The 69426-nt window shown below is 54.1% G+C and overlaps 2 protein-coding genes across 5 annotated transcripts; one reads left to right on the top strand and one right to left on the bottom strand.

The window, feature by feature from the left end:
• Positions 1-13331: 13331 nt before the first annotated feature.
• Positions 13332-21100, top strand: RAB9B (RAB9B, member RAS oncogene family). Of its 3 annotated transcripts, none has more exons than XM_075896712.2 (3): positions 13371-13490; positions 15120-15258; positions 19501-21100. In XM_075896712.2, the coding sequence occupies exon 3, from the start codon at positions 19536-19538 to the stop codon at positions 20139-20141; it is 606 nt and encodes a 201-aa protein (XP_075752827.1). In that variant the 5' UTR covers positions 13371-13490; positions 15120-15258; positions 19501-19535; the 3' UTR covers positions 20142-21100. The 3 variants fall into 3 exon arrangements, with proteins under 3 accessions (XP_075752826.2, XP_075752827.1, XP_075752828.1); XM_075896713.2 differs by lacking the exon at positions 15120-15258 and adding an exon at positions 17479-17546 and having other exon boundaries at positions 13421-13490; XM_075896711.2 differs by lacking the exon at positions 15120-15258 and having other exon boundaries at positions 13332-13490.
• A 13807-nt stretch (positions 21101-34907) lies between these two features.
• On the bottom strand, positions 34908-55125 carry PLP1 (proteolipid protein 1). Of its 2 annotated transcripts, none has more exons than XM_006137447.5 (7): positions 54971-55125; positions 44665-44851; positions 42998-43259; positions 40281-40449; positions 39356-39429; positions 37760-37825; positions 34908-37064 (listed from the first exon to the last, which is right to left on the bottom strand). In XM_006137447.5, exons 1-7 carry the CDS (start codon positions 54972-54974, stop codon positions 36993-36995), a joined length of 834 nt encoding a protein of 277 aa, XP_006137509.1. In that variant the 5' UTR covers positions 54975-55125; the 3' UTR covers positions 34908-36992. The 2 variants fall into 2 exon arrangements, with proteins under 2 accessions (XP_006137509.1, XP_006137510.1); XM_006137448.5 differs by having other exon boundaries at positions 43103-43259.
• Positions 55126-69426: the final 14301 nt, after the last annotated feature.

Below are 69426 nucleotides of genomic sequence, written 5' to 3'. Positions count from 1 at the left end.
GGGCAGCAGTAGATCCCTGGCAAGGACCAAAAGGTTTTATCAGGGCTGGCTGCTTGGCACAGGCTCCCCGTGTTTACTGTAACACCCACAGCTGGGAACGAGATTTGGACAGCGGGAGTAAACATCCCAGCCGCCTCAGGAATCTGGAAAACAGCAGCACGGCCTGGGCTGGGAAAGCAAGCGGCCCTGCCCTGATCCTGATCCCTCGCTCTGCCCTGATCCTGCCCAAGAAGGGCCCTCGGCACAGTGCAGTCCCCTTCGCCCCAGACCCCGGCCACTCTGAGTAACCAGCTGGTCCCTCCTCGCCCCCACAAACACCCATGAAACCCAGGTCCAAGCTAGGCCCTGGCAGGAGGCAGCCAGCTCTGCTTGTCCCAGGGTCAGCTGCTAATTAAACCATCATTTCCTGCCATTGTCCTGCGTGCTCAGTCCCCTTCCTTCCATAGATCAGGCCCCTGGTGCAGGCTGTTCCAGAGTGGGTCATGGCCGGAGTGGAGCAAGGGAGTCAGGAGGAAACACTGCCCATGTGGCCTCCATCTCAGTTATGCCCTTTCCACTTTTTCCCGAGAGCTGGCCCTTAGCAAGGGGAATGCTCTGCACCCGCATGATGCAGCTGGTACAGTCGAGCCATGCCTGGACCCTGAGAGCAGGAAGGTGCCTGGCATGCTTGAGATCTCGCTCCAGGCTGCCGCGGATGCCGCACAATGCGCTAAGCAGTGCTGGGTGGGGGTAGCACAGACATGCGGAACGGCGCCTGCAAGCAGAGGATTTAGCTAACGGGTGGGAGAGAGGCTGAGGTTGGGAAGGGCTCCTGTTTGGGTGGGTGTTGGGGAGGGTTGCCAGATGGTCTCCCAAAAAATACCGGACACACGGTATTTTTTGGTCGAGAAAAAAAAAAAAAAGAAAAGAAAAAGGAATGCAGGATAATAAGACCCCCCATTCTGGGGCGCCCAGAGTGGCAATCGCGGCCCCACCTCCTAGCTGGGACTCCCAGTCACTTCCCCCAGCCCCACCGGACTTCTGCGCAATCACAGGCTCCTAGCGCCAATTGTGGCCCCGCCTTCCAGCCACTCCTCCCGCCCCCGCCAGGCTTCTGCCCAATCACAGGCTCCTAGCGCCAATTGTGGCCCCGCCTCCCAGCCGCTCCCCCGCCCCCACCAGGCTTCTATGCAATCACAGGCTCCTAGCGCCAATTGTGGCCCCGCCTCCCAGCCACTCCTCCCGCCCCCGCCAGGCTTCTATGCAATCACAGGCTCCTAGCGCCAATTGTGGCCCCGCCTTCCAGCCACTCCTCCCGCCCCCGCCAGGCTTCTGCCCAATCACAGGCTCCTAGCGCCAATTGTGGCCCCGCCTTCCAGCCACTCCTCCCGCCCCCGCCAGGCTTCTGTGCAATCACAGGCTCCCAGTGCCAATCGTGGCCCCGCCTCCCAGCCGCTCCCCCCGCCCCCACCAGGCTTCCATCGGGTGCGCAGCTGGAAAAATCAGAGAATACTGGATATTGCACATGTCCGGTATTCTCTGATTTTTTTTACTGGACAAAGCGCGCAAATACCAGACACCTGGCAACCCTAGTGTTGGGTGTAGCAGCCTGCCAATTTCTCTAGCTGTGGGGAAGGCACTATCTGAGCCGCGGGGGACTGATTTCCGAGTGTGCATGGCACCCGCTCGCCCAGCCAGGAGTATTCAGTGCAGGTTCCGAGTGGGGATATAGAATCCTGTTCGACTGGTTAACTGGTTAAACATTATATTTGACCGGTTAACTGATTAAAGGTGGGGGAAGCAGGCGGAGAGACCACAGGCAGGATCTGCTCCAGCCTGGTGGGCCCAGGTGCATCGCAGGCAGGGGCTGCTCCGGCCATCTGGAGCAGCCCCTGCCTGTGACATGCTGGGCCTGCCTATGCACATCCCCATAAATAGTGCCTTTACACTGGATGGCCCCAGGACCAACACTTCTGTTCTGCACCCGCCTGTCTGGGGAGGGCATGTGCACTCCTGGGCTGCCTGGGGATGGGCTGATTAAGGGCCTGACCCTTATTTATATCAGTGGGAATGTTTCCTCTGGCTTCCAAGGCTTGGGCTCAGGCTCGGGAAGCCGCTGACGCAGCCGAACACTGCATTCCCTGGCAGAAGCCCCAAAGACGGCAGTGGTGCCGTGTAAATGCCCCTTTGCCCTTCCTGGAGGTGAACCCCCTCCGGGCATGCACAGGGCTAGGTTCACACTTGCTTCCACACATGTCGCAGCTCTGGCTGCGCGTGGACACGGGTGCACAGGTCTCAAGATGTTACCTAGTGCATCTCTGGTGCTTGGCTGTTGCATGGATACAGCTGTGCGGAGCTACAGCCCGGCAGTCGCGTTGTCTGGTGTGCGGCCCGTTACGCTACACGTCCCCAGCTGCCTGTTTGGATGAATTCATGTGTCGCACACACACGTACTCCGTCTACTTCGCCCTCGGAGGGCTGGGCTAGCTGACCCCTGGAATCCCTCCCGGCCCTAGTGTCTCGGTTCCTATGGAATGCTGACGTGGCTGCACAATCGCCGGGGGAAGACGTCACACGCTGTCTGACAGTCCGACATTGCAGCGGGTTGAGAGACAAGCGCCTGTGTGTTTGGAGTGGGGCTGAGCTTTTCCTAGGAGGCCAGACAGGCGGCAGAGTGATTTAATCTACGCGGGGCCATTGTTCTCTCTTGGGTGTTTCCCAGCGCTCCAGCAGTCCCAGATCGGGGCAGCTGCCCGTTTGCACCGTGGTTCTACCCTCCCCCCGACGGAGCCCCCGATCCGGCCATTCCCTGCCAGGCTGCCCATCCAGCGCCCTGGCTTAAGGCATCTGTGATAAGGGCATTTCTCCGGCCGTGTACAGGAGCAGCCACGTGCTACACTCCAAACAGCGCTGGGGCTCTCTGTACCTGGGGATTCGGCGGCTACACACAGATAAGCTCGTTCTTCCTTCACTACCGGCCCCGTGGCTGAAATTTGCCCAGGAGGCTATTTTTCCACAGGAGTCCAGGGACTCTCTTCTGTTGCCTTTGCTGGGGGCAGGGCAGCGCTGCCCCCGCCAACCCTTCCTGGGGTCGTCTCCCCTGTCTCTGAGCCCGTCTGTTCTCTCCCTGCCCATTCACTTGGCTCCTCTCTGCCGGGGGTGGGGGGGGGTCAATGAAAGGACTTCTGGAGGACCCCGATTCAGAGGCTCCATTCCTCTATTGATGGGGTGGGGTGGGGGGCAGCATGCCTCTGGGGACCCCCAGCTGCACAGCCCCCCCTGCACAGTGACCTCAGCCCAGCGGTGTTACACCCCTCCTCTGTGTGACTGCACAATTCCCCCCCAGCATACTAGTGAAGTCTGTGAGCAGCGACCCCCCCCCCCCCGCCCCCAGGGCAGCCAAGAGCACAGGAAACAGCCTTCCCAGCCTCTAACAGGGCAAGGCAGAGAACAAAGGCCCCTCAGCTGCCACACCACTCCCATGAGGGGCTCGCCCACCCCGGCGCGGAGTAGCCTGGCCCTGACTGGCTGCCAGGATTCAATCTCCATCCCACGTCAGCCAAGGGCTTATTTCTCTGGCCCCCGCCCCACACAGGACTCCATCCCCAGGGGAGGGGCCGCTGAGCAGCCGAAGAGACACAGCGCCCTCCCCGACACCATCGCCTTCCACGGATTTGGGCCCCTTTGTGCCAGGGCTGAGCTGGGCTCCGCGGCGCTTCCTGGGCGACCCCTGGGGAAACGGTGACGGAAATACCCGTGTCAGCTTGTCCCCGGGCCAAGCCCATCCTCACCGAGCAGCCAAGGAACCAGCCATTCTAACAGTGCCCCCCCCAGGCTGGCCGTGCCCCCCGGCCCATCTGCAGACTCTGCAGCCCCTGGCTGGGACGGCAGCGAGGAGTGACTCCAGCATGCCTTGGTTCCTCCACAGAGCCAGAGCCAGGCCTCTTCTTTGCCCCTGGGGCACACGAAGGGTCCTGCCCTGCCCTTGCCGCTGCACGGGGAAGTCACTCTCTGGCCCTGGCGCCATCAGTGGGGCCGAACTGTGGCCCATCCTTGGCCCGAAGCTGCAGCACTCAGGGGACTGAGGCCCTGCCTGCAGCCCGAGGGTACAACATGGCCTGCGGCGGCTTGGGAGGCGCGCCAGGGCGAGCACAGGCCTTGCTGGAGAGCGGTGCGCTGCAGGGCCCAGCTGGGCTGTGCTCATGTCCCCCGCGGGCCCGCCCAGCGCTTGGGAAGGCGGTGCAGAGGGTTTGGTTTTCCTCAGAGTTACTGCCTCTTCTAACCCGCTGCCAAATGTGTTGTAATCCAGCGCCAGCAAACAAACAGCCCGAGCTCGCGGAGCCCTGAGCAAACCTGCCCTGCTGGTTCTCTGCTGAGCCTTGTGGGATAATGTTTAACAGGGTGCCACCCTTCCCCACCGGGCGCTGCCCTGAGGGAAGGTGTGGGCTGGCCCCCGGGCCTCAGGAGATGGCGTTCCTCCCACGCGGCCTGGTCTGTGACTCCCCCAGCGCTAGATTCCTCCAGAGCCGGGTGGCGTCAACGCCCCACCTCACTGGGCCCTGGAGGGGCACGTCCCATCCACGGCAGCCTGACCACACCCCGGCCACTTAACCTGGTCCCGAGGTGGCATTTTCAGGCAGCCAGAATCAGGAGCTGCCTAGACGAGCTGCCAGCAACTGGCGCCCTGGGAGAACCATGCAATCGGCGCCCCCCTCCAAACCCCTCAATGATATTGCACCACCATTTGGTGCCCCGTTCACTTGGTGCCCTAGGGTTTGCCTATATGGACGGGCCGCCCCTGGCCAGAATGCCCAGGCTTCCTTGGCACAGGATAGGGCCTTGCTGTTGTCCGAGTTGCTCACAGCCATAGAAAGGGGCTCTAGCCACGTGATCTAGCGATTGTGGGGCTGAGCAGCCGGGTTGTTCTCCTCCTCTGCCCCCATCCTGCCCCGCAGGGAGAGGCGTTCTCTCTGCTGTGTGATGTGAGAGTCTGAGATCCCGACTGTCGCCGCCGTCAGATCAAACGCCATCCCTGGAGAGGGTGTGACCCCGAGGGCGGGAAACCTCCACTTGACTCTGATGTCTGGCTCATGAGTCTGAAACCCAGATGGCCTCTTTGCCTTCTGACCCCCCCAGGCTGGTCCGTGTGCCCCATCTGCCCTCCTACTCCCCAGTCTGGTCCATGTGTCCCCTTTGCCTCCGCTCTCCCTCCCCTCCCCGGCTTTGCCTTTTCTAATAAATCAAGATTTTAAAAAAAATATTGAACTTGTTCCCTCAGGCTGGGTTTCTAGGTGAATGACTCTGATGTGCCCGAGGCCTTTTCCCCTCTCCCTGGTGCAGCAGGCAGGCCCCCCAAGCTGGGCGCTGCCCGCATGCTGTGTGGTGCGCCTGAGAGAGGCCCGGAGACAGCCTCAGGCCCCTTGCACAGGCCTTCTTCAGTGCAGAGCTGCCATCTGCTGACGCAGTGGTTCAGTGCAGCCAGGCAAGGCAGCAGCCAGACAAAGGCCTACGCTGCACGCCTGCTCCCCAGGGCTTACAAAGGGGGCCGGGGTTCAAGCAATGGTTTTACAGTCATCACTGAAGCAGGAAGCCCGGATGTTCTGGGGCTCTGAACTGCCAGCCCAGAGGTGCCATGCTCAGTCCTGGCACAAATTAAGCCCCATGTGTTCCTCCCCTGGCCTAAACTGTCCCCTTCGGTGCTGCCAGGCAGCTGCCTGTGGAGCGGCTGTCAGTGCTTGAGCTGCTGCGCCATCAAATTCTGCTTGGAACAGGTCAAGACAATGGCCAAACCCCCAGCAGCCTCTCTCTCTTTTACTACCTGAAGTATATTAAACCTGTGGAGGGATGTACTGCCTTCTCCCATGTGTGAGTCCTTTGGGCTGCACTGGACCTAGTCAGCCCCACTGCTAAACCACTGCAGAGAAGGATTTTGCGGTCAAAAGTCATCAAGGGCCCCAACAAAGTCTGCGTACCAACAGGACACTGATCTTACAGTTGCTGGGCACCGGTGACCCTAAAAATAGTGTTTTACCCTGTTCTGTTCTATTTGTCTCCTGTTTAATATACTTGTGTTTATTATAGCGTATGTGTTTGTGCTATTTTCTGGGAGTCTCCAACTATCTGGCAAATACGTGGGGATTACCCTGGGCTAGAATTTTCCTCCCAAGCTACCCTGGTGACCCTGCCAGGAAAGAGTGAGGGGGGTGGAGGCACGGCCAAATAAATCCATCAGAAAAAATAAAGTTGAGTGGGTGGCGGGATGCAGAAGAACCCAGACCTGTCCATCAGAACCTGTAAGGAGATTGGCTTTAAAGAAGGCAACCAGGTGGAGAGGGGGCGCTACACCAGGAATTAGCACCCCTTCAACTCCCAGCTTAGCCAAAACGGTGCTATTTCCCAGGGCCTCGGCATGAAAGGGAAGAGCCCGGCTCCGAAGGGATAAGAGAAGGAAAATGAGGATAAACTTCAAGGAAGCACAGGCCAGAAACCCAGACAAAGCTGGGAGGAGAGGCAAGAACATGGGGGAAAGTGGAAATACAAGCAACAAGAGCCCCAACGCCTCGGAAATCAGGCTCCCGCTGAGTAAGTGCCTCACACAGGATCAGGAGGGTAACTTGCGATGCCCAGTTGAAATTCTTGCCTTGGGCATTTTAATATGAACTCAGCTACAGTTGCTGGAAATAGACCAAAGAACGGACCAAAAAAATCTGGAAACTACCAAGTGGGGAGGTCCCTTCCACCGATCCACCCCCAGGAGAGCTGGCTGCATTGGTATCGGTCTGAGTGCATCGCTCACGCGTGGAGGGATCCCATTGAGCACAGACTGATTCATGCTGGTGCACTCCATACACCGCACTCAGCGTCTGCAGGCTCTCCCCTAGGCCACGGCCCTCCTGTGGATCTCCTCGCCTGGCCTTTACCCACGTAGGGCTCAGCACTTTGTTGGCACGACATCAGCTCGGCCAAAAGTCAGGAACAGTGAGTAACGGGAGTCAATGAGTCAAAGGCAGGGCAGACTCCCGGGGGCGGCGTGCTAATGGTGCGTTCTGTCTGGCTGGGGACTACCCCCCTCGGGAGGTGCCAGGAGCTCTGCTGAAACAAGACCGAACAAGGAACCCGGGAGCACAGTGCCGAAGACACTCAGCACTCAGAGCGGGCGCGTCGTGTCTGGAACTGTCTGAGGACAGCCCGCCGCCTCAGCCACAAGCATTGCAAATCTTGTCGAAAAGGAGTGGGTCCGGTAGTCCCTTTGGTGGGAAGGAGGGTCACTGGGGGACAAAATTCCTGCTGACCCCTCTGAAGCGGGGTTAATTCTTCCCAGGCCCAAAACTGGCCAGCATCCCTTTAACTTTCCATGTATCCACCCACTGCTGCTCAAATGCTGCTCAGCCTCACTTCCATTCCCACCTCCTGACCTTCCTTGTATTCCCACGGCCTCCAGCCCGCGCTCCCTAGTTCTGCTTATCCAGCGCCTAAAATAGAGCATCGTCCCGCCTAATGTGACAGTGCTCCTTAGCTGTGTCCAAATCCTCCTCGGGGAATGAGGTGTAACAGTTAACTTGAACTAAGGACTTAGTTCTAGTTAACGTTTGACTGCCGCGTGTAGCTGCGGGCAGTTAGTTCAGACTAAGGGGATTTAAAATGGCGCCCGGACGGGAAGATGCAAATAAAGTCCGGGATAGTTAAATCCCGGGCTTCATTTGCAACTTCGAATGCTGGTTCGAACTAGGGGGCTAGTGTATACAGACCCTTACAGGGCAGTAACTTGCAGTGTAGACAAGCCCTCACTTGCTCTCCTTCCGCTCCAATCTCTCTCACTGCTGGTTGCAACGTAGGACGCTGATGGAGGCAGAGCAGCGGCTGCCACCCTGGCTCCCCTCAGGATGGGATGTTGTGTCCTACTTGCGCTGACAAATGGGAGAGACGAATGAATGGGGAACAGTCATCAGCAGGCTTTCAACCAGCTCTGCTACCCCCTTCCTAGCTCCAGCGCCCTACCCCACTCACGTCCTCTCACTGGCTTGGCCCCCAGCCGGCTCTGGAGTCGGTATGATCTGGATCCAAGGGCTGGTTACAAGTGGATGAGTCACATCCACCCTTGGGATGCAGCGTGTCCGTCGTGGGGGGAAACAACGGCACGGAAGGGAGTGTGAACTTGGCTGAACGGTTGGATCTTACCATCACTGGCTGCCACCCACTGAGGCTCCCGGCCTAGGAAGTCCCACAAAAGTGCTGCTGTTGAAGAGACAAAACAGTCCAAGCTTCTTTTCCTTGTCCACATGGTCAGGACTTGCTCTGGCCTTTTAAAAATAGGGTCAAGTCAAGGGCCAGATCCCTAGCTGGTGTAAATCACTATCGCCCCAGTGCTGTCCACAGAGCTATACCAATTGACAGGACAACCCCCCACATACACTCCATGCCAGGCTCCACCCTGATTCTTCCAGCTCCTACTCCATGCCCATCCTACTCCATCCTCACTCCAGGCCCTCCACCAAGCCCCTTCCTCCGAGTGACCGGTCTGGGTTGCTTCTCTTCTTGCTGCCGCTACACCCGACCCCTGCTGTCGGCACCAGGCCCCCCATGAATCCCCTGGACTGCCCTTGGCCCCATGCTTCCACATCCCCCTGAAGCTCAGGCCCCTGCCCCAAAGCACACGCCCAGGGTGGTGGCCATGAACTGTCCTCTGATGGGACAGCTCTGCCAGACGACCACAGCTGAGTCTCCGCGCTTTGGTGGTCCCTTTGCGGTCAGCTAAGCGTTTCTGCCTCCCTTGACTTAGCTTTGGGATGTTCTGGGCTTTGTCACAGCCCAGTCCCAATCGCTTTGCTGAAGCTTCGGAAGAGCTTTGCAAAGGTGATTATTTGTATCACAGAATTAGAGTCTCCACCAGAGGCCAGGGCTGCACTGTGCCGGGCACAATGTAAAATAAGAGAGAGCTCCTGTCTCAAGGCACTTACCACCTAATTAGACAAGACAAACCACGGGGGAATTCATATCCCTGTTTTACAGCAGGGCACAGAGAGACTTTCCTAAGGATCCCCCAGGAAAGCTGTGGCAGAGCCAGGAACCAAACCCAGATCTGAGTCCAGAGCCCTAACCCGTCTTTAGATGAGACTTCCCTACATTTAAAATAAATAAGAAAAATTACACTTTGGATTTGTACCTCAACAAAGTGCCTTACAGGGGCCAGGCCCAGCACTTTTTGAAGTCAGTAGAAAGAGGCTCATCAATAGCATTGGATGGAACCACGAATCGCTGAAACTCCTGAGCCATGATGGTCCTCGTTTTACAGATGGGAATGGAGATTCAGGGAGGGGACGGCCTGACTGCTTGACCGGTTCAGTACAAATCAGGACCTCAAGGGACGTTCTCAGGATCAGATAAGAACGGCCAGACTCAGTCAGACCAAAGGTCCGTCTAGCCCAGTGTCCTGTCTGCTGACAGTGGCCAAGGCCAGATGCCCCAGAGGGAGGGAACAGAACAGGGAATCATCCAGTGATCCATCCCCTGTCGCCCATTTCCAGCCCCTGACAAACAGAGGCTAGGGACACCATCCTTACGCATCCTGGCCAATAGCCATTGATGGACCTAATCTCCATGAATTTATCTAGTTCTTTTTTGAACCCTGTTAAAGTCCTGGTCTTCACCACATCCTCTGGCAAGGAGTTCCACAGGTTGACTGTGCACTGAGTGAAGAAGAACTTCCTTTTGTTTGTTTTAAACCTGCTGCCTATTAATTTCATTTGGGGACCCCTTATTCTTATATTGTGGGAATAAGTAAATAACTTTTCTTTGTTCACTTTTTCCACACCAGCTGGGTGACAGAGTCATAACACAGACTGGTCCCATCCCTATGGCCTATTACAACATGTTGTTCGGGAGTACCATTGTACCTCTCACAGGCTCCTCTCACACGATCCTCAGCCAGGAGAGGGGAGTTCAAACTGGTCCCTTGGGTCCTTGTTCATCCCTGTGCTGAGATTACCCACAAATGTACCAGAATGCTACCAGTGTCCAGTGTGGTGCAGGAACGAAAAGCTGTGTCATGCTGTTACTGTTCTTTGGGGAGACCCGCTCCATGCAGTTCAAACAATGTTTATTCTGTGAGCATTACCTAAGGGTTAGGGCCTTCTCCAAAGCTTGCTGAAATCAATGGGAGCCCTTTCCATTGGCTCCAAAGGGAGGAAGCGTGGGATCAGGGCTAAAACAGACAGAACATTGTCAGCAGCTGATCCCACAGACCAAGCAGCCTAGGCTGGACCGTCATGGTAGCGAATGAGCTTTCATCCCCCGAGTCTGTTTCGTGTCAGGGTCTATCTCCGACGTGGTGGCAGGGTGCTGCATGTCTCCACGCTCTTTCCGCCATCGCTTTCCTTTTCTTTGCCCATTTCTGATCATTTGAGGAAGTGTCTTTCTCGTGCTCCTTTTTGCTTCACGCAGCTGAGTAGCAAGCCTCTCTGGGCTCGTATCTCTGTTGTTTGCTTGGCTGCACAGTGTTCCTCCCTGGGTTGCTGCTGCACTATCGTCTCTGCTACTATTTCCATTTTGTGGTTACAGCCCCTGCTTTTCTTTTGCATATTTTTGCAGCCGTGAGGCAGTCTGCTAATGCAACGGGTTGTGCTGAGGGCACTGACTGTACAGTAACGTTGTTTTTATGGAGATTTGTATCATTTATGGAGTATCTTGTTTTTATTACTATTATTTCCTATTATGTATATCAGGGCTACTCAACCCTCAGGCCGCATGCGGCCCACGGCCTGTTTGTTTGTGGCCCGCGGTCTGGTTTGGGTTTACATGGGGCTCAACACACGGCCCGCGGGTAGGATCCTTTGAACATGGCCTCCACTGGGAACACGCTCCACAATGGTGCGGTGTCTCCCAGGCAGGGTGAGCATTGAAAGACACAAGCGGATGGGCTGGCTGGAACAGACGGCTACAGGGTGTTGGTGTTTCTAGCCCCCAGGGAGGAGGTGCCTGGAGCTATTTGAATATATCTTGTGTGAAAGAAGCTATTTGCATATATATTTGCATGGATCTGCAACCACACTTAAGTTGCGGCCCTCAGCATGTGCTGTGAGTATCATTGTGGCCCCTGGGACTTCCAAAGTTGAGTAGTCCCGATGTATATTGCTGTAGCGCCTACAAGGCCATCATGATCGGGCCACTATTGTGCTAGGTGCTGTACAAACATAGAGCATGTTAATGTATGAATGTGACTCTTTCCTCCTTTGGTGCGGAAGTTAGGATAATTGACACCTGGAAGGATAGGAGTGGAGCTGTTTGATCAGTTTACTGGTTGGTCCTCTGAAAGTTGAACACTCAGGCTGTCTACACTGGGCCACTTATTCCGGAAAATCAGCCGCTTTTCCGGAATAAGCTGCGAGCTGTCTACACTGGCCCTTGAATTTCCGGAAAAGCAACGACACTCTACTGTACAAAATCAGCCGCTATTCCGGAAAAACTATTCTGCTTCCGCTCAGGCATAAGTCCTTATTCCGGAACACTGTTCCGGAAAAGGGCCAGTGTAGACAGCCCAGTAGTCTTTTCCGGAAAAAAGCTCCGATCGCGAAAATGGCGATCGGGGCTCTTTTCCAGAAAAGCGAGTCTACATTGGCCACAGACACTTTTCCGGAAAAAGGGCTTTTCCGGAAAAGCAGCCTGCCAATGTAGACGCTCCTTTTCCGGAAAAACTGAAAACGGAATAGTATTCCGTTTTAAGCATTTCCGGAAATTCATGCCAGTGTAGACACAGCCTCACAGCTCCCATTAACTGCAACAATACTTTGCGGTGCTCAGCAGCTCCAAAATCACTGTAACAGTGTGGGGGGCGGGGGTAGGGAATATGCTGCTGTGATGGCACCAGAAGATTTTGATTAGCAAGGGGAATCTGCAGCTAATATGTAAGTGCAGAGCTCTCATGAGCCTGCCCATTAGAACATAGTAACAGCCATACTGCGCCAGACCAATGCTCCATCTAGCCCAGTATCCTGTCTCCTGACCATGGCTGGTGCCAGCTGCTTCAGAGGGAATGAATAGAGCAGGACAATTTAACAAGTGAGCCATTCCTCTCCCAGCTTCCGGCAGCCCGAGCTTTGGGGACACCCAGAACATAGAGTTGTGTCCCTGATCCTCCTGGGTAATAGCCATCGATAGACCTGTCCTCAGTGAATTTATCTTACTTTTTAAATCCAGGTATGGTTTTGGCCTTCACAATGTACCCAGGCAGCCAGTACCACAGGCTGATTGTGCTTTGTGTGAACTACACCCTTTCATTTGTTTTAAACAACTGTCTTTCAATGGCATTGTGTGACTGTTGGTTCTTGCATTATGGGAATGAATGACACTTCCTGATTCACTGTCTCCGCACCGTTCAGGATTTTATAGCCCTCCATCATATTCTCCTTCTGTTGCCCCTTTTCTAAACTCCAGTCTTTTTAATCTCTCCTCATATGGACACGGTTCCATCTTCTTAATCATTTTTATTGCCCTTCTCTGTACTTTTTCCAATTCTGAGATGGGATGGATTGAGCTGCATACAGTTTTCCATGTGTAGGAGTACCATGGATTTATATAGAGGCATTATGATATTTATTGTCATCTTATTATCTATCCCTTTCCTTGTGGTTCATACCATTTTGTTAGCTTTTTTCTCTGATGCTGCACATTGAGCAGATGTTTTCAGAATCCTGAGGACTCCAGGATCTCTTTAACTTTCCTTCTTATCCCAGGACTCTTATTTTGCTTAAGTGCCTTTGGTGAGGGACCTTGTCAAAGGCTTTCTGAAAGTCCAAGTACATTTCCATTTTTACCCCCTCAAAGAATTCGTGTAGAGAGATGAGGCATGATTTCCCTTTACAGAAGCCCCAACGCACCGTCTTCATCTCTGTCTGATAATTCTGTTCTTTACTATAGTTTCAACCAATTTGTCTGGTACTGAGGTTAAAGCTACCTGGCCTGAAATTACTAGGATCGCCACTGGAACCTTCTTTAAATACCACCTGTCTTGACTTTTTTGGCAAAAAGGGATATTTGTCCTGAGTGATCAGCAGACAAGAGCAAACAGGACCAAAGCTCATTTTTGGGGGAGAGGAATGTGTGGGGGTGAGAGGAGATGCTGACCTTGTGGGTGCAAGAGTTGGGGAGCAGAGGTTGGGGGCAGGCAGGGGTCCATCCAGCAGCGACCCCAGCCCAGCCGTGCTTAGGGGGCAGGCAGCCTTGGGCACAGCGATGGGGGAAGGGCTGGCCCCACGTGCTGCCCGCTCTCCCCTCTGGACACGTGGGGGAAGATGGGGGAAGGGAGGGGAGGGGCCAAGGAAGACTGGGGAGGGGCGTGGCCAGAGGAGACAGGTAGCTGCTCGCCCCGCCCCCCGCCGTCCCACAGGTGGAGCGCGCGGCGCGTGCCCGGGAGAGGTCGGACCTGCCTGTGCCCGGCCGGAGGCGCATGCGCAGTGGCGGCCAGGGCGGAGTACGCGCCGGGCTGCCGGCACCTGCCCTTCCCCAGCCCGGCTCAGGTAGGCGGCGGGACGCGCGCGGCGCTCTGCGGTAAGGGGGGGGCACCGGCACCCAACCCCCCCGCCTGCCCCGCTTCTCCCCCGCTCTACCCCCCCCCCCGCTCTGCCCCCCCGGGGCCCCCCCCACTGGGGCTGCCCCCCCTCGGCCCCCCCGCTCTGCCCCCCCCGGGGCTGCCCCCCCTCGCTGCCCCCCCCGCTCTGCCCCCCCCGGGGCTGCCACCCCTCGACCCCCCCCCCCCCCCCCCCGCTCTGCCCCCCCCGGGGCTGCCACCCCTCGACCCCCCCCCCCCCCCGCTCTGCCCCCCCCGGGGCTGCCACCCCTCGGCCCCCCCCCCCGCTGCCCCCCCTCCCCCCCCCCCGTGGCTGCCACCCCTCGGCCCCCCCCCGCTCTGTCCCCCCCCCCCGTGGCTGCCACCCCTCGGCCCCCCCGCTCTGTCCCCCCCCCCCCCCCGTGGCTGCCACCCCTCGGCCCCCCCCGCTCTGTCCCCCCCCCGGGGCTGCCACCCCTCGGCCCCCCCCGCTCTGTCCCCCCCCCGGGGCTGCCACCCCTCGGCCCCCCCGCTCTGTCCCCCCCCCCCGGGGCTGCCACCCCTCGGCCCCCCCGCTCTGTCCCCCCCCCGGGGCTGCCACCCCTCGGCCCCCCCCCCGCTCTGTCCCCCCCCCGGGGCTGCCACCCCTCGGCCCCCCCCCCCCCGCTCTGTCCCCCCCACGGGGCTGCCACCCCTCGGCCCCCCCGCTCTGTCCCCCCCCCGTGGCTGCCACCCCTCGGCCCCCCCCGGGGCTGCCACCCCTCGGCCCCTCTGCTCTGTCTCCCCCCCGGGGCTGCCACCCCTCGACCTCCCCCTGCTCTGCTCCCCTCCTCCCCTGGGGCTGCCACCCCTCGATGCCCCCTCCGCTCTGTCTGCCCCCCCCCCCGGGGCTGCCACCCCTCGACCCCCCCGCTCTGCTCCCCTCCCCCCCCCTGCCCCGGGGCTGCCACCCCTCGATGCCCCCCCCCCCCCCCCCTCCACCCCCGCCCCTCTGTCTGCCCCCCGAGGCTGCCACCCCTCGACCCCCCCCTGCTCTGCTCCCCCCTCCTCCCCTGGGGCTCCCACCCCTCGATGCCCCCCCTGCTCTGTCTGCCACCCCTCGACCCCCCCTGCTCTGTCTCCCCCCCCCCCCCGCCCCTCCGGGCTGCCACCCCTCGACCCCCATGATGGAGCATAACCCAGGTGCTTGCAGTGAGGAATGCCGGGATTGAGCATCAATTCCCAGTCTGGGCACATTTGTTACAAAGCCTTTTTTGCTTTGGAGCTGCAGGCAATGGAGCAAGGCTAGTGGATCTAGGTAGAGACTTGCTAAATTAGATCTGGCCTAAAGACAGACCTGCTGTACCATACGGTCACCTTCATTATAGACAGGAGCCCGTGACCTGCTTTAAGGACATTTACTCTTCCCGTTCAGAGCATCTTCTATTGCACATTATCCCCTGTGATATAAAGACCCCAATGCTAGTTTATAAAGCATTAGATTATTAATATTGGTTACAAGCGTGTTCAAGACATGAGCTGTGTATTATAGATGGTTATAAGCCTGTCAGCAAGTGTCAAGTTATGTTTGTAAGCAAACTATTCATCTGCTGGACTCTAGAGCAGGGATGGGGAACTGACCCACAGAAAAATCAGTTGGAGGCTGCACAGAAGTGAGAAGAAGAGGAATAAAACCCGACTGAGAAGCAGAAAGACATTCGCCACTTTCTCCTTGCACTCCTGAGCATATGGGAGCCTAGGTTAGTTGGGTTTTATGGCCCCCCTACACTCTGGGGTGGGGCCAAAAATGAAGGGGTTCAGTGTATGGGGGGGGCTGCCAAGAAGCAGGATTGGAGTGAGGGGTTTGGGCAGGAGGGAGGGGGCAGGAGTGCGTTGGAGGTTGGTGGGTCTAGGTGGGAGACAAGGTGCAGGAGCGGAGTGGGTTACGGGGACTGGGCAGGCTGCAGGACTGGAGCACCAGCCTGGCTTCCCGATGCTGGGAGAGCCCCAAGCCTTGGGGGCCAGATCCAGGCAAGCTGGGGGCCAGATGCAGCCCTTGGGCTGTAGGTTCCCCACCCCTGTGAGTCTAATATAATATAGAACAATTGAACAACTATTTATTAAAACAGGCATCAATCAGTTGTTAATCCTTTGTAACTATTAATAGGCCATTGCTATAAGGTCTGACTGCTGGTGTTTGCAGCAGCATGTGCAGAACTGGGTAAAGTGTTCATGAAGTCAAGGAGCTTTTGACAAGGCGTTTAGAGTGGCCGATCGGAGGGGTTTCAGGTATCTGGTGAATGGGAAGTTTTCTTGGCCCTCTGGCATACAACTGCTATGCTGTTTGGGGGCTGCAGGGGCAGAATTTAAGCTTTAATTAAAAAAAACAATCGAGGCACTTTGGAAATTCTTCTGGACAGGTATCTTTGCAACCTATCAGAAGGGAGGCTGTGTTAGTCTGTATCTGCATAAACGAGGAGTCCTGTGGCACCTTAAAAGTAACAGATTTATTTGGGCATCAGGTTTCATGGGCAAAGACCCATTTTGTCAGCTATATCTGATGAAGTGGGTTTTTGTCCGCAAAATCTTATGCCCAAATAAATCTGTTAGTCTTTAAGGTGCTACAAGACTTCTGGTTGTTTTTACAACTAATGTAACCCACGCAGTGCTGTTGTCCTGACAGGTAGTCAAGTTACTCAGGACTTTGCTAAGTAGCAGTACGGTGAAGTGAACAAGACGTTACTGAGTTTTGCTTTGCCTGCAGCAGAGAAACGGGGGTAAATCTCAGTTTCACTCGGTTGGTACAGGGCGTCCCGCTATCAGTCGCCCCGGTATTCATCCGTTCTGCACTAAAGTCATTGATGTTTGTAGGAACTGATGCATTATAAGTCCTCTTAAGTTGTGCCCCCCCCCCCCAAAAGTGCAAATGGAAGTCAGTTGCAGGAAAAAAATTCCCCACTTTAAGCTGTTTTGCTATAAGTCCAAGTTTTTTGGAACGTATCTTGGACTTACAGCAAGGACAGCCTGTATGTAGAAAAGCTCTGTACAGCAGCGTAACTTCTCTTGGGGCAAAAAGTCAAAACAACCAATCAAATAAACAAACAAGCAAAACCTCTCTCCCATCTCCTCTGCAAAAAAAGTAATTAACCAGAGGCTGCAGGAGTGCAAAGAGAAGCGGAGGCTTTTCCCTTCCTAAATGTAAGTCAGGAGTTCCTGGTGTTCAGAGGGAAAAGGCTATTTCTCCCTCCCAAGTGCCCACAAGAGCATGGAAGTGCTGGTTTTAAGTTAGTCTCCCATTTACTTGCCAAAGGCTGATATGCGCAATGAGGCCCCCAAGCAGAGTCCAGGGACTGCATCCTGGTAGGAATCCTAAGAGCTGAGGGTTGGCAGGGAGCTCGAGGACTTAGCTGATCATTCCCTTGGTCATCAAGTAGGGAGGTAAACATTATATTTAACTGGCGGCAGGTTGCTCTGGCCAGGCCAGGCCAGGCTAGGGGCTGGTTCAGCTGTGCCAGGGACCTGCTGTGGGCAGGGGGCTGCTCCAGTCCTTCTGTGCTACTGGTTAACCATTGACATCTCTATCATTAAGGTGAGGGACCTTCAGTTTTCATATCTGCCTCATGCTAAGAGGCTGAGTCCTTTGGCCAGTAGATTTGTGGTACCTTTTCAAGCCCTTCATTGGATTTTGGGAGGGGGGGGGGAAATGGGTGGTCCAGGCAAATTCTTATTGACTTCCCAGAGCATCGGCTGTCTGTACTGAGCCAACTGTCTTTGGGACAGGGTTACAAACACCGCTTGCCTTTGCCTCTCTGCCAGCTCTCCTCAGCTTTCTCCTTTTCCCACTCAGCCTCAATGTTATGATGGTGAAGAAACTAGTAGCAAGGTCTGAAGCGAAGGAAATTCCACTATTGTCCTTTGCTCCAATTCAGAGTTACAGATGAATGCAGACACAGCACGCTTAAAACTGTTTTGTGTTTTAGTGACTAATGGTCGCGAAAGGTGACAGCTTGATGGTCCAGAAGACTAAAGTCCTTTATCACTAGAACAGGTACATTAGACAGCAGCAGTATAGACCTTGCTTGCTCTTCTGTTGTCTCAGCATTGCTGCAGAAGGTGCAAGCACGTGAACCTGTTGGGCTGTTAGTTCTTGCGTGTCAACACCTGTTCGTGAGGACCTCCCAGGTTGCTTTTCACAGGGCCACAGCATATCCTCTTGATGTTGAAGTCTTTAATAAGCAGATGGTCATGTGATTCAAATTATTTTACTGCATTGGGTGCTGCAAAAGCATAAAGAAAGTCCCTTTTCTGGAGAGCCTACTCTTAAAACTCATCCTTTTTTACATTATATCAAGAGCTCTGTACAACGGGTTTAAAAACAGCCTTTAAAAAAAGGAAGTACAGTAAAAACACTACTCAAGGTCAGTTGGAGAAGTACCAAGCTCCAAATGAGTCACCCTGGCAGAGAAAAAAAAGCATCGCAAACAGAAAACAGCAGAAAAACAGGGGCTCTGTGTTTGAGAAACACTTTACTATAGGGAACTCCCCCCAAACACAATCTGACTGTTTACTTACGGTCAATCAGTTTCCCTGGAATGCTTCAGATCAGCTAATAAACCAACTCCTCTTATACTAACACCACCTCTTTTTGGCCTTAAATCACCAAACACTTCAATGACTCAGATCAGCCTACCTGAAACAGCCAAGTGAATGGCTGAATCATGGACACCTAGTACCTAGTGGCAAAGTTGAGATAAGAGCCTTACTTTATCCATTTTTTTCCTGCCAAACCCTAACAGTTGGAGCATTACACTTCTCTTTCTCTGAAACCCCATAAATGCAGAGTACTGGGAGCAAGATCACAATACGTTAAGTGACGTCTTATAAAAATGCCCAATATCTCTTAAAACTTGTAAGGAAACAGTGTCCGAACTGAAATTCCATCCTGATAGGGAGAAGCACAAACAAAAATCCGTGTCCACTTGTGGTGTGGGCACTGTGTGAATCAAGTAGTGAGTGAATCCCTTGTACCATTTGCCTTTTCTAATCTCCATTGGCTGCAGACGATGGAGGTGGGTTGTATCTTCTACGCTGTGCTGCTCTCCTGTAAAACCAGTAGCCGAGGGTGGGGGGTTTCTCAAACTACCCAAATGCAGGGCACAATGTGTGAGACAGACTTGTAGTGAGGAGCACAGAACTTAAAATGCGGTGATATTCCTTCTTTTAATGTAAATACTTTTCTGGCCCTTCTGTCACCTGGTTCTTTATTTCTGAAATGAACTGGAGACCATCCCACAGGGTGAGATATTAATGTCTTAGGGCTTGTCTGCACTTGAAACGCTACAGCGGCCCGGCTGTAGGGTTACAGTGTAGATGCTAACTACATTGATAGATGGGGTTCTCCCGTTGAGGTAAGTAATCCACTTCTCTGAGGCTCTGGTTACATGGGCAACTGAACAACACCCCACTGAAAGACACAATTTTTGCCAGCCACAGTCACTGAGGCGAACAGCGCTCTGTCTGCAGGAGCGGTCTCCTGTCAGCAAAGCTACTGACGCTTGTTGGGGGGTGGAAGTTTTTTGTTGGTAAAAGAGCTGACAAACAGCCCACATACTGTGTGACATTTAGCAACACAGCTGCATCACTACAGCCATGTCACTAAAAGCTGCATAGTGTAGGCAAAGCCTGAGAGATGGTAACTAGATTGATAGAAGAAAGTTTACACTGGGAGTTAAGTTGGTTTAACTGTTCTAGATTTTGTACACCCCTGAGTATTGTAATTAAGGTGACTTCATTTTCTAGTACAGATCAGGCTTTACGGACAAAGATGATTTCCTTCTGCTCTGGTGATTCTGGTGGTAGGGATTAGTAAGTGTTCAGTCCCTCACGTACGTCTGTGACTCAGCTTATTATCTGGGAAGTTTTGTTCCTGTGCAGAGAAATGAATTGGTGGTTCAACTAGACTTTCTTGAGTAGCTGTTTGTTCTGTGTTTTTAAATCTGTAGGCGATTTGACTCCTGCACCCTCCTGTGCTGCGGCAATGACGGGGAAATCCCTGCTCTTAAAAGTCATTCTCCTGGGGGACGGCGGAGTTGGGAAAAGTTCCCTCATGAACCGTTATGTCACCAACAAGTTTGACTCGCAGGCTTTCCACACCATAGGGGTGGAGTTCTTAAACCGTGATTTGGAAGTGGATGGCCGTTTCGTGACCCTCCAGATTTGGGACACCGCAGGGCAGGAGCGCTTCAAGAGCCTGCGAACGCCCTTTTACAGGGGAGCAGACTGCTGCCTGCTGACCTTTAGCGTAGATGACCGCCAGAGCTTTGAGAACCTGGGCAACTGGCAGAAGGAGTTTGTCTATTATGCAGACGTGAAGGATCCCGGCCACTTCCCATTTGTGGTCCTGGGCAACAAGATCGACAAACTTGAGAGGCAGGTGACCACAGAAGAGGCCCAAGCATGGTGTCTGGAAAATGGGAATTACCCGTACCTGGAAACCAGTGCCAAGGATGACACCAATGTGGCCGTGGCCTTTGAGGAAGCCGTGAGGCAGGTGCTGGCGGTGGAGGAGCAGCTGGAGCACTGCATGTTGGGGCACACCATTGACCTACACAGCAGTTCCAAATCAGGGTCTTCCTGTTGTTAGGAGTCACCTGAGGGTTGTCCCCAAGGGTGGATTGTGCAAATGGCTCTGGGTCATGCTGAGATCTGCAGACAAAAAGGACGATGGGGGCGGGGGGGGTCCCTGGCTGTAGGAGGTGCAGCCTTTCTAGCTGACTGACTGTTCGGAGTCTTCGGGTGTGAAGAAAATGGTTTATGGGAGGGGTCTAACCAGGTGTGTTTGGAAGCAGGTCTCCCCCCTCCCTTCCTTCCTTAATCCAATCCTTAGATGTTAGAATCTGAGAGGGTTGCAAATCGTGGCCTGTGCCAAGATCTATCCCCACAACAAGCCTTGTGGAGCTCTAGACATTCCCCAGGTTGTTTCATTCCTGAACTGAAAAGTCCGAAGCCCGCTACGCTCTGCTGCACCATACCACTGCGTGCTGCCAAAGGAAGGGTGGATCAGTTTGCTGCACAGTAGCAGGAAGATTTCAACCTTGAATTGTTGTGAGGTTGCCAAATACTGTAATGGACACACGGAGTTCTGTTGCGTGGGCTAATCCCCTGCCATCCTGATGTGCCCCAGTCTTTCGGACTCTCAAAAGAAACTTGCTGCAGAAGGATTCCATGAGTGATCACACTGGGAAGTAACAGTGGAAGAACAAAGCATAGGGGAGTGGAGTGTTTTTAAATATTGCAGCCTTAGTCCTAGCCAGCTGCCTACTGTGGTCAGTTGTCTTCCCATACCTAACTTGGCTGCATAGGGATGTTACTTTCATAGTGTGACTTGGTTCCGGGTGCCCGTGCTTTCTAGGCTCAACACTAGATGGAGCTGCTCACCTTTTGGGTGACACTGAGCGAAACCCGCCTCGCCCCTGGTCCCAATGGCTTGCCTGTGAGGAGAGCTTTAGACTGACTGCGGACGGCCTTGGAGACTGAGTGAACCTTTCACAAGTCCTGCTGCCATGTGATTGCCAACAGACCAGGGCCCTAGCTGCAGGCTCCTTCACTAGAAGTGCAGATGACTGGTGGCCAGTAAGGCCCCCTGTTTGATAAGTGTGCTTGGGTAGCAGGCCTGGTCCTGACTCTGTTTTGTTAGGTCTAGGGTCACGACCTCAAGCCCCTCCGCACTCAGCTCCTTTAATCTGGATGCTGCCGTTCTGAATCAATCAATCTGGGCAGCCTCAGAATGGCTGAAAATCAACATTTTGTCGAGCAAACGTCTTACAGGGGCTTTGCTAACCCAAGGGTGTGGCCTGCTGGTGGCTACCAGTCTCAAGCTACCATCTGCAGCAGAGGGGTCAGTGCATTCTGCAAATTTACGCTCTGCTGGTCCAAGACGAAGTTCTGAGGACTCTGTAACTGTAGAGCAGCCTGTCCCAAGGAGAGCAACCCTGCAGTCATGTCAGTGCTGAGGAATGGGGCCATCATGGGCTCTGTTGATCCCGCGTAAGACTCGAGGGCAAGTCTCACAGCTCAAATATAGCAGCTTGGTTAACTTTGGCTCTTGCAGCTGAGAGATTCCACCGTGACGCTGGACGGTGTTAGTGTCAGTTGCTTCCGGACTCCTGCTCAGCCGGGTGAGCGTGGACTTGCGGGGACGCAGGATCACTCTGCCCTTGCTCTGCAGGGCAGGAAGGTGGAAGTAATGATGGCTGCAAAGGTACTACAAGAGTGGGGCTTGGTTTTAGTCATGTTGAACACCCACCACTCCCATCAACAGAAGTGGGCAATGCTTGATGCTTTGGGAAAACCAGACCCATAGTATTTGCGGGGGATCCCTGCGGTCGCCTGGTTTCCACAGGTGCCCCACAGCGTTACTAAGGGCCTTGCCTTCATTGTAATGGGACTCGATAATTCCAGTGTAAATGCTATGGCCCAGAGTCTGTCTCTTATTGTCCTGTTGAAAGACTAAGTGTAGACAAATTGGGGAACCTGAAAAAGCATTCTAGCTGAGCCAGTTTCTAAGGTAAAAGTTAGTGCAGATGGGGCAACAGGTGTTAGAATACTTGTAAAGTCATAGCGACGGAGCCTAAATGTATTTGGTCCAACTAGGTCAGATGTTAGTTGAATCCCCTTTCTTTGTTACCATGCTATTTTTCCAGCCTAGTATTCACATGATCTATATGCGCATTGACCCTTCCAAAGAGTGCAGTGACTGTGAACAAGCTGTGATATGTGCGGGACGATGCACACCAGGGTATATTCCTGTACTTTGGGTGCTTGTTGAAGCTTATGGCTGAAGCTTGAAAGCCTTCACCATATGTGACCTGTGTATATAGGTTAATTGTCTGTATAACCCTGGAGTGTGTCAGTGTCCTTTGTTCATTTTTAACAAGCTGTCTGGTTTTTTTTAAAGAACAAGTATTTTATTAGGCCTGTGTGTGTGTAAATTCAGTTTTTAAAAACAAGATTAGTATGTTCTGTTTGTGTTCATTTAATTTATTTTCAACCCACGCGCGCACAATTCCTGGGAGAGCCAGGCTTGTGAATTCTTCATTAAAGGTTGATTGCCAACAGCTTGCCTCGCCTGGCCCTCCTTGACACACTGTTGCAATCGCTGCTGCTGCTAAAGAAACTGGGATTGTAAAACCGATCGTTTACCTTGGTTTTAACCAATAAAACATGGATGTATCCAGTGACTGGTCATGTGGAGTCTGTCCTCGGTTGGCGTAAAGCGGCATAGTTCTCCTGAAGTCAGTGGAGCTGCTAAATGACCCCACCTGGAAGTCTGGCCTGAGATGTGGCTATCTGGCAGCAAACTGTAACCAAGGGGTCTAAGTGCCAAGTGCAGAGTGGGTCTGGTTATTTCTGAATATTTCTAAGCATCATAATTCAAGAAAAGCAACTAGGGGACGTGCAGGGACTGTGTCCATGCCCTGCAAACTTGGTGGGATCTTGCTCCATCCTCTTCTTATGCCCAGCTGCTAGCCTTGTACATCCTCTGACCCTGCAATGCTCAATGAAAATTGAAGCTGCCAGTCTGTTTAAAACATTCATCAGTTGGCAGTTTCAAGTACCAGGGATTTAGCCACAAAGCCAGAAGCCTTGTCCATAAAAGCCGGACCACAGCTTGGTAGATTGAGTAAATAAACCTTTTAAAATCCTCTCTAGAGCCATTAGCAAAGCAATAATGAATGGCTGAGCGCTCCCAGAAACTCAGCCAGGCTTCCTAGTTGACCAAATGTGCATCCCCATGTTGCATTTTCCTGTAGCGTTTTTTTTCTCATGTCTTGTTACAGATGCCGATTGCTTATATTATCACAAGTGGTTTCAGTGGACATAATGCTGATGCCACAGGCGGAAAATGGGACTTGATGTTAGGGGAAGAGGGAGTGTTAAAAGTATCCAGAGAGCAACTTTTTGTGCAGGCGGCAGAGGATGTGGTAAGAGAAATTCCCAGTCATGCTCAAATAGAAGCAATGCTGTTTCTAAGAAGGCTTTCCTATCAGTTTCCAACATGTGCCTAAAATGGCCCCCCTCACAGCAGAAATCCAGTGTTCTTTGACTGTTATATTCGTTTCCATTGCCACTGGTAAGGGCCATCATCACTTAAGCACTCCAGTTGACCAAGATTAGGCTTTTAAAAAACAACCAACAATCATCCAAAATACAGGATTTGGTGGTGATGGGGATGTCAACCATCCGGGTAAAACAAATGCAGCAGGGCATGGATTATCCAACAAGTTATTGGAATGCTCTGAGAGCTTTTTGTTCTAAAAGGTGGAGGAAGCAATAAGGGGAGAGGCTATTCTGGAGCTGATTCTGATGAACAGTAGAGAACTTGAAGGTGGAAGACAGCATGAGAGGCCAGGATTGTGAAATGATCTAGATCACAACTTTAAGAAATGGCAGGAGAGAAAATGGTAGAATAAAGGCTGGACTTCAAGAAGGCTGACTAGCAAACTCAGAAAATTGGTAGGCAAGATCCTGTGAGAAGCAAGCCTAAGAGAAAAAAGCATTTACGACAACTGCCAGTTTTTTTTAAAAGGTCACAAGCAAACTGTCCCTCTGAGTGGGAAAGATAGAAAGTATGGTAATAGACCATCCTGGTTTAACCTACCATGTAGAGACAAAATTAGAAAGACCAAGGCACAAAATCAGACTAAATTAAGTAGGGACCTGAAGGTAATAGTAAAACTCTTTACAAATAAAGAGAACCAAGAGGAGGACTAAGGACAAAGTAGGCCCATTACACAACGAAAAGTGAAAGACAATGATAGAAAATACAGCAGTGGCTGAATGTTAAATGCCCTTTTTGTTTCAATTTTCACCACAAAAGTCAACAGTGATTGAATGACTAACATAGTTAATTTACATCCATATAATTGGGGTATAATCTGAGGTTAAAGTTGGAAAAGAACAAATGAATTGCTTAGACAAATTAGATATCTTCAAGTTGGCAGGGTCCCTTGTAATATATCCTCAAATAATTAAGGAACTGGCTAAAGAGATTTTGGAGTCATTAGCAATTATTTTTGAGACCTGAAGAAGGATAGGAAAGACACCCAAGGACCAGAAAAGGTAAAATATAGTACCTGCGTATAAAAAGAGGAATAAAGGACAACCCAGGGAATTCTAACCAATTCGCATAACTTCAGTACCCAGAAAGAAAACGGAGCAAATAAATAATTGGTTTGTAAGTTCCTAGAAGAAAAGATGACAAGTAACACAACATGGATTTGTCAAGAACAAATCACGTCGAACCAACCTATTGTTTTTCTATGACAGGAGAATAAAGGTGTGGATGGTGGGAGTGGGGGGAGAGGGGAAACAGTAGATATGCTATATCTTGATCTTAGTAAGTCTTCTGATACTGGCTTATATTACTTGATGGACATGATCAAGGGGGGACATGATAGCGGTTTTCAAATATCTAAAAGGGTGTCACAAGGAGGAAGGAGAAAATTTGTTCCTCTTGGTTTCTGAGGACAGGACAAGGAGTAATGGGCTTAAAGTGCAGCAGGGAAGGTTTAGATTGGACATTAGGAAAAAATTCCTAACTGTCAGGGTGGTCAAATATTGGAATAAATTGCCAAGGGAGGTGGTGGAATCTCCCTCTCTGGAGATATTTAAGAACAGGTTAGAGGGATCTGTCAGGGATGGTGTAGGTGGAGCTTGGTCCTGCCTTGAGGGCGGGGAGCTGGACTCGATGACCTCTTGAGGTCCCTTCCAGTCCTATTATTCTATGATTCTATGGAAACTAAAGCAATATAGCCTAGAGGAGTTTTCAAGAAGGTGGGTTCCCTAGAGGAAAAGCATACTCAGAGTAGTTCTCAATGATTGTTAATCAAGCTGGGAGGCCATATCAAGTTGGGTTCTACAGGGATCTGTACCGAGACTGGTTCTATTCAATATCTTCATTAAGTACTTGGGCAGTGACAGAGTGCATTTATCGAGTTTGTGGATGACTTTGGAGAGCAGGTAAGAATTAAAAATGATCTTGACAAAATGTAGAAATGGTCTGAAATAAGTAGGATGAAAGTCAGTGAGGACCAATGCAAAGTGCTAAATGTAGGAGAGAATAAGCAACTCCACAAATACAAACTGGGGAAGGACTGCCTAAGAAAGCACTGCAGAAACGGATCTGGGGGAGCTAGCAGATAGCCAGCTCAAGATGAGTTGGTAATATTGTTGCCAAAAAGCAAGCATCATTCTGGAATGTATTAGTAGGAATGTTGTAAGCAAAACACAAGAAGTAATTCTTCCACTCTGCTACTCTTCCATACTAAGGCCTTAGCTGGAGTATTGTGGCCTGTTCCAGGTATCTCAGTTTGGGACAGATGTGGGCAAATTGGAGAAAGTCCAGAGGAGAGCAACAATGATGAAAACATGACCTATGAGGCGAGATTGAAAAAACGGTGTTTGTTTAATCTGGAGAAGACAGGAGGTGGGGAATATGGTAGTCTTTACATTTGTAAAAGGTGGTTACAAGGAGAAGGGAGAAAAACCATCGAGAATAGGGCAAGAAACGGGGGCTTAAATTTCAACAAGGCAGGTTTAGGTTAAACTTCCCAACTGTGAGGATAGTTAATTTATTTCAATGTTTATCTAGGGAGGTTATGAAATCTGTCCCTGGTGATTATTAAAAAGAGCAGGCTAGGTAAACAGCTTGTAGGAATGGTCTAGTTATTACTTAGTCCTGCCCTGTGTCCAGGGTGATGAGTGGAGAGGAGCTGTAGAGGTCTCTTCTGGTTCTACATTTCTATGATTCAGTGATTTTTGGGAGCTAGACACTTAATGTCTTTTGAGGATCTGAGCCACAGTCCCCGTTGTTAACTGTGTGTAACACACCTACAGATGTTGCTGTAGAAATTGTTCCAGCGCCCCTGTCCTCATCCCTCCTAGTCTTTGAGCCTCTTGACAATCAGATCTTAGTTAATGGTCTACTTCTACCCTTGGCTACAACAGTAGAAACCAGACAGGTGTATTGGATGGTGCAGTGAGAAACTCAGTAGTACCGATGGGGTGCTCACCTGCCTTTCCACTTCTTGGACTGCTGGTGAAAACCAGAGCATCCCCAGAAGCTCTTAGCTATACCTTCCTGCCGGCCCTTCTGTGCTGTTACGCCCCCCGCTGATGTGCTGGCAGCTGTTCTGAAGCACTGCTGCATGTTCGACTAGGCAGAAGCTAATATGTAATGGTAGTGCTGGCTTGGACCCATGTGGGGCACGAAGGGGTCACCACCCATCAGCTACTATAGAAAAATGTCTTGCTATCACCTGTTTGGCACATATCTGGTAACCCCCCTCCAGGGGGGTGTTGGCACTAGAAGTGCCGCTTTTCCGCCTCATGAAATGTTCATAAGCATCCAATCCAAAGAAATCAGAAATTCACACAAAGGGCCAGAACTCGGAACACATTTGCACCCAAGTATCAGAAAGCTTTGAAATACGATTGATAATGCACCTGTGTACTCAAGATAGCACAGTTTGGAGAACGGCTTAGCCCCATGTCCTCTCTTGTGCATTTTTCAACAAGGGGGATGCTGACACTGTACCCCAAGTGCTGCCGACAGCACCTGTTTTTTGCCCATCTCTGTGGGTTACTGTGCTTGGAGGTGTGGGAAACGGGCCTAGCCGTGCTTAGTGGACAGACGTAGGGTGAGTCTTCTCCGGTGAAAGAGTGCAGTGCAAGTTCAAAGCAGCATGCCAGCACAGAGCTCCAGAGGGCGGGGGTGGCCCCTGACTTTACACAAAGGACACTGGCACTGCTGATTTCAGCCACAGGGAGGAGACTGAAGACTAGGAATCCGTCTTAGTGCCATGGTGAATCCTCTCCACAGGGGGCAGAACACCCAGAGCTTTGCAGAAGCGGTTTCTAAGGCCAGGTCTACACAAGGGGCCAAAGTCAAACTAGGGTTCACAACTCCAGCTTGTGGCTCACACACCTGGGCTGTGTCTACACTGGCATGAATTTCCGGAAATGCTTAAAACAGAATAGTTTTTGTTATAAGTATTTCTGGAAAAAGAGCGTCTACATTGGCAGGCTGCTTTTCCGGAAAAGCCCTTTTTCCGGAAAAGCATCTGTGGCCAATGTAGACGTGCTTTTCCGGAAAAGAGCCCCAATCATCATTTTCGCGATCGGAGCTTTTTTCCAGAAAAGACTACTGGGCTGTCTACACTGGCCCTTTTCCGGAACAGTGTTCCGGAATAAGGACTTATGCCCGAGTGGGAGCAGCATAGCTTTTCCGGAATAGCGGCTGATTTTGTACAGTAGAGCGGCGTTGCTTTTCCGGAAATTCAAGGGCCAGTGTAGACAGCTCGCAGCTTATTCCGGAAAAGCGGCTGATTTTCCGGAATAAGTGGCCCAGTGTAGACACAGCCCTGCAGAATCTTGCTGTAGTTGAGCGAGGGAGCAGAAGCTGTTGGCAAACAGCTACTAGCAGGGGTCTTTCCCGCTAGGCTGGCTATCAAGACCGAACTATACCCCCCCTGTAGGAGCAAGAGATTCAGAGAAGCAGCTCGTCTGGATGGCTTTCCCCTGTCATCTCTACTTGGCACTCGTGTGGCTCACGCCTATGCCAGAGCCGGGGTCAGGCCGGCAAAACTGCCCGGGCTTATTGTATTGCTTCCATACATGCTGGTGCTCCCTGCTCGTATAAGGCCTGATCAGGAGGGTGCTGGGTACCCCCAGCTCACATTGGCTTCAGCAGATGCCGGTAGGCTGGAGGGGGGGTGAGGGAGCCATGTGTAGGTGAGTGAGAATGCGGCATGAGCGGGGCACATCCTGGCTGACCGGTGTTCTTTAAACAAAAGCTTACTTTAAACAAAAGCGCCGAGGCCACCTGGGTTCATTAGTGACCAGGCAGGAGGGCATGTGAGTGTCTGTGCCATTCAGTCCTGGCCTCCTCCCCCTGCCTCAGTCACCTCCAGTGATCACCGTCTCCCCGTGCAGCAGCCCTGGCCATCTGTATTCTGGATGAACCCTGGGCTTCCACACGCTGCCCTGCGCGCGGCCCTGACCCTGCCGCAGGGCCACGCCATCCCCTTCAGCAAGAAGAGACCGGTTCTTGTCCCGGCGGCTCGTTCCTGGGCGCTGGCCGATCTGAGCGCACACAGAGCTCTTTCAGCCCTGCGAGAGGCGGGCGCCAGCCCGTGGGAGAGCGGAGGACAATGGCTCGATTGAGGCGCTGTGGAGACTCCCTGGTTTCTGCAAGCCCGGACACGAGCTTAGGCCAGGGGAAGGACAAAGCACGAAGGGTGAAAGCAACCCCAGCCCTTCGCACCGTTCCGCTCTGACTTGAAGGCTTAGGTGGGGGGGATGGGCTTGCGTAGGGCCCCTGTGCTGGGCTGAAGAGCACCCTTCGAAATGGGCCAAAACCACCAAGGCTTCCCACTCGTAATGTACAATCTAAGGCTACGCCCGGCCGCAATCGCAGGGTGGGCGCTGGCACCGGCAGTCGGCACCCAGCGTTCAGGGTGGGCTGGCACAGACCCTGCTGGAGCAGTTTGGCTGGTCTGGGGGCATGTGAATACCATGGGCACACGGGTGCCCTCACTGAATTTCAATGGATCACTACACCTAACCGTAGTAATAGAGATGTAGCCGGGTTAGTCTGGTCTTGCTGAAACGAAAGACAGGACTATGCAGCACTTTAAAGACTAACAAGATGGTTTATGAGGTGATGAGCTTTCGTGGGCCAGACCCACTTCCTTAGCTCAAATTGGGGAAGAAAATTGGCACGACCATATATACCAAAGGGATACAATCAAAAAAAAGTGCGCACACATAAAATTGACAAATCAGATTTTAGACCAGAGGAAGGTGTGGGGGGGAGGTTAGTGTCTATGAGATAATGATATTAGGGGTGATAACTGGGGAAGCTATCTTTGTAATTACAAAGCCTTACCCATTACAAAGATAGCTTCCCCAGTTATCACCCCGAGGTTTATGAGATGGCTCCTGCCTTCAGTTGCCAGTCCTGGCTGTTTTGCTTCAACAACCCAGGCCTAGGCGTTGAGACTCTGCTTTTAATACTCTGGTTCGGTGCACTTCAGAATCCCATCTTTAATACTGCATTGAAAAAGAGGCTGGGTTTTCCCTCCTTTTCGTTCACATGCGTTTTATAAGTGTTGTTGGCCTTGAAATCATCTCGTAGCCGGAAGTTCAGAAGGCTCAAACACGCGGCATGCTGCCTTTCCCCCCTTCGCACCTGTTTTGCTGCCAATATCTCCTTTCACTGTGTTCTTAAAGGCTCTGAGCCAATGGTGCACGGTTGTCAATGGGAAAACTGCCATTGGCTGCAGTCGGGCCCTCAGCTGGAGTGGGAACACAGCCTCCCTAGGGTGCAGGCAAATGTGAATTCCTGTAAAAGTGCAAGAAAAATTCCAAACTCATTTTTTTCCTTCAAATTTTCCATGCCAGCTGCTTGCTCCCCATGTGAATTGATTAGTTGGGAATGTTGTCATGGTCTCTCATGACAGCTGTAGTTCAAGTTCCTCCCATTCCCATGCTTTTCCATAGGCAGGGCTCTCAGCTCAGACTACATCTCCCAAGATGCACAATTTACAACCAAAATACTTTGCCTTTCAGACAAACTGCATCACCTTATAGCTAAAATGTTCTAAAATATTTCCCCTGGAAAGTATGGAATTTTCCATGGGAAATGAAATATACTAAAGCCCCATTTTCCCATTAGCTTTACACAATAGTCCCCTGTTAAATATCCTCCTTGGTGTCTCGTTGCTGTGATAAGTGGTGAGACCAATTTTTACTGGACATCAGTGGAGCCGTTGGGAATCTTTTTGAGATACGCTTTGTTCTAGCCTCCGATTTGCCGCCTCTTTGGTGGCTGAGAGCATCTCCCGGAGAAATGCCACTGGGGAACTGTACCACAGTGCCTGGCTTCATCCTCCAGGGAATAACAGGCAATCCAAAAGACAAATTATCCTCTTCCTGGCAATTTCTGCACCCTGCTGGGCAATCTAGGGATGAGCATGCTAATCCATGATGAGCCCTGACTCCATGCCCCCATGTAGTTTTTCCTCAGCAGTGTCTGTCTTAGATATTGGCTGCTCCTCTGATTGCCCCAGGACGCTGGTAATCCTTTTAGCTGAGATTAAAGCCATTTCTTTGGCAGGGCGTGTGGTTCATTTTTTATTGCTCTCACTGCATGCCAACACTGAGCTGGCTGCGATGGCATCCGATCGCTTTGGAGCCACCTGCAAACCATCGCTTTATCACGTTACGTCTGGGAGAGTCTGCGGCCAGCTGGTGGTTGGCTCTTATCGCTATACCTTTACCAATGCAGTCGCCCACACTTGGTCTTTGTTTTGTCTATCCTGCCGCTCCAATGTGCTCGGTCGTTTCTTCCGTGACAACCCCCTCTCCAAAGGATCTCCTGCTCCAGCATGCACGTGGAGGGACTGGTGCATTTCACCTTTGCTGCTATAGCAACCTTTGTCACCATTGTGATCATCCTTGTCTCCTACGTGTAAATCCTCTTTGCCATCTTGCGGATGTGACGGCGTGTTGGTGGTTTTCCCGTCTCCTGCACCCCTGTAATGGCACAGACAGACTCCACTAGCCAGTAGAATAGAGGGAGTTTATTGCTTCTCCAGGATACAGCACTGCACAGATGTAATCTGGTTGCAGGGCAGGCCTAGGATGCCTCAGCCCCCCTTGAGATGGGGGAGACTGGGCCCCTAAATTCCAGCCCCCTTTCCCTAGGCTGTCTCCTCCATGCTCCCAGCCAGAAACTAAACTCTCTTCCAGCCCTGCCCCGCAGCCAGGGGCCGCATTCCACCTTCCTTTGTTTCTCTCCCTGGGTGAGAGACCCTTGCCTAGTGACTCATCCCCTGTCCTGCTGGGCCGTGCTACAGACAGCAGCCAGTGGGGGTCACCCACAGCCCCAGCATAACAACAAGCAAGGTACCCCCACTACGTCACAGCGGATCTGCTCTGCTGAGGGCAGGTGCAAAGCCTCCAGCACCTGCTTCTGCCACCATCCGATGGTCGTTTGCTGTGCTGTATGGGGCTCTCTGTATGTATCCGCCCCCCCAGCTTCTGAGCAGATCAGGACAAAGCGGTGTCTGTGTTCTGTACCCTAGTAATCCCCATACAGAGCCCTTTAAGCCTGATGAGCAAGGAGGTAAAGGATGCCTTGAGGAGGACAATACACCGGAAAATTATTCCTCACCGAATGGAGCTATGGGAACTGTTTGGATTGGTATTGGCGTACAAGCATGAGCTAGTTCAGACTCATTAAGTCAATGTGCAGAAATGTCCTTTGCCGGGTGATATTCAGGAGAAGACAATAAAGAAATGGACCCGAGCCAGACACTGCAGAGAGGCACAATTCCACTTGATAACAATGCCCAGTGACAGTGTCACAGCTTTTCCAGCGCACGTTGTGATGGGATGGCTACAAGTCTTCCCCACTGGTTTCATTTGCAGCCAAACTCTGCCAGCGAGCGAGGCGCGGAGACACACCGAGATGCTCCCAAACTGCAATGTTTTCAGTTTGCCATGCCTGTCACCTCCTCTCACACCAAACACCCCTGTGCAAGGAAATCAAGCAAACTGTATCTGGGGAGGTGTATGTGTGGATAGACTGACAGAGGGATGGGTGCGCAGGGCTGGGGAGGTAGCCAGACAGATCAAACTGTGGCTAGACAGGCAGACAGGCGCCATTGTACGCACAGGCAAGGGGCAGGACGGTCGAGGGGCTAGAATGCGAGTCTGGATGCGGAGAGTTCTGAGTTCAGGTTTCTCCCATGTGACCTTGATCAAGTCACTGGGAGCCTGTTTGTCAATGGGAGTTAGGTGCCTAAATTCCTGTAAAGTTCTAGATCACAGGGCTTGCCTGCACTTAAAATGCTACCGGGGCGCAGCGGTACGCCTGAAGTGCTGCACTTCTCACGCGGCCTGTGCTTACGGGAGTGGGTCTCTTCTTGGGCCGGTGCTCGATTCCTCCAAGAGGCGGGAGCTAGGTCAACGGAGTTCTCCCTTGGCCAAGCATCACCACACCGGGGCGGGGATTGGCTCAGTATAGCTATGTCTTTTCGGGGAGGGGATGTTTCCCATTACAATTCCTAGTGTTGACCAGTCTCCTTGTGCCTAACTTCTCCGGCTGTAAACAGGGATGGGAGCTCGTCCCTATCTCCCGGGGGGGTAGGTACCCTGAAGAGTGTGCGATGATGATCTGCTTCTGAAGGAGCAAAAAGAGCAGATAAGATCAATTCCCACACCAAAGTAGCCACCCAGCTGCATGCTGATCTGTCTACACCAGTGGTCCCCAGCCTTTTGGGGCTGCTGGGCGCCCGGGGGCGGGGCTGCTCACGCACCGTGTGTCCAGGGGCGGGGCCGCACATGTGCCCCGCCCCTGGGGCAGGGCCAGCCCAGATCGTTCGGTGAGCGCACATAAATGCCCCGCCTGCGGGTACTGCGTTGGTGACCACTGGTCTACACTGGAAAAGCGGCTACTGATTTGAGATGCTTCCGTTTTTCAGCTCCCAACCTGGGACCCCTTAATGGGACTGGGTTTTCAGACAGTGCTGAGCACCTGCCCTTTCGGTTTGAAGCTCGACTGTCAAGGGAGCTCTGTGAGGTCACAGCCTCCTCCCCACCCTTGCCCAATAGGCCGAGTTCCTGCCAAAGACCCATGTGACGTCACTGCCCCACCCACCTGTCCCTTGCAGGGCTGATGTCTGCCCCTAGCCTGCCGAGTTGGGTGTTTCAGCTGCTCCCTGGCTCACCCCCACTTGCTCATAATTGATTCTGGGGAGCAAACCGACTGCCCAGTAAAGCAGCAGCGCCTGTCCCTCACCCCACACTGGCATAAATATTAAATGGCTAGATCCCCAAATCGGATCTCTCGTTCACACCCTGACATTCACACCCTTCCCCTCGTATTGAGCCCAATGGCTTGTAAAGAACTAAAATGCACCTTCCAGAAAGCCAACTCGGGATGTGAGGGCCTCCGGAAACAGAGACACCACCTCTTCCCGGGTCTCGTCTCAAGCTTCTCCTATAGCGAGGGTCCTACCAATCTCATGGCAGTGAACAACGTGTCCGACTGTGAAATCAGCCCAGCCCCATGACATCTGCTCCCCTGGGCTGCTAAGGCCTCCCTAGCGGGGGCCTCCCAGCTGCTAGTCCACTAGGCTGGGACAGGCCTTCAGATCAGCCCCACCTCCCCAGGCAGCCAGTTCTGTGCTGCCACTGTCTCAGCGGTACGCTCTGGGCTGTCGGTCGGGCAGTGTCTGTCCATGCGCTTCTCCTAGCGATGTCAGCAGAGGGGATCACCTGGACTTTGTATGTGCCGCTGAACTGGGGTTGCACAAAATAGCTGCCAAGGAGTTGCAGTCGAGTCCATGGAACTCAGGCTCTTGGACAGCGTGAGAGCCGGCACAGAGGCCTCACTGCCGACAACACCGTTCCGTGCCCGGGAGAGTCGGGACCAGGCGGACACTACATTTAAACGGCGCTCATTCTGATTGCAGCCCTCGCCAGACGCTACGAGCAGGGGTGCGGGAAAGGACACGCTGGGCGGGGCCTAGGGCTTCCCATTTTTCAAAGTGGCCAGGCCTGGCCCATCAACTTTCCGCCGTGGGGCCTGTTCCTCCTCTTACCCCCAAGGCTGCCCCCCAAGCTGAAGCTGGAGCCCGGCCCCGGTGATAGTGGCCTGGGGAGCCGGTGAGGAGGGGCCCTGGAGCAGCCCCTGGTCTGTGTCCCCGGCCCCTTGAACTCCATGCCCAGGACGGATGGAGAGTCCACGGCTCCCCAAGTGGCCCTTACCGTGGTCCGGCTGTGGCTCTGTGGCCCCCTGAGGCCTTGCCCCTCCCCCCCAGGCTGGAAGCTGGCTCTGGGTCCAGGGAAGAGCCACACGGACATTAGGGTTCCAACCTTCCAGGATTGGCCTGGAGTCGCCCAGAATCGGCCCCACTCTCCCAGCGACCGTTGTGAGCAACCCTGGAGATTTTCATAGGCTGGTTTAAGAAACTGACATTACGTCATGTTGGGGGGGGGTGGATCTCCCAGAAGCACTTCAGGCAGAGCAGCCCTAGCAAGCCTTTGGGGAGCTATGGCACGTCCACATGCCTAGGCCAGGGGTACCCGTTGGGGCATGGGGGTTACAAGCTGGGGGCTGCTCTTAGCCCGCTTCAACTCAGCAGCACTAGGGGCCCTGGCTCCCTGTCCAGCTCCAGCTTCTGGCTTGGCCAGGAAGCGGCCTGGCACGGCCATATATAGGGTGGGGCCCCAAGACTCTCCGCCCGCCCCCCCAGGAAGTATAACCCCAAAGAATTAGTATCAAAGCAAGGTCATCAGGAAGCAATCTCCCGGAGGCCAGCCCAGACAAACAGGCAGACAAGCGTGTTCAGAACGGTCTTAATTTTAATTTATTTCCTTTAATTTGATAAAATACACCTTGTAAGACAAGTCTCTCCAAACTTGCTCCTTTTTATTGGTTAAAAGGTTGAAATTCTAGAGCAGAATGGAAGGAAACACTTTCAGTTGATTAACTTGCGTGTGTGTGTGTGTGTGTGTGTGTGTGTGTGTGATGTGCGTTTGGGGTCCTGGGGAAGGGAGAGGGGGTGGCGGGAGAGGGGGTTGGTTATTTGTTATGTTATTAAATCAATACAAAATACAAGATGCCATTTTCCTGATCTTGACTGGTTTCCTCCCACCCCCGTCCGCCCTACCCCCTTTCATCCCATCCCCTCCCCAAACCCATGTACCCTGGGAGCCTAACTAATCTACTTCATCATATGTGGTGGCAAAAACGCCCCATGCTCCCTGCGTGGTAGGCCTGCTTGCTGACCCACACCCGCACTGAAACCACTGCCGGAACCCCGCAGGCTGCAAGTAGATTCTTCGATAAACACCAAGCCAAACGCCTCTTCCTGGAGTTCATAAAACCAGAAGGGGAAAGGCTGGAAACAGGCGTTTTCAGCAGACACGGGCTCCTCCCTCCCTCTCTGTGGGCTGCTGTGGTCGTGTGATCACTGAGAGCTTCTAGAAAGGAGGGACCATCCCCTCTCTTCAGCACGTTGCACTAATCCAACCCTTTCCCCCCATCCTGGTGTCGCCAGCGAAAAGGGAAAACACTGAAATCACATTCTGCATAGACAGACGTTGGCTCCTCAACTTGCCCAGTGAGAAAGACCTAATTGGAAGCTGGAGGGTTTTGATTTGCTCAGAAATGGCCGTATTTAACGACCATGCAAATCCAGCCGTGCAGAGCACGCTTTGCCCCCTTACTCGTTTATTTATTTGCCTTCTGAATGACTGGCTCAAAAGGAGACACGGAATTTTTTTAAGTGTTGGCCACTTTTAAAATAGACAGCCTGGCTCCCGGGAAACCCCTGAGGAACAGGGAGCGGGTGGGTGCGAGGAAGAGGTGAAATTTGACACGGCGCAGAAACAAATCAAGATCTTCGATTTACAGAGCATCACGGAAGCAAACGTCACCCGAGGAGAGGAGCACCATTGTGAAGGTGTGCCAGAGTTCAATGTGCACAGCTGGTTACAAGAGAAAAGACACGCAAAGACATACAGTCCAAAGAGTTATCCCGTGTCTACAAAAGGGACCCGTCTGGCTTACACACTCAGGCCACTGGTCTGAGAAGTCCCTCTAGGCCAAGCTGGTCTCCTGCAGCAGGGCACATGGGGAGTGAGTCCCGTGCAAGGCGGAGACCGTTCTAACCCTATTTCTGTTGAGGTGTAAGACCAAGAGTCCCATTTGTCTACAGACACCAAGCTCCTTTATGCTTTAAGTAGGGTGGGCTGGGTTAAGGAAGACTAGCAAGGGGTCTGTGCTCTCTCCCCGCTTTGGGAAGATCCTTGCTCTAAACCCCTAGTACTCTGGCTACAGCAGGCAGAGGAGGGTAAATTCTCTTTCTTTACCATGAAAAAGTCCTCTTCTCCTCCATCTGCGGAATGAAGATGGAAGCGAGGACTGTGTCTTTTGTAACAAGGAGAGTCTATAGCGATGGAACCCGGGCCAGACGACTTCCTTCTCCCTCTGTGCAGCAAGCAGTATCCTCCTCCCTCATAGGAGAGCAACTGACTTTGATTCCTGCCTCCCAGAAGCAGAAAGGCTCGTTCCTAACCCTAGAAAATGGTGGAAAGTTGGGGACCGTACGAATCCCACGTCTGCTTTATCCTGATTTTGGCCTGGCAGGAAACCCTCTTCGTTGGGGCTTTCCCAATTGCCGGCCCCACTTGCCGCGGAGCCACAGAGCTACCGACGTGCCCAGAGAGAAAAGTGCATGAGGGTGTATCCATCGTTGGCGGTCTCTCTGCCCTTGTTACGCTCGTCGAGGGGATGGAGGGGGAGTCAGCGGTGAAGGTGGCATTAGAGTCGGAGGCCTGGTGTGGGCTGGCTGCATTGTTAAAGCCTCGTGGTTAGAGGGAAAAGGGCATTTCGGCTAGCTCCACTCCCTCCGGCAGCCTAGAACTTTGTGCCTCGGCCCATGAGTTTGAGGACGGCAAAGTTGTAAGTCGCAGCAATCATGTAAGTGAGCTGTGGGGGGGACGGAAAATCGAGTGAGAAACGGGAAGAGTCAAACAAACGTTCTGTTCACAACAAAGCAGGGCTGGGCCAAACCCCGGAGGGGGTAAATCCATGGACCTCAGCGAAGCCATCCCCTACTCCATCCCCTTCCCAACTGGTTGGCCACCTCCCTCCAGGACACCTGAGATGACCTTCTGAACACCCGTCAATCACTGTTCTCCAGGCTTTTTGGACACCTTTTTTTTTTTTGGTTGGACCAACAATAAGCTTACCAAGGCACCGTCAATTTTCCCAGTAGTTTCAGCAGCCCATTCCCCAGTAATACTGCTGCAAAAACAACAGCACGGACTGTCCCTGATGAAGTGCACGTTACGTGAGGTGTTCAGGGAACGGCTGCATACAATTCAGCTCCTGCTTGTTGCAGGAGAATGGACTACTCAGGCCAAATGGTCACATCCAAGCCTATCATCTTGAAGCCTGTGACGCTCTCTACCTCTCCTTATGATCCCCCTTTCCAGCCGCAACTCCTGCTGCCTTCTTGGTTCTAAAAACCATGGCCCTGTTCTAACGAGCCAGGAGGAAATAACCAGGCGCTCCGTGTGAAGTGAGTTTCTCGTCTCCCCGCTGCCTGGCTTTCGCGATCTTGCCTCCCAACAGTGACTCTTAGGACGGGAAAAGAAGGTTTAGGCGGAGCATTGACTCACCAGAGACACCAGGGTGGCTGCAGCACCAACGAATGCGGCAATAAACAGGTGGAAGGTCATTTGGAACTGCAAGGAAATGACACCATGAGCCACCGTTTACAGATGTTTCCCCGACAGCAGAGACAAAGGGGGTTTCCTCCAAGTAGCCACAAACGGGCCTTTCTTCACAAAGTCAGACTGGATCTCTGGAGCCAGCCAATGAGAGGCCAGCTACAGTCCCAGCAGCATGGGCAGTGATGGGCATGAGGGTCTGCTGGGCGCAAGTCCTTCCGCTCCTTCCTTTGTAACCACATACAAATCACTTATTCTCTGTGCCTCGACTGTCATCTGTAAAATGGGGATAATGGGCTGTCCCTACCTCATCGGGATACTGAAAGTGGCTCAGGTACCACAGGGAGGGGGGACAGAGGTGTACCACACATGGACGTGCTCTCGGTTGATGTTTCCAACAGTAGACCTCTGCACTATAACAACATGGCTACCTCCTAGTTAACCTTGGGCTGTCTTCTCAATAATTCACCATCTGTGCTGTTCACATTCATGGTTTTAGGCTTCGCTGCCCTGTTCATCTAAAACAACCCAGCTCTGACCTGAACAAATTTGTATCTTCGTCCCTTCAGAGCGAGGCTGTGAACCCACAGCACCTATGCTGCTGCGTGGACATTAAACCAGGTTGTGTCATCTTCTCTAAGCTCACTGGGCCTGATTCTGGTCTCTCTCGCACCATTGCAAAAGGTTCCGAAAAGGGCAACAAAAAAGATGAGGGGTTTGGAACAAATGCCATATGAAGGGATATTCAGCTTAGAAAAGAGGAGACTAAGGGGGGGATACGATAGAGGAATATTCAATCATGACTGTTGTGGAAAAAGTGAATAAGGAAAAATGATTTAAAACTTGTTCCCATAAGAACTAGGGGTCACCAAATGAAATTAATAGGAAGCAGGTTTAAAACAAACAAAAAAGTTTTTCTTCATGTAGCGCACAGTCAACCTGCGGAACTCCTTGCCAGAGGATGTTGTGAAGGCCAGGACTTTAACAGGGTTCAAATTACTTATTAGCTAGGATGGGTAGGAATGGTGTTCCTAGCCTCTGCCAGAGGAATGGATGACAGGAGAGGAATCATTTGATGACTCCCTGTGCTGTTCATTCCTTCTGGGACATCTGGCATTGGCCACTGTGGGCAGACAGGACACTGGGCTAGACGGACCTTTGTCCAGACCCAGTCGGGCCGTTCCTGTGTTGTAACCCGTTGACTTTCAAGGAGTTTCGTGGTGTGAGCGAAAGGAGAACAAGGCTCACTGATTCTGCGAGCACACCCAGCTTGTAGCCCACTGCCCACTGAGCTGTGACTTCACGGGATGTTAATTTACCATTTCAATAGTGATAGCAGCCAAGCGGGGCCCTGCGCTCTCCACACACAGAAGGGCCACGCTCCCTGCCTCAAAGCCCTTACCGAAATTCTCACCAGCCCTAGCGTCACACCAATTCATAATGCCACCCACATCAGCTCCTGGCACCGAGATCTCCAGCGCGGCCTCTCCGGATCCCGGTGCCTGCTGAGACCGGGTGGCTGCTGACACCTTGCAGGGCACTCACCTCGGGGGTCTTACAGATGGACAGGAGGTTGGAGCCGCACACCTTTCCTGGGAACGCGTTCCATGGGAGGACACCTACATCCACGAGACACAAAAGTCATCCAGGGCAAACCAAGTGCAGCTCCACAGGGGGCACCAGAAACCCGGCTCTGTTTTGTCCCCTATGTTTTGCTCCATGGAGAAGACAGGTCGGTTACGTGGCCAGAGGGGCCTTCTGCTCTAGCGGGACGAACACACTGCCAGTACAGGCTGTCATGATTGGCAGGGCTCCTGGCACGGAGAAGCAGCAGCAGCATGCACTGTAGCCTGAGCGACTACTCGGTTGTGTGGCCCACACTGCAGAGCAGGCTGTTGTGCCAGCCGGAGCTGTGCTACCAGATGTCTACACAAGCGGGGTTAGGTTGGACATTGGGAAAAACTTCCTAGCAGGGTGGTGAAGCACTGGAATAAATTGCCCAGGGGAAGCTGTGGAATGCCCATCCCTGGAGATATTGAAGAGCAGGATCTATCAGGATGATGTAGCAGGTGCTTGGTCCTGCCGTGAGGGCAGGGGATTGGACTCGATGACCTCTCGAGGTGTGTCCCCCCCCACAGGTCTAGAGTTCTAGGATTCTATAAGCTGCAGCCACATCGGGTTGCAGTGCAAACAAACCCTCCGCGTGGGCGATCTCTAGCAGCAAGCGCCTCCCACCAAATTCTGCTGTATCTGCCCGTCTGTTCTGTTCCATCGTCCTCCCCGAGACCCTGCTGACCCCTCCCAGAGGGCTCTGCTCATACCCCCTGCCCCATCACCGGCTTTTCTTGAAGGCTGTGTAGAATGCAAAGCCAAATCCGGGGGCTGTTGGAGTCCGTGGGCGTCTTGCCACTGATTTCAATGACCCCCAGATCTCACTGGTGCTTAGGAGAGAGAAGCAATCCCAGCTCACCGTACATCCTGGCATCAGCACACAGCGTGCCTATGCTGGCAGAGGTCTTGCTGGGGAAGGCAATGGATTGGCACGTTGTCCAGGTATTGAAGTAAATGTAGACGGGCACGGCGGAGCAGGCAAACACCAGGAGCCAGAGGATGGTCAGGGCATAGGTCACGCCCACAAACTGAAATGGTCGAGACAAGCAAGATGGCAGGAAAAGGGTTAATGATCTGCCGGAGCCTTCCGACACGAGAGCATGAGACTGGAGCGCTGCAAGCAGCCTGCCATGCGATGCGATGCTCCCATCTCCACCCAGCGCCTCCAGCAAACCCGCCGGGGCAGCTGCCCGCCTGTCCCAGGGATGCCGGGTGTTTGCGTCTGTACACGTGCGCCAAGACTGAGCTGCGCACAGACGCACACCTGGCACTAGCCACTCACACAGGAGCCAAATAGTTAGGTGGAGCCAAATTTTCAAAGCCAGGCAGGCGCAACTGCGCACAGGTGCATGCACCTGGTGAAGTCGTACGTGCTGATCCCTAGTCATAGAATCATAGCGCTGGAAGAGGCCTCAGGAGGTCATCAAGTCCAGCCCCCTGCCAAGGCAGGACCAATCCAACTGGGTGAGGATTGATCTCTCGGTACATAACTGGCCAGGGCAGTATTTCTCCCCCCAGGCATGTGCCAGGCTTTGATGTGTGGACACACACCTTGGGAATCTGTGCCTGCAATTCCCCGATGGGCACACCTGGGCCTCGGGCAGCCTTCCGTGCAGGGGCTAACTGCACTTGGGGCATCGGCAGGGCTCGGGCAAACCAGCATGCGCAGTTGCATCCGCCCACTGTTGAAAATCTGGCCCCTGAGGTGCAAGATAAATGATCGTAAAAGGAAACTGCATCCGTTCTGCTCAGCTCTCCCCAGCCAGGAGCACCCGCTGCCATTTCTGCAAGCTGGGCATTGCGGGTGAAGAATTGAATGTGGCATGGAGGCGTACAGGGCAGCGCTGGGTCTAATCACACCTGCAAGATGCTGTCAGAGGGCCCGATCCTCATAAACCTAGTCTCAACTCTCAGTTTCTCAAGCCCCGTGTGGGATCAGGCTCCCAGAGAACTGCTGGCATCTGCTGCCGGATTGGCTTCATGTTAGATGTTTAAACAAGAAACAATTTGTTTGAATGTCAAGCTAGAAAACTCTCCTTCTAACTGCAGAGCGCCGCCTGATCTCCCTGCCTCCGGACACCGCTTGGAGTTTCACTGCGGCCAAGGTTTTGAAAAGTGGCTACTGATTTTGGACATCCAGTTGGAGACACCACAGAGGGGCCTGGCTTTCAGAGAAGAGAGTACTCCTTCACACAACGCACCGTCAACCCGTGGAACTCCTCGCCAGAGGACTTTGTGAAGTTCACAGGGTTAAAAAAATAGCTAGATAAATTCATGGAGGACAGGTCCATTAATTGCTATTAGCCAGGATGGGTAGGAATGGTGTCTCTAGCCTCTGTTTGTCAGAGACTGGGAATGGGTGACAGGGGATGGATCACTGGATGATTCCCTGTTCTGTTCATACCCTTTGAGGCATCTGGCGCTGGCCACTGTGGGCAGACAGGATCCTGGGCTAGATGGACCTTCGGTCTGACCCCGTCCGTTCTTACGTTCTTAACCTTTTCTGAAAATCAGACCCTTTTAAGGTGACCCAAAGTGACCAACCCTATAACTTGCGACCCCCAAATGTGCAAGGCACAAGAACGGCCAGCCTGGGTCAGACCAACGGTCCATCCAGCCCAGTGTCCTGTCTGCCGACCGTGGCCAATGCCAGGTGCCCCAGGGGAGGGAACACAACAGGTAATCCCCACGTGATCCCTCCCTGTCACCCACTTCCAGACACACAGAGGCCAGGGGCACCGTCCCTGCCCATCCTGGCTAACAGCCTTCGATGGACCGAACCTCCATGAATCCATCTAGCTCTTTTTGGAACCCTGTTAAAGTCCTAGGCGTGACTCGTAGTCAGTAGCCGCAGTGGAGACCATCGGTGGAGGCAGCTTGCCAGAGCCCCCCTGCCTTTGAGCGGAGGACTGCCAGCGGCCAGCGCAGGAATGATACAAGACCCATTCCTTATTGGGCCCTGAATAACATCTGAGCCCCCCGCCCCTTCCCCCGCCAGATCACTGCCCAAGCCCAACGCACAGTACGCACTTCGGGGCGGGGAGCATCTTGGGATTATGCCCCCACCCAGCACAGTGGCCCTGCTCTGAGCCTGCATTGCAATACAAAACTGATCGACAGTAACCCCGGCTAAGCCCTGGCCTGATTGCCTTGTGGGGACGGGCCCCCGGCAGGGGCCAGCGAACTCCACCGGCTTCAAACAAAATGCTTTTTGCTTAAACATTGGAGTGAAAGCGCCCCCTCTGGCAAAGAGACGCAGGGGAGGGCTCGCATGGGGGGGGGGGGGATAAGGGAGAGGAAGGGGTTAAGAAACAAGAGGAGAGCAGCGGCGGCAGGAGGCGTAGCAGCTGGTTAGGCCCCCCGGCGGCGAGGGGTGCCTCTGGCCACACTGGGCGGCTGGGTGCGCTTTCCTTGTCCATGCCACGCATCAGCGGAGCTGTTCCTCCCCCCACCGTGGGTCCGCGACCCCGCCGGAGCCCGTCAGCCGGCTGGAACAGGGCTACAGTCTCATGCCCGTCAGTCCCTGCGCGAGGGTGCCAGTCACGTGAATTAGTGCCAAACCCTGGTTAAGATCACCTTGTCGGGATGTCCTAGCCATTTGCCCAAACACTGACACACCCGCTCCAAAGCGTGAGCTTGATGGTGGCCTCGGGAACCCCTCCCCTTCTGGCCCCCTGTTACCGTAGCGCTGAGGCCCTTGCCGCAGATGGTGGTCTTGTAGTCGCCGAAGATCTGCCGGACGGCCCCCGTGGTGTAGAAGCCCTCGGCCAGAAGGAGGGCCCCGTAGAGGAAGAAGAAAGAGGCCGTTCCATAGATGACATATTGGAAGGCGTGGATCCTGGAGGGGACACAGGGAAGAGACAGAGCCGAAGAGGGGGAGGGAGGGAGAGAAAAACAAACTTTTAACCCTCGTCGCAGCTCTCCCCCTTCCAACCCTCTGATGCGCCGCACAGAGACTCTTGCCTGGGAGCTGCTAGTCCCCGCCCAGGACAGACACAGCCAAGGCCGGCCAAGCTCCTCAGGACTTACCTAGAACCTGAGAGACGCTAGCTCTGGTCCCTGCCGCTCCCCCTCCGCTCCAGGATGGGGCTACCGCAGTCGGGGAAGCTACCTCGAACGGGGCAAAGGAGGGTCTGGGCTAGGGGGGGGAGGAAGATCCAAAGCAAATGGCCAGCTGGGAAGTAGGGGAAAGCATCTGCCTCCATGGCTTATGGGCGGCGCAGCAGGGAAGGAGAAAAGGAGACACCTGGTGCCATGCCTGTGTTTAAAGCCAGGCAGAGAGCGTGGCAAATCGAGGGCAGCAAGACCTGCTCTGCCCGGCAAGTCTGGCTGCCCCGCGTTCTCCATACCTACCGCGAGCGGAGGATCCGACACTATATCCACTGGACCTAGCAAGGGTCAGACAGAAAACACGTGTGAAAAACACAAGAGGAAGAAGGGTCCCCTGTAGGCAGGGAGAGCACGCGGCAGCCTCCGGAGGCTGGCCGGGAAGGGCCCCTGGGCCAAGTCGGTGCTGGTGGAACTCCCCTACGCCAAGGCAAATCCGGCCCCAGGATCTCCGGGGGTCGTTGGTGAACGGGGCCGAAGGAACGACAAGCCCAGAGACATGTCAAGGGGCCGATGCTTCCCATGGGGCTGAAGGAACCATCTGGCCGCCTGTGTAAGCATCAGCCCATCGGTGACCCCATAGACATGGATCGTGGCCCCGTTTCCCAATCCAGCCGCATGGGGATACCAAGACAGGCGGCGAACCTGGAAGAGATCGGGGCTGGTTCCCAACCGGGCGCAAAGGTGGCCAACAGGTGACGGCGTGTAATTGCCCAGGAGTTTTAAGAGTTTCTGACGGACTAGTGATTTGGGGCACCCAGTGTGAGAATCCTGGAGGAGTCGTGATCAACCCTCCGAAAACGAAGCCACGTCCAGGCGTCTCATGCTACGCACCCCACCCCACTAGTCCCGTTGGACTCTGTTTACCAGAATGTGGACTCACTGCACTGCCGGCCCTGCTGCCTAGTGGTTAGTGCTCTGCGCACCCCAGCAAGAAAACCAGCTTCTGATCCTGGCAATCTCATTCTCACTGGAATGGCCAGGACAGCTCGGTGGAGCGACGGTGGAGTGGTGCTGGGTTCTGCAGGAGTCCTGTGCAGCCCTCCAAAGCTGGGGGGGGGGGGGGAGAGGTGTGGCAGGAAGAGAAACCCGGCAAAGGGCATCGGTGTGTAGAGCAGGAGAAGAGGGATACTCACACGTCGATGAGATACTCATAGTCCTGGTAGTTTTTGGAGAAGTAGGTCTCAATTAGCCGCTCGGTGCCAGTGAGTGCTTCATGCCCACAGCCGCAGAACAGCGCTACCCCAAAGAAACACAGCCCAGTGGCCACCAGCGAAGCAAAGGGCGCTCCTATGAGACATCTTGCGCAGCACTCTAACCAACCTTGGGAGGAAGAAAGACATCTGGATCACCGAGCGCGGCCGTCATTCCTAAGGGGCGGGGCGCTCTCAGGGGGCTTGCAGGCCCATTCCCCTGTCCTGTGAAAAGTTTGTTAATTAAACCTAACACAGGGTGGGAACTAAGGGAGGCTTCAATAACCTACTAGGATACAATGGTTTTCACAACTTGAAGGAAAATACAAACATCCGTCCGCAGGGCGAGAGAGCCAAGCGCAGCTGCAGGGACACTGCAGTAACGGGGTGCGGTGAGAAAGCCAGATCGGAGAAGCGAATATCTAACTCTTCTCCAGTGTTTGTACTGCTCCTGTTTTCCCCCATCATACCGTCTGAGCCCCTCCTGGGTTCACTAGATTGGACATGGTGCCCTCTGTGCACCTCCTCTGCATGGGAATGAAAGCACCCAGAAATGAAACTGATTAGCAACACCCGTGAAACTGACCAGTCTCCATTGGGGGCCCAAGCCGAGAGAGCAAAATGTGAACAACCTGTCCCGGGGAGAGAGAGACACTGGAGATGTTAACGGGACTTCCTATGTGAATAATGGGAGCTGTTGGGACGGATGAGAACTTTTTTTTAACGCATGATTTTTTAATGTTGGCGCTGAAGGGGCAGGGTAGTGCTGGCCTCGTGCAGAGCTGAGCGCCAAATTTATGCACTGCCTCTCTCTTACGAAAGCCTCGACTGCAGTTCGATATGGCTTGATAAGCCTCATGCTGGGGCGAATTTCAGCTAGAGGGCACCACCGCCAGCACCCCCTACCCCCGTCTACCCACGACGGACAAGCAACAAAATCACAGCGGGGAGAGTTCTCACCTCCTAGACAGACACAAGCCCTGTGCCTAGCCCACCGACCCAGAGACAAAGAGAGAAAGAATCCTTTTGATACAGCCGGTACCTTGGCTCAAATCCTCATTCCCATCAACGCAATGGGAGATGGGTGCCTTTGGCACCTTGTCCTTATTACATCCGGAGCCACCCAATATGAATAGTGGGCAAAAGACCATCAGACGTCAGTATCCTTCTTCGGGTTGCCTGCAGGTCTAAGCCCGCACCATCACTCAGCAGGAAGTGTGAATAAAACCGAGGCTGTTAACTTAGACAGTCACGCTGAGCCTCCACGTGAACCTGCACCCCGGGGCTGAGGTTGTAGGTGCAGTCCCAGGGTACAGCTAGACTTCAGGCTTCTTTCGAAAGAAGCTTTTCCGGAAGAGATCTTCTGAAAAAACGTCTTCCAAAACCGTGTCCACACTGCCAAAGCACATCGAAAAAGCCATCTGCTTTTTCAAAAGACAGCGTCCACGCTGAATGGACGTTATCTCACATTTCAGTTGTGATTACTATGGACAGAGTGGCCACCAGGGCACCTGTGGTTTTTCCTGGAGGCCTCTTCTTTCGAAAAAACTCCCTCTTCCCCATCCACACACGCCTTTTTCATAGAATCATAGAATCCTCGGGTTGGAAGAGACCTCAGAAGGTCAAGTCCAGCCCTCTGCCCAAGGCAGGACCAGTCCCAACTAAATCAACCCAGCCAGGGCTTTGTCAAGCCGAGACTTAAAAACCTCTAGGGATAGAGATTCCAGCCCCTCCCTAGGGAACCCATCCCAGTGCTTCCCCACCCGCCTAGGGAAATAGTTTTTCCTAATATCCAACCTAGACCTCCCCCACTGTAACTTGAGACCATTGCTCCTTGTTCTGTCATCAGTCACCACTGAGAACAGCCTCTCTCCAGCCTCTTTAGAACCTCCCTTCAGGAAGTTGAAGGCTGCTATCAAATCCCCCCTCTCTCTTCTTTTCTGCAGACTAAACAAACCCAAATCCCTCAGTCTCTCCTCATAGGCCATGTGCTCTGGCCCCCTAATCATTTTGGTTGCCCTCCACTGGACCCTCTTCAATGCGTCCACATCCTTTCTATAGTGGGGGGCCAGAATTGGACATAATATTCCAGATGTGGCCTCACCAGAGCCGAATAAAGGGGAATAATGACATCTCTGGATCTGCTGGCAATGCTCCTCCTAATGCACCCTAATATGCCATTAGCCTTCTTGGCTACAAGGGCGCCCTGTTGACTCATCTCCAGCTTCTCATCCACTGTAATCCCTAGATCCTTTTCTGCAGAACTGCTACTTAGCCAGCTGGACCCCAGCCTGCAACAATGCTTGGGATTCTTCCGTCCCAAGTGCAGGACTCTACACTTTTCCTTGTTGAAACTCATCAGATTTCTTTTGGCCCAATTCTCTAATCTGTCCAGGTCACTCTGGACCCTATCCCTGCCCTCCAGCGTGTATCTACCTCTCCCCCAGCTTAGTGTCATCTGCAAACTTGCTGAGGGTGCAATCCATCCCCTCCTCCAGGTCATTTCCGAAAAACCTCTTTCAGAAAAGGCTTCTTCCTCGTAGAATGAGGTTTACCGATGTGGGCAAAACTTCTGCGTCCTTTTGATTTTTCTTTCAAAAGAACGCAATAGCAGCGTGGACTTAGGTGAAGATTCGGAAAAACAGTTGTTTTTCCAAAAACACCCTGCAGTCTAGACACTCCCCTAACCCCCACCCTCCGGAGAACAGCTGCTCTGCAGTGGTGTATACAACAGCTAGCAAGTGGGAGGACTAGACTTGGGGGCTTGGTTTTCAGAAGGGCCACCTGCCTGCAGCTCTCAGTGGCTTCAGCTGAAGGTGCGGCGCTCTTCTGACACCCAGGCCCTTAATCTACAGGTTTAAACTGGCTCAGGTACAAGATGGAGTCCGGGCCTGAGTTCTCACCAGTGGAAAATTCAGGCGTGGCAGGCTGAGGTTTGGTTTTGCCCCATCAACAGATGAAGGCCCCCTACACATTTGGTTCGGAATCTGGGCAGGTGTTTGATTCCGGAGTTCCTGTTTGCACCTGCCTCTAACAGTGAAAACAACCAGTAAACCCGAGACAAACTCCAACCCCAGCTGAAACGACCTGCTTCCTGGCAAAATCACACGTGCCGGAAGCAGCGACCTGGTTCCCTGCCTCCTCGCTTCCCCTGCTCTTTCGGTGAGAGCTCCTCCCTGTGAACATGGCTGGAGCTTTCTCAGAGTGCAGGCAGTTTTGACATAGCTCCCGCCCCTGCTGCAGCTGGGTCTGGGGTGAACACACACAAGCCTGATGGGTTTTAATAAAGAAGAAGATTCGTCCAGACAACACCCACTGATCTCGGCCGCCTCCCTACCATGAATGTGCAGCGGGGAATTTTCCAACGCCCACTTCCCTCCCTGCTCAGCCCTACAATGGTTTTCTGGTTGCCTGAAGAATGGCCCATAAGAGCCACTGGGTCACAGGCAGCCCTGTACCCCCCTCCCCTCCAGTGCAAGGTTACAGCCTGTACTGATCTCTTCATGGCACTGAGGACAGTGGGGGCTTTGTTCTTCCCTTGCCAGCCTGTGTATTCTCCGCTGCACTCTGCAGGGGCAGGGGACAAACAGGAACAATGGGCGGACTATTCGGTTACCAGAGGGCTGGAACCGACACGTCGGGCGGCAGCACGTGCTGGTGGCTGCATAGGGCCTGTACAGTTACATGGACAGGAGCCTGGGTCTCCTCTGTGTGTGACTTAAGGCTGGCAGGGGACTCTGCAGCAGGTCTGGGGGTGCGCGCACGATGGAAGGGGATCCATTGGGAAACGTGCCATCTGCCTGTCCACGTCAGACTCCACGAAAGTTCTCCCCTGCCCCAGCCGAGCGGCCCGAGTGCCTATTTCCACGTCCTCTCCAATGGCTACTGTGAAGGACAGGGAGCCACTGACCGTGGGCCTGATCCTGCATTCACTGATTCAACTCAGCCTCCACCATGGTGCCTAAGTGGCTTAGCCCACCCAGCCGGGAAATTGGGAGAGTAAGGAGACAAGCAGGCCACAGTCTGATCCACCTCACTAACAGCCAGTAACATCTCTCCTAAGCAGAGACACTGCCGGCCATCCCTCGCTGCGCTCTGTCCCTCTATAGGTCCAGAGAACACGAGCTATGAGGGACCATGGAAAGAACTGGGCTTGTTTAGTTCAGAAAAGAAGACTGAGGGGGGACGCAAGCAGCTTTCAAGTACCTAGAAGGGTGTTACAAGGAGGAGGGAAAAAGTTGTTCTCCTTGGCCTCTGAGGATAGAACAAGAAGCAATGGGCTTAAACTGCAGCAAGGGAGGTTTAGGTTGGACAGTAGGAAAAATGTCGTCAGGGTGGTTAAACACTGGAGTAAATTGCCCAGGGGGGTTGTGGAATCCCCATCCCTGGAGATATTTCAGAGCAGGCTGGACAGACACCTGTCAGGGATGGTCTAGGCAGTGCTGGGTCCTGCCATGAGGGCAGGGGGTGGACTCGATGACTCTCGAGGTCCCTTCCCGTCCTATTGTTCTAGGATTCTATTGTCCCTTTTTCCTAGCAAAGGGTCAGCGCGTCAAGGGGACTATAGGAGTTAGGCACCAAGTTCCTATTGATCCCGAATGGGATTTGGATACCTCACCTCTGACAATCTCAGCCTAAACTCTTGGGTACAGCTGGGAGAGCTGGACGGAAAAGGAACGGAATTTAGGATACTACAGACTGGAAGCCCCAGATGCAGTTCTCCAAGGCACTAGGTAGTGGGCTACAGCCCTGCGGGAGGTGGCGGAAGCCCCATCCCCTGGATGGTGAGAGGCAGCCTGGAACCAACACTGTAAGGAACACGCCTGAACTGGCCTGGGAGAAGGACTGGAGGCATGAGGCTGCTCCGTCCCCAGAGTTTGGGATTGGCTAAGAGGTGAATTTTGGAGAGCTCCTTGCAGCCTGAGCCACATGCAAGAAGCAATCGCCTTTCAGGAGACGTGGTGCATGGAAGAGCAGCAGGACACCCAGAAAAGTACGACAGGCTGCAAGTCGGGGGGCCTCCCTGTTCGGAAAGGGCCCCTAGGCCTGGAGCCTTAAGCATGTGCTTAAATCCCGGTGGGGGGGGGGGATTCAGACACACAGCGAGCGCCGGGCATGTGCTTTGCTGGACCAGGCCTGTCCTGACTAGCCAGTGCAGCAGGGAAACAAGAGAATCGTTCCCTCCTGTCTTCTGTGTTTGGCATGTGACGGGGAGGCTGGCTGGCCAGCCCAGGAGCCTCAAATCAGCTCTCCTGCTGGCTAGTCACAAAACACGGCCGGGCTACCCCACCGGCCATCAGAGGAGGGACCCCCCTCTGGGAAGTGAGAGGCCCAGACACTCTTTTGACTCTCGGCAGAGTCTGTCCAGGGTGGGGGCAGGGCGCTGACCGCAGGGGCAGCTTTGGGGAGAGGGAAATGTGGAAACGTGGCTTTAATCTCCAATAACAGTGCAATAGAGGGAAGATGCTTTGGGGGTGGCTGAAAGTCCCAATCTTGGAGGCAGGTTGCAGGCTTAGGTTTTCCTTTGTTTCAGCCAGCGGCGGGAGCTCAGGGACCCAGCCAGCTCCCAGGCGTGATCCAGCGACCCAGCCAGCTCCCAGGCGTGATCCAGCGACCCAGCCAGCTCCCAGGCGTGAGCCAGGGACTGAAGCTGGTGTCCACACCACCCGGCTACAGAAGTGGCTGTTCTTGGGGACCTCTCGTCCCAGGGCCCGGCCCGCCCCGGGGCTGCCTGGCTGTCTCCTTGCCCCCCTGGCGCGGGGCTGTGGGAACAGTGGTGTGCCGCATGCTGAATGGAGGCGGGAATCTGGGACACAAGTGCAGGGAGGCGGGGCGGGCTCCTTGCAAGGGAGCGAGAGAAAGAGCCCTTGTCTGAGCACAATCCCCGGCCTTGTCCCTCGGCCCAGCTGACAAATGGGGCAGAACAATAGGGGCAAAACAACAGGATGAGCCATTGAACGGGGAGCCCCGTCTCTCCAAGCCACAGACCCTCCCATCCTCGGCCGGGCAGCCCCCCCGGCCTCTCCCCCGCCCCCCTCCCACCCCGAGAGCGCCCCCCCACAGTGCTGCCTTTGAGGGAGCTGGTGGGTGCTGAAAGGCCCAGTATGCGAGCCCAGCCCGGGCTGGCACCGGGCGGGGGTGCAGCGCAGTGAGGTAACTGCACATTGCCAGGAGGTGCCAGCGACAAACAAGGGCCTCAGAGGCCCACAGATCCCCCGTCGGGACAAAGCCTCTTCTGTGGGCCCCCAGGCAGCCCCCCACAGCCTCCAGCGGCGGGCCGGTGCTGGGCTCCGGGAGCCTGGCTTCTCCAGGGCAGCCCTCCCCCAGCGGGGCCAGACCCCAGGGCTGCCCAGGCTCCTGGCGTTACTGGCTAAGGTTAAAAAGGCACAAAGCCACCTCGGGGGGGCTCTGCCCAGCCACACAAGCCTCACGCCGCCCTGGGCTGACCCCTTACGCAGCAACTGGAGCTCTCGTCCCCCGGCCCCCTGAGCACCGGCAACAGACAGCAGGTCCTTTCAGCGGAGACCAGCCATGGGGCAGATGCCCCCCCAGCCCAGATTACTCCCAGGGCATCCCGGCCTGTCTCCTGGGGGAGGGGGGCAGCTCTCCACAGGCAAGTTACTCGCCCCCCCGACGGAGCCCCCAGGCTCCCCTCTCTATCCCTGTTGCTCCGAGCAGACCAGGGACCCTCAAGAGGCAGCCCCGGGCCGGCTGCGGTGTGGGAGGAGCAGGGAGAGGGGGGAAGAGAGCTGGCCTCTGCCCGCAGGCCCTGCCGGGGGCTCTGCCGCTCTCGGGGCCAGCAGCTGGAAATCCCAGCCTGCCACATGCCCAGGGCCTCTGGGACGATGCCAATAGCGCAGCCTGGGCATTGGACTGCCACTCCAGCGGGGTGCCCCGGGGCAGGCCTGGCTTTAGGGGAGCTGTGGGCAGAGCTCCAGGGAGGCGGGGCTGTCGTCGGCTGGCTGGTTCTCCAACACCCCCTGGCTGCAGTTCAGAGAGGGCAGAAATTGCGTGTTATTAACGGGGCATCAGCAATGTCTCATGGCTACCCCCCCCCCCCCCCCGGGCCCCTGGCACCACAGGCAAGCCAGAGGCTGGGAATTCTGACCAGTTCTGCACCTGGCTGGACTCAGACCAGTGTCCAGGGGCTTGGTCCAGGAATGCCTGGGGCACCAGCCAGGTGTTTTCCCGCTGTCTCCTCCCTCAGAGCCACCAATCAAGCCTGCCCCCAACCCCACTCTGGAACTCCCCCCCCCCCCACATCCAACGCTCTACGTTCTGAGCAAACCGTCACCTGCCCGGTTATCCCCAGAATGAAGCATCTTGTCCGGTTGCCAAGGAAATGGCCCCTGTACTCAGACACAGCTCAGCGCAACGGCCAGGCACAGGAAATTACTAATATTGCATCCAAAATCAGAGCCGGTTTTAAACCATCAAATCGATGCTGGAAAGGCTGACTGTGCAAATGAGAATTCCTTGCCTTAATCCTGCCCCTGCACCGGGATTTCCACGAAATACCCAAACCGTGGCTGCCCGCCCTATGAATTGCTGTGCACTAGTGAGACAGCTGCCGTGTTTTGCCCCAGAAGTGGCTGCATATAAGTGTGGGGTCGGAGGTCTAAAGTGACCATCTGCCTAGCTGGCCGTGTGCAACACACTGGGATCCGTATAGACCTGTGACAATCGCACGTCCTAATTAGATAGCACATTTCTTCGGAGGCCCTCAAAGCACCTTCCAGCCTTGAATGAACTCACAGCACAGCCCTGTGAGGCAGGCACATTGTCATCATCCCTGTGACCCAGAGGGGAAACTGAGGCACGGGACGCACAGTTGTGTGCCCAATATCACACCACACATTAGGCGCCTAGCGGGGATTGGAATTCTAGGTTCCCGGCTGTGTGTATTAATCACCACACCATGTCACCTCCCTAAAGATATACAATTTAATCACTGTGGGTTTGTCTGGACCAGGGGTGGGGTCCCCTTAGGATCAAGAAGTTACTACCGTACTACTGGGGGGGGGGTCATGAGCTCACCCTCCACCCCACTTTGCCTCCAGGATTTATAATAGTGTTAAATGTCTGAAAAGTGTTTTGAATCAATGGGGGGGGGATGACGCTCCGCGGCTCGCTGTGCGAAAGGGGTCACCGGCTCACCCCACCGGTCTACACTGATGTGCAGGGGTGTGACTGCAGCTCACGGGGACCTACCTGCGGAAGCGTTAACCCAGCTAGTTTGGCTCCTGGAGCAGCGCGCCGCCAGCCCTGCAAGTCACTAGCCAAGGTCCCAGGCAGGCCTGTGTGGCCCCCGCTGGAGGCAGAGGCAAGGTTAAAGCAAGCTCAGGACTGCTCCACACAAGCTGTTCTCAGACCCTGTGACAGCTGTATAGCTACCCCGTATTCCCCGCTGGCTGGTCTCTCCTGCTGTCCTCCAGCCCCGTATTCCCCGCTGGCTGATCTCTCCTGATGTCCTCCAGCCCCGTATTCCCCGCTGGCTGGTCTCTCCTGCTGTCCTCCAGCCCCGTATTCCCCACTGGCTGGTCTCTCCTGCTGTCCTCCAGCCCCATATTCCCCCCTGGCTGGTCTCTCCTGCTGTCCTCCAGCCCCGTATTCCCCGCTGCCTGGTCTCTCCTGATGTCCTCCAGCCCCGTATTCCCCGCTGGCTGGTCTCTCCTGATGTCCTCCAGCCCCGTATTCCCCGCTGCCTGGTCTCTCCTGATGTCCTCCAGCCCCGTATTCCCCCCTGGCTGGTCTCTCCTGATGTCCTCCAGCCCCGTATTCCCCGCTGGCTGGTCTCTCCTGCTGTCCTCCAGCCCCGTATTCCCCCCTGGCTGGTCTCTCCTGCTGTCCTCCAGCCCCGTATTCCCCACTGGCTGGTCTCTCCTGCTGTCCTCCAGCCCCGTATTCCCCGCTGGCTGGTCTCTCCTGCTGTCCTCCAGCCCCGTATTCCCCGCTGGCTGGTCTCTCCTGCTGTCCTCCTGCCTCACAGGTCAGAAGGCCCGTCGGCAGGGCACAGACCCACGCAGAACTGACGAGGTCTGCTCCATACCAGTCTCCTGGCAGCAGAAATCCACAGTATCCCCCTGCATCCCAGAGATCTCCCTCCAGTGCCTCCCTGCCTGGCAGTCCTGCACAGGCCCCTGCACCTGGCCTGAAAGCAGCTCCAGGAACGGAGCCAGCTCGTGAGGACTCAGGGAGTCGGAGGCACTGGGGTCACATCATTGCTGAGCCAGCCCCCAGGAAGGGGGAGGGCAGGAGCCAAAGCAGTGGGTCTCTCGGAGCATGGAACCCACTGGGGTTCCTCATAAGCCAAGCACATGGGTGGCTGCCCAGGAGAGATTAGCAGAGATCAGGTGCTGCCCAGCTGATTAGCAGCACGCCCACAGCCTCCCACAGCTGGCAGCACGTTTCATCTGGTGGTGCACATCTGCACATGCCTTTGTACACGTGACAAAATTTATTCTGCACATGGGTGGAGAAAGTTTGAGGGAACCCTTCTGGCGGGGGGGGGGGGGGAAGCGGGGGGCTTGGCCAGGGACATGATCTGGGAAGGGTTCTGTGTCTTACAAAGTGCCGGCTACATGAAAGCGCTGCTGACCCCACCGAGCACATCGCACGCACACCGGGGACTTTGAGAGTGAACCGACAAGGACACTAACATTGGCAGGACTCTCTGGCTCAGACGATTTCATATCAGCCCCACGGAGCCGCCCCGGCCCTGGGATCGGCAGGCTGGTTTCCAAGCCGATCTGTGCACATGGATTCCAAATGGATGCATAATTCAGCTTTAAACAGAGATCCCATTCCGACCACTGCCACGGGGCAGCTATTCACCGTCCCACAACACCAGCAGGATTTCCTTTCCACGCTGGGAGGCAGATCCCACCTCTGGCAGCTTCCCTCTGACCGGCTGCCCCTGTCTTGTCCCGCCAAGGAGCTGCCTACTAGTGTCAGCTCCTTGGTCTGCACCTGCCACAGATGAGTAACAGACCGGGCTAAGTTGGACACGGGAGGGCACCGTGGCTCCAGGCTTCTGGCAGGATGGCACCCATTGTCAGTTACAGCCTGGCACCTGGCTGGGACACTCCAGGCACTTGCTGATCCAAGGCCCTTAAAGTCCCACCAGCGTGCGGGGAAGGGAAGTTTAGAGCAAATATAACACCAGAATTAGCACCCCCCCCCAAATCTTTGATTTAAAAAATCCCTTTTGTGTTAGTTTGAAAGTTTGGAAAGTTCCTCTCATACTCACCCATTGTGTCTGGGCTCAGTCAAGTCCCTCTCACCGCCTTCCCTTTTGTGCCTCTCTTTGTTCAGCCCGAACAAATCCTCTCTCTTCGCTTTACTTTTGCTCTCTGAATATCTCTGGCCTCCTCTCCCAAAGAAAAGGACTTTCTGATTGACAGCCAGCCCCCTTAAAGGGACAGACCACCCTTTTCTCCTCCCCCTCCTCCCATTCTCCCTCCCCTCTCCCTCCCCCTCATGAGAGCTACTCCCTCTGCTCCAGGGTAGCTCGGTCATACCCAGGGGTGGCCCTAGACGAGCTGCCAGCAACTGGCACCCTAGGCGAGCCATGCAATCGGTGCCCCCCCTCCAAACCCCTCAATGATATCGCAAAACCATTTGGAGCCCCATTTAGCTTGGCGCCCTGGGCGACTGCCTAGTTCGCCTATATGGACGGGCTGCCCCTGTTCGTACCCTGATGCCTCAGGCTGCCCACTTCTCTCTGCCACAGGTCGGTGCGTTTCCCTGCTGCCAGAAAGCCGGCACGCTGGCCCCTTCGCCTGGGCAGATCAGGCAGCTCTGCAGCAAAGTCCGTGCTTTTGGGAAACTCTTAAAGCACCTCCAAGCGTTTCTAGTCGTGGCCTCTGAAGGGACGAGCGGGTTGGATTTGATTGCATTGGCCATGGGTCTTAGCCGGGACACACAGACACAGAGCTCACCTGGGCAGGGGTTACATGTGGGATGCTAATTACTGTGACAGGGCACAGGTGGCTGAGCTCTCCTGGCCATCCCACATCCCCACTGGTGAAGAGTTTATAACCAGCCATAAAACTCCCCACCAGGCCTGGATCCGGGGACAGAAGCCGCCGCTCCCACAAGGGACCCAGGTGTAACTTGGTTTCTGTGATCAGAAGCTAGCACCAGGCGTGGGTCCCTACCCTTGGGGCTTGGTGGCTTGGATTTGGCACCTGAAGGTTCAAACTCAAGCCTAAGATAGTGAGAATCGGGGTCACTCGGTTTCAGGGTGCACTGGAAGGGAGGGGGCCAGATTCCATTTCCCCCCTTCAGCTCCTGAGTCCAGTTTTAGGGAGACCACAACTTTCCTGCCCGGGGATAAGGGAGCATGAAACGTGCCGCCAGGGGATCTGCTGGGGCTGTATCTCCCTAGGGAAACAGCATCACACAAGAGCTGGTGTAACACGGCGGAGTCAGGGCTGGGCTGGCCGCTAGCCGCTAGCATCCTGCTCCTCCACGCTCACTGATGCTTGACCGTCTTATGGGCTGAAGAATGCCGGGCCGTGCGGGCTCTGGGGGTGGTCCTTCTGGGCTCAAGAGATCAGTGGGACAGTAGGGCAAAGCTGGCGCTGCCCCACCGTCCCTGGGCTGTGGGTGGGCAGGATCCAGACCTGCCAAGCCAGCCCCACGCCCCAGCACTAACTTCAGCCAGGAAGAAAAGTGCCAGTGCTCCAGCCAGTCGCTTGTGGGAAGCCTTCCAGCCCTGCTTGCCGAGGTGACTTCGAATGGGGGCAGATCTGGCAAGGACGGGGGGATGTGCCTAGTGGTCCCCACTTGTGGGACTCCCTGCTGTAGCTAGAGGCTGCCCCCCGGCACCTCTCTGGCAGCCAGCTGGAAAGCAAGCAGCAGCGGGGCTGTCTGTTGGGTAGGGCGAGTCCCCTCTGGGGCCAGGTGGAACGTACAGCCCCTCGCACTAGATCTCCCTGGGGATCAGCCCCCCGCTGTCTGGATGGGCTCCTGTGGATCCCAGCGACAGCTTCCCCATGTCCCCCCAAAACCTGGACCTCTGGGCAGACCCTGGGATTCCTCCTCCAGGAAATGAGGCGCCAGCAGCCGCAAGCCCTGGCCATCACGCCCCTCTCTGTCCCCCTCCCCCGGTGCCCTGTCACTCCAAGTCCCCACCCCACTAAGACCCCCCCGTTCCCTGCAGTGCTGCCAACGCGGAGGGAGGCCAGCAGAGGGCAGCGTGGCCCTGCCAGAGGCCGCCATGTGCTCTCCGGGGCGGGCAGGGGGGAACAAGGCGGGATTGTCCGAGGCGGATCCATCTCTCGCCCTCTGTGCCAGGCTGGGAGGTGGGAAAGCCTCCGGCTCTGCGCTTTGCTGAGCATCAGGACCTGGCCCGGGGCCCATGGCTGCAGCAGCCCCGGACAGCACACCTCGGACAGGCACCTGGCCCTGCCTCCGCGCTGGATCTCAGCCGGGGCAGGAGCGGGAAAGCGCTGAAGGTCGCCGGGGCCGGGAAGGCCAGTCCCGTGGGCCCGACCCTGCCTGGCCCGCAGCAGCAAACACTCGGCCTGGCAGGGGGAGTTTTTCCCGCCGCCCCCACGGCTGTGCCTCCCCCATACGCACAGGTCGGCTCGTATGCAGTGGGGAGTTCCCATCCAGCTCTCCTGGCATCCCCTGGCACTAGAGAGGTCAGCATCCCCCCCCATTTAAATAGCTGTGTCCGGTCCTTCCCCCTCCAGCCAAACTGCCCACCCCCGCCCCACCAGGGGTTAGTGTTGGCGCAGGCCTCTGCTCCTAGCCGAGCGTTTCCCAAGCTCCGGGGCTTTCCCCTGGCGGAGAGGAGAAAACCTGGCCCTGGGAGGTGATGTGGTGGGGCTAGTCCTCAAGAGCCCCTCCCGTGTCACGAGCCACGTGTCCCGCACCACGCAAGGCTGCAGCCACAAGAGCATCCCAGAGTCCCGGCTGGGCCTTGTTACGGTGTGGTCGGTGTGGGTGTCTGGGAAGGGCCGACTGCCTGGGACAAGCCAGCCACCAACCAATCCCAGGTTCTGTCCCTCTTGCCTCGATCCCTCTAGGGCTGCTGCTCTGGGCGGGATGCTGAAGCCGGCAGTACCGGGGGGATGAAGACAGGGCGAGACAAGCCAGCTGAGAAGATGAGGGACCACGAGAGCGAGGGAAGGCAAATAATTCCAAGTCTCAGCAGCCGCCCCAAGCAGTCAGGCCCCACGCTGGGAGAGGATGGGCGGAGGGAGATGGCTTTGAGAGGTTCTGCTGTTTCTCATTGGTGGTTCCCCCGACATCTGTGCCAGTGAGAGCTCAGAAGATCTCCCCACCTGCCACCCCCCGACAACTGGGGATCCAGCCGTGTCCCCTCTACTCCCTGTGCCAGCCCCGGCACTAGCAGCCCTGGACGGGGAGGTCAGCCACTGCCAGTGACCACACACGAGGCCGGGCTAGCAGCATTGACACTGTCTGGGCTCGCGTGCAAACGACACTAATCTGCTGGGACGCAGACAGGCAGGTGGGGAGCAAGGGACCTTCTAAAGACGTGCTGGATGTGAGGGGCGGCTTTGCCTCCAAGGGGACCTTGGTTCCTGGCCAGAGACACCGTTGGCTTGATCCTGTGCACGTGCAGCTCCTTCGGCTGGGCTCTCGGTAGAGCTGAGCCGGAGACTTACCTAGCAAGACCGCTGCTCCCCGAAGAGCTGTGTACGTGGCCAGGGCAAAGGGCGGCTGCAACGGGGCAGGTTAAGGATGCGGCTGGTAGCCTGGATGCTTTTCTCAGCGATCCGAGGTGGGGAGCAAAGCCGGGCCAGCAGCCCAGGAGGGAACGGATGCGGCTCGGTCCAGCCACACGGAATTCCAGGCCTGGGGACTCAGAAGCAGAGCGGACGCTCTCCAGGGTCCAGAGAGATTCCAGGTTCAGGGCCTCCGGGGGCCGGTGTTACTCCAGGGAGGGAAATGGAAAATTTAAGAGAGTTGATCTCAGCTCCCACCCCAGCGCCTCTTGCCAGCCTGCCAGTTGGGTTTGGTGCCTGCTCTTGCAAAGGGTTTGAGCTTCCCATGCGAAAAGCCTGTGGCAATGTGGGAGGATTTCGGGGGCAATCAGCACGGCAGGTGTCTCCTCAAGGCCTTGCCAAGAGCCGCAGGCAGTTTTCTGCAGTTTTCTCAAAGGTACCCTAAGGGCTTTCCAAAGCAATGAGCTAGACACGGGGAGTGCAGCGAGCACGTGGGCAAACACAGCCACCATTATGTGCCCAACAATAGCTCCCACACCGCCGTGGCTGTTCAGATCTGCTTCCCCGAGCAAGGGAGCGCTGGCCAGGATCTTCCGGCTGCCCCCTGCTCTTTGCCCGGAGTTGGGTGGGATCCTTCCTGGGCTAAGGAGAGCCCCATTACGGCTCCTTGAAGGACCGATCCCTCCTGTTGTGCAGTCCTCACGCATCAGCGCTGGGGGAATCCACAGTCCCATTCCGGTATTGGAGCCAGCGTTCCCTGGAAGTTGTGCACTTGTGTGGTTGCTCGGCGATTCAAGTGCTGCCCAGCTGATTAGCAGAGCTCCCACAGCTAGGCTTTGTGTTTCTATTGGTGGTGCACATTAGCACATGCCTTGGTGCATATACAATTATTCCGCACATGAATGGGAAAAGTCCGCACATGGAAGGAAAAGATCAGCGGGAATATTGCTTGGAGTCATTGCTTTTGGAGTCAGCCCTACAGCGTTCCTTTCCCGTCTCGGTCTGGCAGGAATTCAGTACTTGGCATCTTGTAGGTGCAGAGCTCTACCTCAGGGTGCTTCTCCCCCTTCCCTGACCGGCAGCCGTTCAGGGAGATGTCACACCCAGAATTTCCATTCACATTGGCAGATGGCACGGTCGGCCATGGCACACCCGGCCCCTGGGAGACACAGATTTCCTGGGCTGTGCTTAGTGTGCCTGTGCACTGCAGTTAGACATACAGTCCCGGCAAAATCCCAACCTGACGTCCTATAGCCAGTCCATTGAACCGCTGGCGAGACACACAGAGCCCTACAGCTGTGAAGGGGTTAAAAGAGGAGGTCCCGCGCCACCACCAGGCCCCTCGAACTGAGGCTGCACAGAACTCCTGGGCACTTGGCAGTTGCCGCTGTCAGAGGAGAACAGATTCTTTTTTAGGCACAATTAGTCCAAACCCATAAAATATAACAAACAAGGAAGGAGTCCCCCGAGATCCTCCAGAAAGGGTTTACATGCTCCTTGGATTAGCCTTGAAATCCTGCAAGATTTCTAAAGTGCAGCAATTATTTCCAAAGGCTGAATCCAGCCATTTTTGGGAGGATTTCAAAGAGAAAGCTACTGTGCTCCCCTCTCTCCCCGCCCGCGCGCACATACATACCCCAGGCTGGATAGCTTTGGCCAATCAGAGCCTTGGATGAGAGTGAGGCAATGCTGTCCAGAGGTGAGAGCTGCTGACTGAGTCAAAACTCCTGGGTTCTTTCATGTGGGAGGAGCTTGGGCCAAGGCCTGTTCAGAGACCCGTGCCTCAGTTTCCCCATCTGTAAAATGGAAGTTGTACTGACCCTCCTCTCAGGCCAGCTACCGTGTTTGTTGATGTTTGCACCGTGCATTGAGCTTCTCAGCTGAAATGGGCCAGGGAGGTGCTGAGTCTGAATGGCTTGTGTCCATTTTGCTCTCATGGTGCAGACAGTCCAGTGGCCGTCCCTGTGGCTGTGGAGGAAGAAACCCCGATTAAGCAATGATTGGGTAACTCCTGCCCAAGAAGAGTGTTCTTCTCCTTCTGATGCTGAGAGCTGAGCAAGCCGGAGGGCTCAGGGTCCTTGTAATGACTGATTTGTTAATAGTAGTAGAGAGGCAGCTGTGTTAGTCTGACCTTGCTAAAACAAAAGGGAAAACTATGTAGCACTTTAAAGATTAACAAGATGGTTTATTAGGTGATGAGCTTTCGTGGGCCAGACCCACTTCCTCAGATCATATCCTGGAAGGGTATGTCTACACTTGCACCCTAGTTCGAACTAGGGATGCAAATGCAGGCATTCGAAATAGTCAATGAAGTGGGGATTTAAATATCCCATGCTTCATTAGCATGATCTCACTGGCGCATTACTCCGATCAACAGTTTCAAAAGTGAAAGTGCGCGCCGGGACGCGTTAGTTTGAACCAAACCCCTTGGTTCGAACTAACGTGACTCCTCAAAAAATGGCTTGTCTCAAAAAAAATGGGGAGTCACGTTAGTTCGAACCAAGGGGTTTGGTTCAAACTAACACGTCCCGGCGCGCACTTTCATTTTCGAAACAGCTGTTGATCGGAGTAACGTGCCAGCGAGATCATGCTAATGAAGCGCGGGATATTTAAATCCCCGCTTCACTGACTATTTCAAATGCTTACATTTGCATCCCTAGTTTGAACTAGGGTGCAAGTGTAGATATATCCGAAGAGAATTGGCATGACATATATACCAAAGGAATACAATGAAAAAAGTGAATACATTATTAACCTGACAAATCAGATTTAGTACAGAAGGCGGGGTGAAGGAGAGGGAGGGAATAGCTATTTATGAGTCAATGAATGGCTAATCAAGGGTGATAAGTGGGGAAGCTATCTTTGTAATGGGTACGGTAATTAGCATCTTTGTTAGGGTCCATTTGTAAAGTGTCAAATTTAAGCAGGAATGACAGTTCTGAAGTTTCTCTGTAATCTGGTGTTAAAGTCTCTTTGAAGTAAGATGCATGTAGTAAGGTCGTTAAGACTATGTCCAGGTAAGTTGAAATGAAAAGCAACTGGTTTTTCCTTGTGAAGATGTCTGATTTGTGGGCATTAATTCTTTGGCGAAGTGTCTCAGAAGTCTGTCTAATATACAGAGCAGAAGGACACTGTTGGCACATGATGGCATAAATTATATTTCTGGATGAACAGGAATATGTGTTCTTGATCATATAACTGACATGGTTAGGTCCAGTGATGGTGTCACCAGAGTAACTACGTGGACAAAGGTGGCAACGGGGTTTGTTGCAAGGGAAAGTTCCAGGGTTGGTATTAGTGTGGTATGTCCTGTGGTTGTTGGTAAGAATTTTCCTGAGGTTAGGTGGTTGTCTATAGGAGACTATGAGTCTGTCCCCCAGAGCCTCTCGGAGTGCAGTATCCTGTTCCAGTATAGGTTGTAGGTTATTGATAATGTGCTGGAGGGCTTTAAGTTGGGGGCTGTAGGTGATGACAAGTGATGTTCTATTGTTGGTTTTCTTGGGCCTATGTTGAAATAGATGGTTTCTGGGTATTCGTCTGGCTCTTTCAATTTGTTTTTTTATTTCCCCAGGTGGGTAATTGAGATTTACAAATGCTTGGTAAAGATCTTAAAGTTTCTGGTCTCTGTCAGTGGGATTAGAGCAGATGCAGTTGTATCTACGGGCTTGACTATAGACGATGGATCGTATGGTGTGTCCTGGATGGAAGCTGGAGGCATGTAGGTAAGTGTAGCAGTCAGTGTGTTTTCTGTAGAGAGAGGTATTTAATTTTCCATTTGGGTATGTCTACACTACCCCGCTAGTTCGAACTAGCGGGGTAATGTAGGCATACCGCACTTGCAAATGAAGCCCGGGATTTGAATTTCCCGGGCTTCATTTGCATAAACTGGGCGCTGCCATTTTTAAATCCTTGCTGGTTCAAACCCCGTGCCGCGCGGCTACACGCGGCACGGGGTTCGAACCAGCAGGGATTTAAAAATGGCGGCGCCCAGTTTATGCAAATGAAGCCCGGGAAATTCAAATCCCGGGCTTCATTTGCAAGTGCGGTATGCCTACATTACCCTCCTAGTTCGAATTAGGAGGGTAGCGTAGACATACCCTTAGTGATTTGTACTGAGGTGTCCAGGAAATAGATCTCTCGTATTGAATGGTCCAGGCTGAGATTGATGTGGGGTGTAGGTTGTTAAAGTCTCTGTGGAACGTGTCCAGTGTTTCTTGGCCACGCGTCCAGATCATAAAGCTGTCATAGATATAGTATAAGAAAAGGAGGAGTAAAAGGGGACAGGATCTGAGGAAACGTTGTTCTAAGTCAGCCATAAAGATGTTAGCATATTGGGGGGCCATGTGGGTACCCATGGCTGTGCCACTGATCTGGAGGTATAAGTTGTCCCAAATTGGAAATAATTGTGGGTGAGAGCAAAGTTACAAAGGTCTGCTACCAGATTGGCTGTGGTATCCTCTGGGATAGTGTTTCTAATTGCTTGTAATCCATCTTCCTGTGGAATATTGGTGTAGAGAGCTTCTACATCCATGGTGGCAAGGATGGTGTTATCAGGGAGGTTATCGATGTTTTGTAGTTTTCTCAGGAAGTCAGTGGTATCTCGGAGATAGCTGGGAGTGTTGGTTACATAGGAGTTGAGAAAAGAGTCTACATAGCTGCATAATCCAGTAGTGAGTGTGCCAATACTTGAAATGATGGGATGTCTGGGGTATCCAGGTTTATGGATTTTGGGAAGCAAATAGAACAATCCTGGTCGGGGTTCAGAAGGTGTTGCTGTGTGAATTTGGTCCCGATTACAAGGCAGGGCGTTCCTTAAGGAGTGTAATTTCTTTTGGTATTCTGAAGTAGGATCAGAGGAGAGAGGTCTGTAAAATGTGGTGTTGGAGAGTTGTCTAGTTGCCTCCTGAAAGCTCATCACCTATTAAACCATCTTGTTAGTCTTTAAAGTGCTACATAGTTTTTCCTTTTGATTTGTTAATAGTTGCTCTAATAACCCTGGAGGATCCTGACCTTCACACTCCTGCCTCTCAAACCTTTCTTTGAATCTAGCTCAGCTGCTGGCGCCGGTGACGTCTCGTGCCAGTGAGTCTCACAGGCCACGCCTGCCTTGTGGGCAACCTCTCTGATCCGTTTCGAATGTGCCTCTCATCTGAGCCAGCTGGTCCGAGCACGTGACTGGATTATCCCACCGCTGCCACCTGCACTCGGCGGGCGGGCGACAGTGTTGCTTCCCCGGGGCTGTCGACTCTGCCAGGGTGTCCGGCTGCAGGGCGTGCAGATATACCGGAGCCAGCTCTGACCTAGCCAGTGCAGGGGCTCCAGGGAGTACCAGCAGCCCCATGTACAGTGCATGTGGAAAGCTGGGCTTCACTGCTGTTGGTACCCAGCCTAAGTAGCTCAAAGCTGGCACAGGTCTGTCTACACAGGCTGCAGTGACATATCCCTGCGGCACGGTAGACATGCTCTCCCTCTGGGCCGGCCTTTATGTATTTGACCCCCAGCAGCTGTAAGATCCTGTCTGGCCTGTCCTATTGCCACATACTCTTGGGGGCTCAAAGGGTTATTAATGGTAGAAATCCAGCTGAGATGACGAATCTGATTGTCACAGGGGCGGCGCTAATGTAGCCCACACACCTACTGGGTGTGGGTCCCTGTGCCCTGTAGTGGCCCCATGACCACATACCGAGAGAAAGAGGAGCTGGGTTACTCTAACACTCCTGGGGAAATCTGCATGAGCTGCTTTCGAACACATGATCACCCAATGTCTTAATCCAGTGGGCACTTCGGAAAGTCCAGCTGCATGGAGTCATCCCCCCGTCCCACCACGCACTGCCCTGTAGGCAGCCACGGAAGCAGAGATCTATGCAAGCACTACGTTGGATGGGATAATGAGCATCCCTGGGCACTTATGCCCCATGGGCGTATTGGCCTGATCCGGGATGGGGAACCTTATCAGTGTGGGGCGGGGACTGGGTTTGCAGAGGGGGAAACAGTGACAAGCGAGTAGAAACCCCATCCCCAGTGAGGGCCCGCGGCGGAGTGCGCTGGGATGGAACGGGAGGCTGCTGTAGGGACAGCGAAGGCCCCAGGGAAGAGAAATATCCCTGTAACCTGGCTGAGTGCAGAGCCTCGCCTCGCCCTGTTGAGGGGGCCTCTCTGTCACCTCAGGACGTCCCTCCTCCAGGGTGTTCGCTCACTGCAGCCCGAGGCCTGCGCACTTCGGGTGCCAGGTCCATCCATTAATCCCCAACGGGGATCACTTGCCAGCGGATGGACCCAAAGACAGACGTGGCAGGGCCAGCTGGGGGCCTTGGAGGGGCTGCTGGGTAGCCTGAGCTCAGTTCTGTTCAGATAGCAGGAGTCGGCTGCCGGTCCATGCCAGGCTGAGTGTAGGGAGCGGGGGAGAAGGACAAGCTTGAATTGTGACAGAGCTTTCTCGGGGGCCAGCCCCCGCCTGTGAAACAAACTCCCCTGAGACCTCAGGACCTTCCCATCCTCCCCACCGCCTTCTCAGGCACATTTCTTTGACTTGCCTTCTCAAACAGAACCCCAGCGCTGTGTGTGTGTGTGCGTTTCAAACCACAATCCCACAACACCCCGCTGCCCTGCACAGACGTCGCCCCCCGGGACGCGGAGGAGAGGACAAGCCCAGGACAGCTGTCAGCATCGCGGCGGAAACCACTCAGGCTGAGTGACGGCGAGCGCCGTACCAGAGCCTGACTCCCACAGAAACTGCCCTTCTCCTCGGGGGGGAACCTCTCCTGGGCGGAGGGCAGGGGCAGCAGTGGAAGGAAGGCCTGGAATGATTCGGGGGGGCTGGGCTGTAGTTTTCAGAGGTTTAAGCCAGGAACAGCCTCATGCTTCCTTCTCCCGCCTGCATATAACACCTAGGTTCAGTGGGAGCCGTACGAGAGCGCCTGACCCCTCTGAGGTCACTGAGGCCCAGGGAGGACCCACCAAGGCAGGGCGAGGGAAGTGGGAAGATGCTCAGAGCTGAGCTGGGAAGCCCTGGAGAAACAGTCCCACGCTATGTGGTAACGCCAACCACGCTCTCCCCAGAATGCTTTGGGCTTCCTTTTCCTGGGGGGGGGGGGGGGGGTCCCTGCCACAGGGCGCTGGGAGCTGCCAGCTACATGGGAGGAGATGCAGAGAAGGGAGCAGGAGAGGCTGTTAACACCACGCGTCTCGCTGCCCCCTAAATCCACCTGAGATCCCCCCGGCAATGCCCTGGCTCCCTCCCCTCAGAGAATTCTGTCTCCTTGTCCGTGTGTCTCTCCAGTTTCAGCCTTTGCTGGGGCTGTGTTTTATTATCTGGGAGCCTGCAGCTCTGCTCAGTCCAGCCGTGGTGAGGGCCAGTCAGGCCAGGCCCAAACACAGCTGAGAATGGGGGACTGAGGGGCAGGGGAGAAGGGGCAAAAATGCCTAGTCTGGTGATTCAGCACTTGAAAGACAAGGGAAGGAGATAAGGAGGCTAGAAGCAAGGGAACCAGAGAGATAAGGCTGGGAACAAGGAAGAGAGAGCTAAGATAGGAGGGAGGGAGAAAGAAAAATAAAGGAAATTGGGAGGCCAGCGGGGAGATGGAGAAGCAAGATGGGAAGGAGGGAGGGGAACGGTGCAGGGAGGAGAAGGGAAGCCAAGGGAGAAAGCGGAGCGCAGGGAGAAGAGGCAGCGCAGGGTGAGAGCTATGGAGGAGGAAGAGAGAAATGGCTGCTGGCGAGTGCGGGTGGGGGCAGTCAAGAACTATTAGCTCCAGCACTGGACTGTAAGGAGCGGGGGCTGTCCTGAAAATGAAGCAGAGCCTCTCTGCCTTGACCCCGCGTCCCTTTAGCGAGCACAGGGCTGGCGCCAGGCCGCCCCGGGGCTTTTGGATCCTGGCCCGGGGGCAGAGTCTTTCATTCCCCCAGGCAGCCGGCTGCAATCTGTCTGGTGCTAGCACGAGGGGGACAGATCTCCCTCATCCGCGTGGGCGATTGGGAGCGCCCACCCCGGCCTCTGTCTCCTGTTCTCTGGAGCCCGGGTCCCAGTGTCGCCTGTCCCATGCCGGGGAAGAATGCGGTGTCCATAGCTTGGCTCCAGCAGAGTCAGCGGGTGAGGAGAGCCGCCTTTAAAACCAGGAGTGTCTACTGGCGGGGGGGAGTTGGCAGATAAATGAAAAATAATGAAGTCTATGGCAAAAAATCACAAGGAGTTCCCAGAGCTTCCCCAGGCAGCAAGAGACAAGACACAGCCGATAAATAATTTGCTATGATTTGCTTGGATCTAATTAATTAATTACTATCACAAGATTCACTTAAGCACTTAGGCCACGCCACAAAAGCCTTGTGCCGGCGCAGAACGTAAACCCGCCTTTCGCTGGCGTTCTGTCACAGACAGCAGGGCTGAGAGAGGGTTTCCCGCCAACAGGACACGTCTGCGACGGCTTTCCAGTGCAAAGCACCCCTGCCCTCCAACTGCTGGGTCTTGTACAAACTGGGAAAACGTACTCTGTTGTTCATCCCAAGAGTGGCTTTTAAAACAACAGCCGGCCGAAATGTGCACCAGCTGGTGGAGGGGGGGCCGGGGTCAGAGGTGCTGAACACTCACAACATCTGTGGGTGTCCGCTGAAGTAATTTCTCCCTTCTATATTTCTATCGGATCTAATTTAAAGGCCTGTGATTATGAGGGTGTCTAGGGCCTACGAAGGCCTTACTCCAGGCAGCGAGGCAGGAAGATGGTGTCTCATCCGAGCCTCTTACTTAGCTGCCCTCTCAAGCCCCATGGCTAGAATCCTTGCAGGGAAGAGGGAGGATGAAGGGGTCAAGGAATAGCTGCAGTCTGACTAGGAGAGCAGGGACTCCCCCCCCCCCCCCAGCATATCAGATGCCACATCCAGTGCTTTATGGAGCAGGACACCCCCTGGCGTCGCTATCCGGTATGGACACCCCCCCTTCCAGGCTAGGAGCTGGCCCTGTTCCTCTGCCATGCTGCAGGGCTGGCCTTCCCCTCTAGCATCACAGGGCCTGCCCGGAGCAAGCTCAGGACCACAGCTGTGCTGAGGACAGGGACTGAGACAAGAAGGCTTGGTTTTAGAAATAACACCCCCGCCAAACGTCAACATTCTCCAAAAGGAAGGACGGGGAAATGCGGTTTGGATCAATCCAACCGGTGCATTTCAACCAACGTCGACATTTGGGTTTCACGTTTGATCTTTTTTATGATGGGGTCTCATAAAAAAAGTGCAAAACAAGGAGCTGGAAAACGGAAACGCTCTGCTCCAAAAGCATCCAAGCCCTGTCCCGACTCCTGCCCCCCCTCCCCCCACCACCACCCACTGCTTACTCCTCTGGACCAAAGAGTTCCGGTTCCTATAGAAACGCTTCCTCCGAGGGATGAGCCTGGCAACGTGTCTCTGACCAGACGCCCGCTCATTGCTGCACCCACGTACGGCTCTTTGCTAGGAGGACGGGTAGGTGATATGTGACAAGCCTGCCTGTAAACTGGCCTTCTGTCTGTGGGCTCAGCATGACAGCTGCTTGGCTGTAGTTTCCTTAACAATCCATTCTTTAAGCCCTAGCATCCAGCGTTGCTGCTGGCAAAGTCTCAATTTGGCTACAGGTTTCAAAGCGTTGCTGGCCAGCCATGCTCCCTACAACTCAGGCAGGCGGGTACTGACCAATATGATCAGAAAAGGGGCAACAAAAATGATGAGGGGTTTGGAGCGGGTGCCATACACAGAGAGATTAAAAAGACTGGGACTTTTCAACTTAGAAAAAGGGAGACTAAGGTAGGCTATGACACAGGTCTACAAAATCATGACAGGTATGGAGAAAGTGAATAAGGAAAAGTGATTTGCTTGTTCCCATAACATAAGAACTAGGGGTCACCAAATGAAATTAATAGGTAGCAGGTTTAAACCAAACAAAAGGAAGCTTTTCTTCATGCAGCGCACAGTCAACTTGTGGAACTCCTTGCCAGAGGATGTTGTGAAGACCAGGACTTTAACAAGGTTAAAAAAGAATGAGATACATTCATGGAGGTTATATAACTGGGGCTTATTAGTATTAATTTTTTCTTATTAGCCAGCAAGAGTAGGAAGGGTGACCCTAGCCTCTGTTTGCCAGGGGCTGGAAATGGATGACAGGAGAGGGATCACTTGATGATTCCCTGTTCTGTTCATTCTTTTTGGGGCACCGGGCACTATTGGAGGACAGATTCCTGGGCTAGATGGACCTGTGGTCCGACTCAGCATGGCCTTTCTTATGTTCTAATGTTCTCCTTTGTTGGGCCCAGACAGGGCCAACCCCGAGCAAAAGCAAGGCAAAGCAGGGTTACACTCCTGGCTTAAAGTGGGTTGTGCGCGGATTGCTCCTCAATTCTCTTCTAGCAGCACCTCCATTCTCACCAAATTCTCTCCATTTCACAGGTATTCCTCTGTGCTGGTGAGCAAGATTAGTTTTAAAGTTTAAGACTATGCTGTGCCCTGTCGATCTCCTCCAAAACCTCTTTGCAAAGAAAGCACTAATGGCATATGAGATCCTTAGTTGTTTGATGTCTTTTATTTTTTAGTGTTGTCTCCAAGATGATCTGTCCTTTCACACAGATAATCTTCAGAGCGAAGAGCTTTAAAGATGTCTCTTTAAAGAGAGGCTAAGGGTTTTCTGATGTCCTTTTAACAGCCCATCTGTCTTCCTCAGCACTAGACAAAATCACATACAAGTCCATTAAAATTTCCTGAACACGCAAAAAAGTTATCAAGAGAAAACTCGTTATGTGATTCCAGAAAGATGCTTTTATTCTCCACCAGAAGTCAGAGAAGAGAGCAATTCTGTCAGATTTTGGCTTCTAGACAATGTTTCATCTTTTAGAAAACTGTTTTTGTGCTTCCTTTTCACAGTGGAAATCCAGGTCGTATCTATCCCTGCTTTTCCCGAAAAGACTTAATGGGAGGGCGAACAGAATTATGGATAACCCAGTAGTGGAACCTGAGCAATTAAGAAAAAATGTGATTTTTATTCCTACTGTTT

The sequence above is a fragment of the Pelodiscus sinensis genome, chromosome 13, assembly GCF_052426305.1.
Source record: "Pelodiscus sinensis isolate ZL-2025 chromosome 13, ASM5242630v1, whole genome shotgun sequence".
Lineage (NCBI taxonomy): Eukaryota > Metazoa > Chordata > Testudines > Trionychidae > Pelodiscus > Pelodiscus sinensis.
Note: the sequence above shows the minus strand (reverse complement) of the source record. Positions and strands in the feature narration are given on the sequence as shown.

Excerpts from the sequence above, each read along its gene's own strand:
- RAB9B (XM_075896711.2), top strand. The coding sequence starts at position 13,421 with ATGCGCAGTGGCGGCCAGGGCGGAGTACGCGCCGGGCTGCCGGCACCT. Across the intron at positions 13,491-19,500 it reads CCTTCCCCAGCCCGGCTCAG|GCGATTTGACTCCTGCACCC; the intron begins GTAGGCGGCGGG and ends TTAAATCTGTAG.
- PLP1 (XM_006137447.5), bottom strand. Across the intron at positions 39,430-40,280 it reads TGCTGATGCCAGGATGTACG|GTGTCCTCCCATGGAACGCG; the intron begins GTGAGCTGGGAT and ends TCGTGGATGTAG. Across the intron at positions 37,826-39,355 it reads CCATCTGTAAGACCCCCGAG|TTCCAAATGACCTTCCACCT; the intron begins GTGAGTGCCCTG and ends ATTTCCTTGCAG.